The following is a 72089-nucleotide window of genomic DNA, read 5'->3' on the forward strand; positions in this document are numbered from 1 at the left end:
CAGATCGGACAATAAGAAGAAGAGAGATAACATTGTATGGAGGTTTCTTGATTATGACTGGATAAAGGTTAATTTTGATGGGGTGGCTAAAGGGAACCCTGGAAAGGCTGGTGGAGGGGGAGTTATTAGAAATGCTCAAGGAATTTGCATTGCTGCTTTTGCTTCCCCTTTTGGAACCCAAAATAACCATGTGGTTGAAGCTCTAGCCATGCTAAAGAGCCTCCAGCTAGTTCAAGAATTCAAATTTTAAAAAAATTGGCTCGAAGGGGACTCTTTAAACATCATACAAGCCCTTAAAGGTACTAGTTCTGTTTCCTGGAATATTGCCAATATTATTAAAAATGCTAAAGATATTCTAAATAACTATGTTAGCATTATTATAACTCATACCTTTAGAGAGGGCAATAAGGTAGCAGATATCCTTGCCAATGAAGGGGTCAAATTGGAGAAGGATGTCAAATACATAGGAGAAAATCACATCAAATGGGATATTAAGGAGCAATTATACTTTGATAGCCTCAATGGATCAAGCTAATATCATGATTGATTTCTGGGGAATGAGTACCAATGACAGATTTTGGGGGCGGATTAACTATCAGATGATGAGTGTTTTTTGGCATCATAACCAAGATCATATGTGTGCAAAAGATAATAGTAATAATAGCTAGGTTTGTGTGGACATGAGTAGCAATCTCAAAACTGTGAAAGAGTCTTTACACGGGGAAACCAGAAATAACAAGTCTTCAAAGCTTTATCCACGGATTGAGAATTGCAGCAGAGGATATCTTTACCTGGAAAGCAGAATGGGAGGTAACCTAAACAGGAATGAGCCTTCAGGTTGTGAGAATTGGAAGAGAGAAAGAAAGGTTTGGAGAAGGCTCCACAAACACGGTTTCACTGATTATATGGAGAAGCTCCATGGTAGTAGAAACTTTGTGTCTCATGGTTTTGCTAAAAGCTGGAGCAACAACAGGGCTACCCTGTTTGGGGAAATTTGGCAAATCAATGAAAATTTGATTGCGGAGGTCACAGGACTCAAGATGGAGGGGACAAAATTCTATAGGGATAGGGAGTATGCCGCTGAGGCTTTCAAAAATTTCTCGAAGACGGAGGACGAGAAGGGCAACCTGGCGAAGAAGGACAACATATCATACTACACCCCCCAACAGGTAAAACCTTTCTGGCAAAAAGTTCTTAGGGCTCTAATGGAATATTTGACTGTGGATAGCAGATTTATGAAAACTTATAACTATCATTTTGCTATCCTAAACCACTTCCGCCATGGGGCTAAAATATCCTTGCCTTTCTATTTAGCCTCCTCTCTAAACAAGAGCCTGGCCGACCATGCCAAAAAGCCCAGCTCCTATCCTTTAGCGCACCAGGAACTCATTCTGCTTATTTATGAACATATTAAGGATAAGGCTAGGGCTACCAAGGATGATCCTTTGATCATCAATGCTCAGATATCTGAGAAATGCATAGACTCTGATTCGACTAGGGAGCCCAGCACCCCCACCCATAAAAAAATGAAGGTTGAAACCAAGCAGGATGAAAAGGATGTGCATTGTGGTGAAGAAGAGGGAAAGGATAAGGACACTGATTCTGAAATGGAGCCTAACAAGGAGGAGAATTATGGGGAAGGAGAGGAAGGGGGAAATTCTAAGAATCGTCACTCCAACCCTAAGGGCTCGGAAAGTGAGAAAGAGGCTCTGAATCCTAAGGAGGGTGAAAACCCTAATGCTGAGGAGACTGAACATAGCAAGGACTCTGCGGATACCATCCTGGACACCGCTCGCAACTGCACCCTTGAATTCTTCAATTTTCAGAAGTGGGTGGTTGAAAACATCACCAGCATGTAGGGTAAACAAAGGGAGCTGGAAGATAAGATCAACAAGATGATTAAGATGTCTGACTCTGGGAAACAGAACAAGGAGATGGAAAACAGTGAAGCGGAGGGGGAAATGGAAATGGAGGACTGGCTGGAGAAAGATCTGATAAAAGGCGACCTGAAACATTTGGAGGATGTTATTAAACCCATGAAGGAACAGGTGGAGGAGGACAAGGACAACGTCAACACCCAGATGGCTCGAAATGAGAAAGCTTTGAAAAGCCTTATGAACCACAGCCTCCAGGTCCTTAAAGTCTCCTCCCAAAATATGAATGTGCTGGTGAATCATCTGGAAAAGAAAAACCAGGAGAAGAACCTAGTAATTATAGAAGATGCTCCTACTTCCAGCCTAACCCACCAGACCCCTAGGCACAGAACCAGGCAGACTACGACTGAGAAGGACACGAAAATGAAAGAGAGTCAGATTGCTCAGGAAAACGCCGACTTGAGGGAAGTGGCCAAGGCAATGATGCTCTTGGTGTAGAATGCAGAAGAAACCATGAAGAGTTTTTAAATTTCTTGTAATGCTGGGCTTGGGGTCAATTTCTTGCTAGCCTCTTGCTATCCTTTTCTCTGTTGTTGGTTTTTTTGCTGGTCTTTTGCAGCTGATGTGTTTTGTTTCTTTCTTGAATATCTTTCAAATGTAAATGGGTTTTGGGTCCCTTAAAACCTATTTTTACTTAATCAAAAACAAAATTTATCTAATGTTAAGAGATTGATTAGTCTTAGTTAGATTTGTTACTAGCTTTATAAACAATTACAATGAAAGCTTTGTTACTAGTTAGATTTGTTACTAGCTTTATAAATAGTTGCGATATAAAGTTAACAGACAAATGGTAAAAGTGAAAGCCATTTTGAAGTGATCCAAGAATTTAATTGTGATTGAGACAAGGAGTTTTGTACGGTTAATTCAATATTTTAGAAATCTTTTCAAGTCATATTCCACAATTGAAATGCTTTATATCTATAGACACAAACTACTTTTTTTAACATACTTAAGGTCATTTCCATAGCATAGAGATATAGAGAGTAAATAAAATAGAGTTTAAGCCATGAATTGTAGAAAATAGATTTTGTTGTTTATATTCATATTGTTGATTACATAGGAAAATATTCATTTAACTTTATAAAAGGGCAGTCACCAACAATCCAAATGACTTCCACTTGTACTAAATTCTTAACAATAAATGGATCTCATTCTGATAAATTTTGATCTTAGCTACTTCATAGACTTAGCTAATGTTTGATCTCAGAATTAGACAACTATTTTGTGTATTTGGTGACAGCCCTTTTAAAAAGTTAAATGAATACTTGCCTTGTAATCAGTAATATGATTATAAACAACAAAATCTATTTTCTACAATTCATGGGTTAAATTTTATTTTATTTATTCTCTATGTCAAAGATTAGTTAAGACTATGAAGTAGCTGAGATCAAAATCTATTAGACAGAGATCCAACAATCAAAATGGCTTCCACTTTTACTAAATTCTTAACAATAAATAGATCTCATTCTGATAAATTTTGATATTAGCTACTTCATAGAATTAGCTAATGTTTGATCTCAGACTTAGACAACTATTTGGTGTATTTGGTGAAGACCATTCTCCTAATGGGCATTATATTTCATTAGTGTCATCAACCCAAACTCTTCTTGCAGGTCACAAATTTTTATTGATGACAACTAAATACTACACACATTGGATAGAAGCTATAACTTGTAAAATTTGTATCACATACATGGTCATCAGATTTATCAAAGATAACATTGTAATCAAGTTTGCTATGTTATTCGCCCACATATGTGAAAATAACCCCACTTTTTATTCTTCTCAATTGATGTAATGGTGTTATCGATTTAAGGTTAATTTAAATTTTTATTCCAATCAGAAAGAAACTATGATCATAACCAACCTCTTCAAACCAGTAGTGTCAACCCAAACAATAGCCTCCATGTCGTGTGTCTCTTGGTACCCTAAAAACGCATCTATGGGATACCCAAGAAATAATAGCTATGCAAATCTGATTATGTTTGAGATGCACATAATATGAAGCTAAGTGATGGCCCACCTGTAAACTGATTAGCCTATCTTCACCATCTCACCCGCTAGCATCAAAATTAGGCCACCCAATTGAAGCTATAGCCACCTCGGGGTTCAACACAACACATTTTGATCTGAACTATCCCTCGCTCAATGAGTTCTGGTCAAGTTCTTCATTCACCACCATCTCTCATCTTGTGAATCTCCTCTTCCTGACCGAGCTCCTTTTTTCAAACAGTTCACTACTTTGGTCGCTCGTCCTATGAATCTCCTCTTCCTCATCAAGTTCCTGCGCGCGCGAATGAAGTCTTTTTCTTTTCTTTGTGGGAATGAAGTATTTTGATGCTTTGCATAGTAATTTTAAGTATTTTACTATGAAATTGAAATTGACCTATGGGATATTATACATTTTTATATGTAATTATAAGTAAACATTGCCAAGCTATGGGGAATTATATGAAATATTATACATTTAAAAAATTGAAATTGACCTATGGGATATTAAACATTTCTATATGTAACTAGAGAATTTGTTATCCGAATGAACACTGCCAAGCTATGTTAAATATATTTTTTGCACAATTTCACTAATATGTTTCAATCGTTGACAAAATCCAAAATTATTTATGATATTTTTCTAAGGTCTATTGCTCACAACCTATTCGTACATTGATGCAATATTTTTTACCATGTTCTACCATTATGTTGTTTTGAGGCTTTTAGTTTGAAAAATAAGTAAGGCTAAACACGAAGACAAATCTATTCAAATTTTAGAGGGGGAGATCAAGAAGGAAAGTTAAGGTTGGCATTATGCTCACTATGACTAGTTCATAGTTTGTTCCAGGGTGTTCCAAAGAAATGCACTAGAGTATTAGGCTATGCACTAGCTAGAAAAAGTGTGTGGGTGTTCATTGGAGCAAGTAGAGTGTGGGTTGGCTGACATGTAGTTCATGTCCCCAATCTTGGAGTAACGTGTGGGGTTTAGGACATAGTTGACTAGACATTGTGATTGAGAAACTAGCTTGTGGGTGACTTGTAGATATTATGAATATAATCTAGAACAACATAAGGTGTAAACTATTATGGGAATGCATATATATTGTTGATCAAATTCATTCCAATGAGTTGTATGTGAGTAGAACTGATAACTCTTTCTTTGTATTCTCTTCTCACTTTTAAATTTATTATTTCCACTAGTACAAAAACAATAATATATGACTAAAAAACTACCAAAAATTGCATATAAATGACCAAATTTGATCATGTGACCATTAGTATTGTATTACTAGTCATTAATCACATGACCAAATTTATGACTAAACTATTTTAGTCATTTATTGGTTGTTTTGATTGATCAATTTGGTCATTGATTTAGACATTAATTTGGTCATTGATTTAATCATTTATTTAATCACTGATTTAGTCGTTAATTTAATCATTGATTATTGTCGACCAGACATTTATTTAGTCATTGGGTTTTGTTGACCAGTCATTTATTTACTCATTGATTTGGTCATTGATTTAGTCGTTAATTTAGTAATTGATTGTAGTTAATTGGTCATTTATTTAGTCATTAATTGTTGTCAATTGGTAGTATATTTAGTCATTTTAATCATTATTTTACCATCAACTGGTCATATATATAGTCATATTAGGGCACGATGGAATTGAGCCACCATCCTCCTTCTTGTAAAGCAGGTGCTCTTCCATTGAGCTAGTACCCTTCAAAGAATAATTATACCATGTATACTATGTTAGCCTATAAACATACATTTCTATAAAATACAAAATTAAGTATTTGATGACAAAGAATCAATATTTAAGGACATAACATCAGCATCTAAAATATATAAGAGAGGATTTCAATGACCAATGACCAAGTCTACACTCAGCTAAAATATCTACAATGACCAACTCTACAATCAGCTAAAAAAATCTACGAGAGGATTTCCAAACAAGAAGATTGACTCGCATCTTTATTTTTTCCCCATATCTCCTCTGCTAACTTCTTTGCATATTCAAGGTCATCAAACACTGAAATATTATCGAATAAGGTTCTTGATTTGACCTGTTGTACAAGAAAATAGGAGAACACAAACTGTAACTAGCTATTAAATTCTTACAAATAATAAGTGTTTTTTGCTATTGTGCATAGAAATTGAACACAGCTTAGGAGGCGAATAGGATTTCATTTTTTATTGAGCTCTATTTTCATTCGAATAACAAAATTAAGATTTTCATTTTTAAACTTCAAATTTAATCCTGTATTTCAAATACGTAAGTGGAATTCCCACAAAGTTTGTTCACTAATTGTAGATTTGCCTTCCTAATCTGAGTTTTCCCTTTGATCAGTGTAATGGAAGGGGTCCACAATTCAAATAACAAATATTTGACCTACATATCCTATTCATGTATACTCTTAGATCATAGTAAAATACATTTTTCCAAGGATCTATGTTCTATTGGACACTAAATTATCCTTCAAAAGATAGAAAAATGGCATTCATCATACTGAACAAAAATTGTATATAAAATTTGAAATATTCATCTATCAGGTTCAAATCCAAATGAAGTATTTTAAGTGTGATCAACATCTACAAGAGCATCCAAAACCTTGTGTTTATCAGAGAAGGCAAAAGAGAAAATGTTATTTATTAAAAAATCATAAATGAGATCATTGCAAATGTCTGAAATGAAAGAACAATACAAAAGGAAAGTATCCATTGAAAAAACGTAAATGGAAATTTGTAATAGAGCATTTGCTCTTTTAGAAACATAAAAATAAAAGAATATTCAAGCACATTGCAAAAAGAGATTAAAGTAGCTTGGCACCTGAATTGATTTGAACTTCGATTTTACTAGCCTTTTAAAATTTGGTTTATAAGTCTTTGTTTTGAAACCTCAACAAAACTATTTATATGTGCAACATGTAGAGTTCAAGGTAGGCTTGCATCAGACATAAGGGATTGGACCTGCTCATCTTGAGAGAGTGTCTGAAATGCACAAGATCCATCAACATTCTTGTTTAACATGTAGAGTTCAAGGTAGGCTTGCATCAGACATAAGGGATTGGACCTGCTCATCTTGAGAGAGTGTTTGAAATGCACACGATCCATCAATATAAGAACTCATATAGAGAGAATAAGGAAAAAAATCATGAAAGAATAAAATGGTCACAAGCATTAATGTGGTGCCTTGAATATCTTCTTTGCTTCACTGTACAAAATCACACCCATGATTGTGATTACAAAACCTTTCATCCCCATGACAGTAACTAGGTTCTTGAAGATAAGAAATGAAATAACCGTTGCAATAGTTGCCTTGGCATTCCGCAACACTTGTAAAGTAAGAAGACTGGTATGATTTGTGACTAAAAAGTTTGTTAGATTCACAAGATAAGCCATCATCATGTTTCATTGAAGCGGGAATATGATGAAAGGATTTTCTCTTTCTTTCACAATAATCATAGTACCACATTACCTTCCACAAATAGGGTGATAGAAAGAAACAACAATGCAGCTATTGGATTTGTGTAAATGAGAAAATTCATAGAGTGCAGTTTCTTTGCCTTAGATGTAAGCAAAAGCCCTTGAACAAATGATTTCAATTCTCTTGTAGTAGTTGATCCCAAGCAAACTAAAAATCCAAAAAGGTGGAATAGTGACTCACTGTTGCTAGCAATAACAATGTTAAACACCACATGTACCAAAGCCATATAAACAAAAAAGGATTATCTCTTATAGATATTACAAATGCAAATATTATTGTGGAGAAAGGATGTGTGGCTCTTATAGCTTGATTAAAGGAAACTCACAAATATCATATGCCTATACTACAAAATTGCAGATGGGAGAGGAATTTTGACCCAGGCCAGTGATAAAGAATCAGTGCAACAGTATAGCCATCAAAAGGTCAAAAGTCACCAGTTTGATGAGAAGGAGCAACCCTTACAAAGATGCAAGCCTTTCTCAAGAATAGTGAAATACATCTTCACAATAGTCATTGAATATGAAGGAGACATTGAGTAAAAATGTTAATGACATTTACAGCTCCAAGGTACAGTAAAGAAGATAGCCACTGAGAGAAAGCCTTATCAGTAAATGGGATGGTCATAAATAATGAAAAAAAAAATGAGATTTTCTTCATTCTTTTGAAGTCATGAAATAGCATTGAGCTTAAGGAGTAGCCTTTCGCAATTCATAAAGCATAGTTTCACTGCCATATTCATAGCCCAGTCATGAGCCTAGCAGGCCTTAGGGTACAATACTCAAGAAGTTACAATGTCCAAGGAGCCTTATTCATTGTCATAAGGTAGTCCCAGGCCTTTTGGAACAATAAAATATGATTTAGGTGCAACAAAAGAACATCTTATGGAAAGAGCAGAGTGTCCATACAAAATATCTTTAAGCTATCATTAGGTGACATTTAATGTTAAAAAAATCATAGTCATCACAGTCCTTCAAAGACTTTCAAAGCAAAGTCATAAACCTTTAAATGTAGGAAGACAGTCAAAGGGACTATGATGATAGTCATTGCAGCCATGTAGATTAAGGATTAGACCCAAATAGAGCCATGTACACCATTGACTAGGCAGAGAACTAAGTAATCCATGTCATATGGTCTTTGGTATTCATGAGAATCAGAAAGACAACCAACACATGTCCAAAATCAAAGAGATCTTAGCTATAGTGCAGCCCCAAGAAAGCATGTTGAGAGAAGACTTTTATCAATCAAAAGATTATTCAATGATAGTAATGGAAGCCTAAAGATTAGCAGAGCAACATCTTCAACATCAAAAGGATAGTCAAGTAGTTTCCAAGGTTTTCGTGGCAGTCATATAAAAGAAAATTGTAAGGTTATAACACAAGGGATCCCTTATTAAGCATATTTCAACTTTGACAGTGAAATGCATTGAAAGGAATTTGAATGAAGCATATAACAGAAGACTGTAAGCTATGTTCCAATAACATTGCAAAGATGAAAATATACAGTCGCAATAAGCTAGCTCAATGATCATATCAAGGTCAACATAAAAACAATAAAGTAATGAGTCACAATGGCAGTTCATTACAAAAGCCATAGTCACAAACACAAAGCTACAACCCCAAATAGTCATTGTTCTATTACAACCAATCATTAGCATGAAAACAAAGTAAAAATGTAATGAAAAGCATAGCCAATAGAAACAATGTTGCAGGTATAGCAGTGAGATTCATCTTATCAGTGGTACTGTGACCAAGGAAGATTTCAAGATTGTTCCAAGAATTGTATTAAATGTCTTAAATAGATATTTGCTATTATGAAGTATTATTCCTTGTTCTTCAAGAGTCTTTTTTTTTAGAGTCAATCAAAGGATCTTTTCATTGCTATAAAAAAATGCATTAGAACAACTGATCATGGCTATCCTATAAGATTTAGTAGTTATTATAGAGCTATGACAAGTCCATTTGTAGGAACTTGAAGATAATAACAGTAATAAAGCCAAGCTCCATGAAATATGGCCACAGACTAATGCATATATCAAGATGAGAAAAAGTAAGCAATAGAGAGTAGCTTTTGGGCTCTCAAAAAGCCTTTCAACGTGAGTTAAGGATACTCATGTTATCCAATTTGCATGCTTATGTCAATTGCATATATAGAGTTTGTGTATATAATTTCATACTTCATTTTGGTCTCATATTCTAGATGTTTTATGAGTCAAGTTGAAAGAAGGCCAAACATTAGTAAAAAGAACTTCATTTTTATAAGAATGTTCTAAATATGTCAAAGGGGCATGGTTGTTAGTTTTAAAATTTAAAAATTCCTTTCATTATGTTGTGTCTCCTTGCAATAGTCTTTTAGAAGCCCAAATCATGGAGCAGATAACATGGTCAAACTTAGGAGGGAATTTTTAACTTTCATTTTTGGCTCAAAACTCCTAACTTTTACCCTAACCTATGATCAAAGGAGAGGCACTCGGGTTCTCATTGAGAAATCCCTAGTTACATCATTTTGTAGCCACACAAAAGTAGTGAGTAATTGAAAGAGCGGCAATGTTCATAATGGTAACAACAGATTTCATGGAGATGACAATGAGATATCTAATTGAAAGAGTAACAATGTTCATAAAGGAAACACCAGTTACAATGAGACTAAGAACCTATGGTGTAAGGTAGGATTCTAGAACTGATCATGCCCTTTTATGTAAAAGAGTAATTTTTTATATCACCATTTCTTTCCAGAAGAATTTGACATTCAAGTATTGGGTTTTGTTCATTACTATGTCATATTTTACAATGATAGTATGACAGTCATAAGAACAAAGCTTCAATAATCCAAACAACATCAACTCAGAGAACATTGCATGAAAGGTTTCTTTGTCTTCTTCTAGGGTCTTATCATGTCATTGTTGCATCAATGAATTCATAGAGAACAGTCCTTAGAGCAGTCTACATCAATGGACCAATCAAATGCTCTATGACAATACTTCAAGGGGAATAGACTTAAATCAAATCAAGAAGGTAATATTAGAGCCATGGACAGAAATCACAAGACAGTGACATAGATGCCAAGGAGTCAAACTTTTTCCCAGACAATACACAATGGGAAAGAGGGTTTCTCATAATAAAGTAGGACTGAATTTGCAGTGATCAAGACTTGTCTGAAGTTTGAATAATAGAAAATATAGTCATAATAATTCAATTGTATCTCTAAATCCATGATCTAGGTTTCTATGATTTTTTTACAGAAACTAAAAAATGAGAGGGTGAAAAAACCCAAAAAATCGTAGAAATCTAGATGATGGATTTTGAGATTTTTTCACCAGTCTGAAATGGAATCCAAGATAACCATAAAAGCTTCACAACAGTGATAAACTTCAGTTCTAGGAACAAAGCTTCCTGATATATATTTAGTCATTGATTTTTATAATGTTAAGTATATCATATTGTCTTTAAGAACTATCTCTTATGTCTCAAGCAAGATATGACACTCATACCTTGTTAAAAAAAATGGATCAGCAAATAACAGTGACTAGGTTACAAGAAAGTACAACAAATAAAGAAAACAAAGATGTGGACCTAGCAGCCCCAAGGAGGATAGATAAATAAAACCCCAAATTGGTTCTAAAGCCTATTGAGGTCATCTAATGTCATAAAGGTAAAAGAGATGTAGTCCAAGAACCTAAATGACAAGGGTTCAAAGTCTCCATCAAGGAAGTATACTTCAATTAGGAGTTGTCAAAGATAATCATATAGCATCAATACTATTTCAAGGAGAAGTATAAGTACGGTGGGGAAGCAATGAGATTGCAACATTTGTATGTTTATGAAGGCTTTTCAAAACTTCAAAGCCATCTCAAAATTTTAATCACCAATCATTGAAATGGTCAATAAAGATAGTCCAATAAAAGAAGGCAAGATACAAGCAAGGGTTGATCAACATCAAACATAGGTAATTTGTAGTGAATAGAGATGAAATCATAGTCTTGGAGCAGTCACAAAGCGTCAAAAGATATAAGAATAGAAAGTTTGTGACAAGAACAAAAAAAGTCACAACTTTATGAGAATAGTGATCAACACGAACACAGTCACATGAAACAATGAACATGTGCTTATAAAAGGGCAGAGGTCTACAAGGTGGAAAGCTAGTCCCAATCATTAATTTGTGTCTATGATATCAAAGGTGAAGCAAGTGGAAAATGATCCCAAGGTTAATAAGGGTATATTGATATAAAAGGCATTTCTTACAATAGAAATCTTAAAGACCCTATAAACAAGCATTTCATACACTATCCAAAACCAATACATAGAGGCCTTCATCACTGTCATAGGTCATTTTCATAATCCTTATGATGATGGTAAGAAAATATCAGACCATGTACACATGAAAGAGCACGAGCATTAATTTTTTATCATGATGGGCAGATATGATGCTAAGGCATTATAGGGTACTTTAAAGATCTACAGGATCCCTATATGATTGTTGTCCATAAAGATCATAATGATAGGACACAAATATATAGGGCAATTATCTCTATCATGGTTCAAGGATTATTATTTGCAAAGATCAGCCATGTAGGGTTTGAAACAAAGTTTGTATCTTAAAGAAGAGTCCCAATAGGGTATGGAGACCCATACAATTGAAAGCATCATTTCCCACCTGTGAAGGAACACATAGAGAGTAATGAGTCCTTGAGATTCCTCTCCAAAACCTTCAATACAATCCACAAATGTTGAATAGAGTTATGAGTATGTTGCGGAACAAAAATAAACAAAGCTTTGTGTAACAGCTATGACAGTCCAATATGCTTTGGTGCAACATTCACTAACAGTAAGTTAGTAATTAAACCATCAAAGCCAATTAGCTAATGATATTAATGAAGGTATAAACACAATCAAGAAACAAAGGACATCTAAACTAGGGTCAATAAGGGTAATCATGTCTCTAGGATATTGTTGTAATTAGCTACAGCCATAGGACTGTAAAAGTACATTAAAAGGAAAAGGTAATATAAAGAGTGTACTCAAATATCATGAACAAATGTTCATGAAAAAGACATAGCATCAAATCTCAACACCAACAGTGAGCATAATGGAGAATACAAGCAAGGAGCCTAGGAGATATTGGACAATCCATCTAAGAGGATCTCAACCCTATAGGAAAGATATCAGAAATACAGTCATAGTCTCAGTCAGACTAAAGAAATCAAAGCCAATTGTATCATGAATAAAGTAGTTATATTGATTGAAAAAGATCATTCTAGATAGTGAAAATAGTCCAAAGCTTGTTTGATATGGCTACATGACAACAGAGATGAAAGAGAGATGCACATAAAGGCAGGTTTGCTCAGCAAAATGTTGAAGACTTTGTACAGTCCATTTACAAGAGAAAATGGTATGAGTGCATTCATGAGGAAGTAAGTATAGAGAACCCTTGTCATGGACCAAGAATACCATTGTGTGGTGAAAAGAGTAGTGAAGTCATATCACTCTCCAAGGTAGAAAATACAATGAATTTTCAAGTAGTCTTTGGGAAGACAATGAAAGGTCATCAAAGCAGTCCAAGTATACCTCAAGGACAGTCACAAATCTGAAGGTAGATGCAGTCATGATCATGAATAGAGAAAACTTCATTTCTAAAGAAAATCTTGTCATTTAGTATTAATCTTCTCAATATTTGATTGTCATTCATCTATGATCACATACATCTTGCTCTTTGTTATTGTACATTTCATTGTCCTCCTTGTGTTCTTTTGAGACTGAGATCAAACCCTGTAACCATACCTTTAAATATGATCTCTATTTAGACTTAAACTTACACTATCCTTTCCTTTATGGCTTGATCCTAGACTGAGCTATAATGACAGTGAGAAATGGCTTCTCATCCCTTAATACTTTAAGCACTCAAAAGAGAAAAGATATAATGATAACAAGAGTTTTTTCCTTTATTGAAGCTCTCAATTTAAAGATTACAAGGAAAAATCTTCTGAGATATGGTCTATCTCTTTAAGAATGAGTAACAACAAAAATTTCAACTCTTTGTGAAGTAGAGATTCAAAATATTATCTTTTTGAATCTTTAATTAGAACTCTTTGTGCTTTAACCTTCAACTATCATTCTCGTGCTTTTGGAGCTATAGCACACCTTTCTATCTGCTGCTCTATCACTAGAACTGTTGTTAGCAATTTTGAGTGTAGCTCTATTTTTCAGGTATCCTAGTTATTTTTGGCTACCAGTGAGCAAAGAAATGCAGATGTAGGGTTTCCAAGCTTAAAAACCACAACACCATTCGCCTTAACTCAAGCTTTTCCCCTTGATCATGGGTTCAAACTTGAGTTCTACCTCTTTGACCAGGATATACCATGGAAATGTAATAATGAAATTTCCCTCCAAGCATCTCAACATAAAATATTTAATTGAAACTCTTCTTTTCAACGTGGATTTCAGAGAAGATCGGGATTTTAAATTATCTTTATATTTCCTCCATTAAAGGTATCGATAAAAGTAAAAGCTTTTGGATAAAATGGGATTTAATCAAAACAATATGGGACCCTTTAAAGCTAAAGAAATTTGACACAAAGTTATTAGACTTGCCCTACAAATCAACTTAGAGTCAAACCATTAACTTTCTCCCTTTTCGAAAAATTGAAACAAAATGTGCAACTTAAAAATGAGATCATTTTTAGACAACAATTAGTGGATGATTGGGTTGTACAAGTACTTCAAAGAGATGTGTAACCCTTATTGCATTTCACCTACAGTTTATCATTATGTGTGCATGGTTGACCTTCTTTCTCGTGTTGGCTATCTTGAGGATACCCAAAACAAAGTGAAAGTTTGAAAAAACAAAGTATCTCAGAGAGCACCGAAAAAACCTTCAAATTTGGGACAGAGCATAAGTTGCAGTAGTTAATGAAGCGAAGAACAATGGCAGCCATGAGCCATAAAAGTAGTAAAGGAAATGTTCCAACTATAGATAAATGTTCCACCCATAAAGGAAATGTTGCAGGCATACAAAAATGTTGCAGCCATAGAGAGATATTGTAGCCATAGAGATTTTTTAAGATTGAAATAGACTAACATATTTTTAGAGTGAATGTGTCAACTTTGTTTTATAGAGAATTTTTATTTTAGATACATATTCTCATACAGTCTTTGCAAAGATCAAAAGGACTTGACATTATAAATATGTTTATACACAATAAAAAAAAAATTATACATAAAATTTCTACTTATCATCCTGATTATCACCTCCTTCTCCATTTCACTGGTTCCAAATTGCACCTAATAATTTTTGACATACAATATCTAGTTGAAAAAGTTTTTATCAAGGAGGCATCCAATAAATATATGCCCATATAAATTTACAGATCTTTTTCATAATTAATTAAATTTTTAATCTTGAATATGGATTTTTGCTTCTATTTTATTTAAACTTGCAATAAGTACTATTGGCTTATTGTATATTTTTCACAACTAATTGAATTTTTTAACGTTAAATTTGGCTTTTTATTTATGTTTTGTTTAGACAGCCAATAACTAGTATTGGCTTATTGGATAGACATTATGGATAGTCCTATTATCTTTTGTGGTTATTTGACAGTAATTATACATGAAATTTTCACAATCCATAATGTTCTAGCTATTGATTTTTCTAGATTCTACTATGTAGATATTTTTATGCCTAATAGTCTGACCAAACTCTATGATCCATGGTCAAGGAAGGGAATGAAAACATGAGAAAAGACAATAGAGCTTGGTTTGAATTGTTCAACATAAAATTATCTACACAATCAAATCCAGAATAATCAATAGCAAGAATACTATAAGTTATGTTTGGTCCAGTGAGCTGGATAATGTTGAGTTTACTATTTTCTATTAATCTCTCGTTCTTCCTCATTACAGTTGGGTGTTGTTGAATTTCTTGTTTTCTATTGTTTTTTCTTTCTTCTTACAGTTAGGTGATTGGTGAATCTACTATTTTCTATTGTAGACAATGACTTTTTCCCTTTTCTATTCAACAATGGCTGGGAAATGTTGAATTATTTCTTGGTTTTTGTTGAATAATGTAGAATTTTGTGTTTTCCATTGTAAAAGAGGACTTGGTTGGATAGATACTTCACCTGCTACATAAAAGCTACTTGAGGACAATATTTCTTGATCATTTAAGTATACATTTTTGAGGATCAAGGGAAATCAACCTAGTTTTATACTGTGAAATTTCAAATTTGTGGCATGTAGGTTATTCACCATGTGAAATTTCATTGTTGGGTTGTGATGAATGGGTTGAACTTATTTGTAACATCCTAGAGTTATTTATACACTATGTTGTGTTAAAAAGCAAAATTCTGTTTGGGCATTGCGCTCTGCACCAGATGCAATTTTTGACATTACAAAATTCCATACAAGGAACTTATTTATGTTATAAATTCATTTTTTTGTGGAATTGATGCAAATAAATACACAACCAAAATCCAGAAACAACATATAGCAACATTATGGATTGTTGAAAACTGATATTACTAATCAAATTCATTCTTTGATTTCAAGATCAAAAACTGATATTACTAATCAGATTCATTCTTTATTTTCAAGATAACTGATATTACTAGTCAAATTCATTCTTTGTTTTCAAGATCAAGTAAGATAATTTACTTTGCACACAGACAAAACAAAACAAATCTACAAATATCTTTCTTGAAGGAAAAAAGGATTTTGTAATGTGAGAAAAGGATAAAAAGGAATAGAAAAACCATTATAGTACTAAATGAATCAATAACCCACCTTTCAAAGATCTAATGTGGTTAAATCATAAGAGAAAAACAAGGGAAACTGATAATGTAAGCTACAAAATTAGTCATTTGTAAACATTAGAGGAAAAGCAACTTACAGTTACTAGGATCCAATTAGGCTATGGAGAAAGAAAACTAGATTGAATATATGACATGAACTTCTTTCATTTGTTTTTTGTAATGTATTTCAAACAAGGCTAGATGACAGAACATTAAACACTAGAAAAGGAAAATTTATGATGTTGAATGGCTATACTAAAACATTAAATTAAATTGTTAATCATAATTTTAAAACTAGTAAAATGATATTTGATATAGAATGTCCACTTGGAAAGAAATAGTTTTTAACCATTAAATTATTTGATGTTTGAAAAAAAATTCAAAGCACAAAGTCAAATCTATCAATCATATTCTAAACATTTCATTTCTATAATTTTTTTGAGGTCGATATGATGAACTTTCTATCAAAGAATAAAGGGAGGGAGATTTTTGCCGATGTTATTATTTCTAGGCATGTATGCTAAATATGGAATCAGAGACAAGGCATAGGAAGTGCCAATGCCTGTAACACAAACAACCACGACAGTAAGATCACTTGAACAGAAAAATTGGAATGCATTCAACTCCCAAGGTTTTATGCATACTCTTTCCTAGGGAAAATTAGAATGCAACTGCCTTGGTATGCATGAATGCAAATGTGGAAGCGTAGACTACCCACATTTCAAAAGTGCATGCATGAATACAAAATGTGGAAGCATAGACTACCCACATTTCAAAAATGGCATCTATCTGCAAGCAACTGAAGACATGTTTGCAATCTAAAACATTAGAAACCATCATAAAAATTCTTCTATTCATTTTTTATTTGTTTCAAGCACAATTTGGAAATATATAAACATAAAACAGCTAGAAAAAATCTAAACAACCAATCAAAAAGTCGAGAGAAACACAATATTAATAGAGAAATATTAGTAGACCATAGGATAAAATTGCCTGACGTGATTCTCCAGAAAGAATCTCTAATAGTGGGATGAAAACATTACTCTGTAGGGACTAATAAATGGTCCAAAATGTACATAGTATTTTGGGCATAAATACAAACCTGGAGAGCAAAAAAGGCATAGCCTTACAAGATCATCCTAAGACATACTTTGGTTTTCAAAAATCTTCAACCACAAACGTTCATCTTCATAGTTTGTTAGCAATGACAACTCTGGGTGTAACATTTGGTTAGACCATAGGAAATATTGAAGTGATATATATATCTGGGGAATGAGCAACGAAATAAATAGTCATCCATCTAATAAAGAACTCCAAGACTTGGAAACCCTCAACCTAATAAAATTTCTAAGATACTAACTTCCACAGTCTAGGAAAAATAGGGTGCCAAAATTAAAACCATAGCATGAACTGATCCTCCATAAAAGGCATCAAGGAAATACATTGGCCTATTGATTGGATTGAAAAAGAGACCAATTTTGATCTAACCTAGTGATTAAGACAAAGGCTTCCAGCCAACTACAAATAACATCAAATCTCCATGTAATCAAATCGCAAATGTTTAATAGGAAATGTGCAGTTTAATCACAAAACATTGCTTATAAAGTATGTTGGCCAAGAACTAAATATAACCTGCAGATCATTCAACTACCAAACAATAAGAATCTATTTTATCTAGTAGTGAATACACCAAATATGCAGATTATGAAAAGACTTCACATGCGAGATAGAGTGGGTTGCATATAAATAAGGGTTAAAGTGCCTACAAACAAATAAAGAATCCGGCCAAATGGGAAAGAAGTGTATTGTTCATTCTCATCAAATCAAAGACGATAACAAAGATAGGAGACAATAATAGAGAAAATGCCCTATAGAGAGGACAAGGCAAAAATAAATTTAGGAATATGAATGTACCTGAAAGTTTGGTTGTGATAAGAAACCCTGAATGTCACCAAGTTGACTTAATAGGATTAATTTCTTGAATGAAACCATAATGAGAAGACAAGGGAAAAGCCATTGCAAGGGTGTCATCCACTGGAAAAACTTACACAAATTGTCATGTCGTGCGAACAAAGTCGAGAAGGGAAAAGCCACAACAAGGGTGTCATCCACTGGAAAAAATTACACAAATTGTCATGTCATGCGAACAAAGTCGATGGGAAAATATGGGCAAAGTTTGCAAGTAAGATTAAACCCTTGTGGATGAATATCCTTCTCGCCATTGATAATTGCATGCCCAGTATGATGTCGTGGCGGGAGGAGAGAAAGGAAATCATGAGTTGAGCAAGAGGAAAAGAAAAATTTAAGAAAAAATTATTTTAAGAAAAGTTTTTATTGTCTTAATTTGACACGATTGAATAATTAAAAAAAATAAGGTAAACATAAAACATGTGTTTAAGATGATATGGTTAGTCAGTTCAAATAACCAAAAGACAACTAAGAGGGGGAGGTGAATTAGTTGTCATAGATTACCAGAACATTTAACAATTAAAACCTTAATACCAGAACCCAAAACATTAATACAGGAATGCTTAAACCAAATAATGGAATAACAGTTAATCCAATTAAGCATAAACAATAATCAGAGAATAAATACCATCCACATGACACCAAGATTTATACGTCGAAAATCTAGTAAAGGGAAAACCCACGGTGGGAAGCCTACCCATAGTCAGATAACACTTTTGCAGTAAGTATGTGAATTACCATTGAGGGGCCTACACTTGTAGGAAGGCCAATGGCCTAGAGAGCACTGCTCATCACAAAAGGAGTCTCACTAACTACATAGAAATCCAGACTACAATCCAGAAGAATGAATGAACTGCAAAGATAGCATCTCCTATGCTTGAGTACATTTCCAGTTAAGCTCAATACCGAAGGATTAAATCCTCTTACATAAACCCAACTCGATCTCCAATGATCAACCAAATACTCTACCTAAATGATATTACATTATTTGCATATTACATATCCATATCCCATACCATGACCATGACCTACAATGAGATCTTACATCATATATATACAAACCCTCGACCATAAACAATCAGGTCGGCCACCAGATAATAAACCAATTACATAATTATAAAAAATGTCGTCCTTAGACCAAACAAATAATATCCAACACCTAAGACATCCCGAAAACACATCGAAAGGTCCAATCCACATGTTATATTACGTCGGTCCATAACCTAGATCAACCAAGACCCAATATAGGTCCATACGCTAAAGAAATGATCCCAATCTGCCAAGTATCGAACATGATCACCATCAACCTCCTGAAATTCCACCAGAAGCTGCACAAACACCACTTATGCATATCAGCAAAGATATTCATCAAAGCTCTGTTGGTGAAACCCTCACCGGAACCACAAACCAAGCTTCCAAGCAAACAGGATAGCATCCGATCACCAGACCAAAACCAACTGACTGAATATGAACATGAGAAATCCAATTCCATAACCAAATCATACCGAAGCATACCGATCATGCTGGATCATGTCGGATCCAGTCCAACTAGAAACCACTCAACCTACCAAGACCAGAAGGGTGCCGATAAAGCATCCAAAATAGCTAGTGTTGACATCAATGACAAAACATCAATGCAACACATAATCAATTCCTCCAAATGGCCAATAGATATTAATATTGTCTTAAATTAACTTCTTAAACACCTTTCATGTGTAGTAGTGCGATCACTCCTCCAAAAAATTTGTCATTTTCAAATTTGTTTTTAATTACCCACTTCACTTGTGGTCATGTTAATATCATATTGTATAGATGAGTACTCATTTATTTATTCATTTTTGTTTGTGGTTAACCAAATGCATACCCTGTATTCTACCATTTTTCCTTTCTCCTCTCTTCTTTGCTCACTACTCGTTCTTCTGCCTTCCACAAAAGAAGAAAAAGTCTAACACAATATTTATTTTATAAAGTTAGAGTTTTAATATAAATGGGTTCCTAGTGCTCAAAAGTGCTAATAAAAATTATTATCATTTTCTCTTTGGTCTTACTAAATGAATGTTGTAGTCTCAAGTTATGACTACTAGAAGCAATGTGTTTGGGACCTCTTCAAGGGGGAGTTTGCTTAAAAAAATTGGAAAATTAGGAGTCATTTTTTAGAGCAAGGTTTTATCAAAGGATTAAAAGACGAAGTATATCGTATAAATTTATAAATATATAATGGAGAATGCATATGGAAAATGTTACTTTCAATTATTTAATTAAAATAAAGTAATTTTCTAAGTTTATGATAAAATTACAGGTTAAGTTGTGCGAAATGAAACAAATTAAGCATTCTTATTTGGAAATACAAAGTCAAGGTTCAAGAGCAATTGACAACCAAGTAGAAGTGATGTGAGAGCATCAAAGTTTGAAAGCAATGTTGTTTCATTTTCAATTAAAAGCTAAATAGGGGAAAGTACCCGGTAGTTGAGCATGTTTCAATTCTTGTGATGGAAATTGTTGATTTAATGCCCCATACTTGCTGATTTAATGCCCCATACTTGTTGATTTAATGTCCAAATTTTGTATAACGTGTTATTAAATGAGGGATACCTCATGAGTAATAGTATAGAGGAGTAGTGGTCATTTATTTAGTCATTTTTATTTATGTGACTAATCATTTAGTTGTGTTTCTTACCTAATGACCAAATTAGTCATTTATTTAGTCATTTATAGTTGTGTTGCAAAAAATGACTAAAATTTGGTCATTTTTACTTATCATGACTAAAAATTTTAGTCTCCTAGTCATTTATTGGTCATATTTCTACTAGTGTTCTCTCTGAAAAACCTCTCTTGGTTCTCTCTCTCTCTCTTTGTCTATAACTATGTTTCTCTCTCAAGTCTCTTTCCTTCCCTCTCTCCCTCTTTCTTTTCTTCTTTCCCTCTCAAGTCGATCCCTGTACCTCTCTTTCTCTCTTTTCTTCGCAAGTCTTTCCCTCTCAAGTCTCTCCATCTCTCCTTGTCTCCCTCTCTCTTTTTCTCTCTTCGTCCCCTTCCCCTCCCTTTGCCTCTCTCTCTCTCGCAGTCCCTTTCTCCCTATCGCCCTCTATCTCTATCTCTCCCCCTCTTTCCCTCTCTCCCTCTCTTCCATCTCTCCATCTCTCTCTCTCTCTCTCTCTCTCTCTCTCTCTCTCTCTCTCTCTCTCTCTCTCTCTCTCTCTCTCTCTCTCTCTCTCTCTCTCAGGTGTCTCCATCCCATTTTGTCCATTCTCTCCCTCTCCTTCCTTTATCTTTCTCTCTCACATCTCTCTCTCTCCTTGTCTATAACTCTCTTTCTCTCTCAAGTCTCTCTCCTTCCCTCTCTCCCTCTCTCCCTCTTTATTTTCTTCTTTCCCTCTCAAGTCTCTCTCTATATCTCTCTTTCTCTCTTTCCCTATCTCTCCATCAGGTACTCCCCTTCGAATTTGTTAATGGAGTTGGGATCCCAAATGAGATCTACATGGATCTTTGCCACGAACTTAGGAAGATATTCAGTAATGTACACCATAGTCTAGTATACCATATATCCCTCCACCATATAACCCTCAGGATGTTCTCTTTGTCAAACCAAAGCCTTCAAAAATTTCAAGTGCCTCTCAACCATCCACATTGACCTTGTGTGTACAGGTCCACATAATTCAATCTCCTTAGCTTGGTGTATGAGGTAGTGTTCTTGTGCATTGAAAACGTCGAAGGTAGACACTTTTGCATTTAACACATTAGACGAGGAATTTTTCTCTAGGAATAATTTATATCTTCTTTATGGATTTCTTTAGATGACAACCATCTACAAGTGATTCAACACACAAATATATTAACGAGACTTAACAAAATAATATACAATATATTACATAACAAGTAAAATAAATGGCAAATATAATATCTATACAACAAATTGAACAAATATTACTACTTACCTCATGTATTTTCCAAGATCATATATAATTTGCTTGACAAAACATTGTCACAAGTATGGAAAACATTGTCTACATGATTTTTAATATTTTTTACTTGACTAACCCTAAGGGTTTTTTTTTTTAACTTTTTTACTTTTCTATTTTGCATCAAAATTCCGACGACCGCCCATCGTAACTCTGACAAACTTAATGACCATCGAAATTCCGACAAACGTTGGGCATGAATTTTTTTTAAAATAACAAATTGACACAGTTAACTTCATAATATCCGACAAAACAAAAAAAATCCCAGAGTTCGTCAGAAATTTTCATCGGAAAATGCACCCAAATGAGTTAGTGAAGAGAAATTCCAAAGCCGAGGGAGATTTTAGCAATTTCTTGCAGTGTGAAATTAGGATTTTCTGTTGCGATTAAAGCGGGAAGTTCACCTTAATTCTTTCATTTATTTTAATGTATTAAAGGTGTGAATTGCATGAGAATTATAGTGAAAAGGTTGTGAATTGTTCAAAGAGTTTTGAAATTTGGTAAAAGGGGTGAGAATTCGCACTCTTTGGTGTTGAATTTGATAAATTTGTCTTAAGCCCTTGTTTCTCCTTTCCTTTCATGGGTAATTGTTAAAAGCCCTATTCAAATAGGATGGCTCCCCTGTGAAACCACTCAAGATAGACAGAGTATCTAAAGAGGAATCTGTTTGATGATTTTATTGAATAATTTAAGCCCTCGACAAATGATAAATATCAGGGGTAGAGACTTGTACAAGGAAAAACCCTAGGAGAAGGATTAACTGATAAGGCGTATCACATCACGGATGCTAGGGTTCCAATCTCGTTTTCAAGTGCCCTGGCAATATGACTTGGGCAAGTTAGTAGTGCCCAATGTATTCATGGATGTCGGCCTCCTTAAAGTTATTGCAAACAGATATGACCCCATTTCTAGAGTTATAAGGGGAAATGAGGGAGAAATTTTGTTGACAATCAGGAGGGAGGAATTTCAAGAGATTTTTTATTTGTATGAACCTTTTGCTGCCTTGATTTAGATAGATTTGAATGAAATAAAGGCAGAGTAATACATAATGAAGGGTTTTATCAGAGCCCACATCCTTCCAGCTCATTTGGCAAAAGAAGGGGATACAACTTATCATATTGGTCCTAATTTAGAAGAGCCCTTTCCTATTGGTGCTTTCGCCAAATATTTGCAAGCCACTTTCTTCTCTTTGTGCCAAGTTTTAGGGTTTAACCCTATTACAGTCATGCCACTTGATTTTACGTACATGGCTATACAAATTCAACATCCATATTTTATAGTGGTTTTTTATTTTGCCCCATACCTTGAAGAAAATATTCATGAGGGGTTGCAAGATATAAAGAATGGTGTATTTAGCACTCATTTCTATTGGTATTGATTGTTAATGCACATGTTTTTATATAGAAATGCAGATTATTTTGAGGGTACCATGAATCTCAAGAGAATAGTTGATAATATTGAGGTTCGGTGCAGCTTTGGAGTATGGACATGTCTTGGGACGGGCGGGAATCAAGTTTTATCAGGTTTGATAATAGTTTTGCTTCTAGACTAAGGGAGAGATTAACAATGAATCCAACAAGGATTCCCACACAACTGCATGATTTGGTAAGACCAAAGGATGGGTTGCCACTATTAAAAATTGAACACAACTGGGGAGAAATTATCCCTTATCTTGTCAGTACAGTTATTGAGTTTATGGTTTTCGTGGCCAACCACATGTATTACCTTTCAATGTTCCTTTGAGGTTAGTTTTTGCTAAAGTATTCTGGCAAATAGGTTGTATACATGATAAGAAGTTGAAGTGTAGAGGCAAAGGGACCGTTTTCCTAGATTACACTGTCATTCCATACTTTGTAATTATAAAAGGGGGATATGTGCATTTTGATAATCTTTTTGCATCATATCATTTAGGGGTTAGCACAGTTAGACATAGTGACCCAGAGGGGTTCTACAATGTTTTCAAGGAAAGAATGAAAGGAAGCCCATTGCCCCAATGAGCACAATTTCCCTGAGGATATAATAAGAAATGAATTTAATTTCATGACGCAGGATTGGAGGAAGGAGAAATGGATAGCTTTTAGAAAGCTATGGGCTATAGTACAGAAAATGGATCCTAGCTATGATCCATAAAAAAAAATTCTCTCCATTTTGTGCCAAAGTAGATTTTGTCATGAACAACTTTGATAAGTTAATTCTTGCATTAAAAAAGAAGAGTGTCAGACTTGAGGAAGTTCACGACCAACAAGTTGAAAGAAGAAGAGTGCAGCAACCTACACCCATCATGCCTGAAGAAGCAACCCTGATTCATCAGATGAGAATGAAACAACCAGAATCACCCCCTCCTCCACCTCATAGAACAAATGAGCTAGTGGAAGATAGACCTATCTATGTGCCTCCTCCAAGGGATGGTCTTGTGATGAAAAAGGGTAAGAGAAGAAGTAAGTAGTGAAGTGGAGAGTAGCAGTGATAGTGGAAGGTTGGTGAAAAGAAAGGAATGAAGATAATGAAGACAGAGCCACCCCCAAAGGTCCAAGAAAAATGTTTTAAAGGGGTCAAGATAATTGATCTTGAAGACTCAGACAAAATTCCCTCACCACCTCATGTACCTTTTTCACCTCCAAGGCAGGTAGAAGAGCAACAGGAGGAAGACACCAGTGTAGTGACAAATGTAGAGATGCATATTGGTATTCCTCCTATGCCACCCTCTTTAGAATTGTATCTCACTCCTTTGGATATTTAGGGCAGATCCTTTAGAGATTCCAAGAAGGAGACATGTAATAAATTTCTTGAAGATGAAGTCTTCGTAAGAAGCCCAACTTTCCTGTGATTTGTATGGAAAACAAAGATAGAAGAATACAAGAGGAGAAGTGATGAGAGAAAGGCCCAAAGGCCAGACAGATCTGATCAAGAAAATCAGAAGTAGGTAAAATATGAAATGATGGAATAATTTAAAGGAATTACTACAGATGAAGATAGGATGATTATAAACTAAGCCAGAGTCTTAATTCTACTAGAGTGGGATATAGTTGATGCACTGGCCTTTGATACAATCAAAAAATTGAAATATCAACAATTTAATTCAGAGGAAGAAGCAAGGTTGGCATAGAAAGGGTCATAATTTGTAGATGATCATGCACCCTTGACAATATGGGCACTAGAACAGGGGCCTAGGAGGCATAATATCAGTGATATAAATCCAACCTTGAGGGGAAACCTTATTGTAAAAAGAGCCTCTGAAACATCAAATATTGAGGCCTCAAAGTTAGTTGTTGATGTGGCCAAATTGGCCCATGAAACTTCAAAGAGGGAGGCTAAAGAAAAAGAGGAGATAATAAAGAAGTTTGAAAATATTTTCAACGATTATAATGTAGTTCAATAGAGGTGTGTGGAGATGCAAACTAAGGTTCAACTTCTTGAGCAGAGACAAATAGGAGCATCTTCTTCAGCTCCTACAATTGCATCAATCCCATCAACATCTAGCTCTCCACCTATCTCACATGTAAAGGCAACAGTTTAAATTGACAGTGAGATTGATTTTCCAATTGCACCATTAGTGCCATATGTGGATGAAGATCCTGAACCCACTAGATCAACTGACCCAACAAGAGTTCAAATTTTGGAGAAAGTAAATGAGTTAGAAAATAAGCTAAAGGAGTAAGATGATCAGTTTTCCATTAAGAAAAAGGAGATAGTTAGCTCAATGTTGACTCATTTGAATGAGAAGGTAGATAGTAGACTAAATAGCATTCATTCTTTATATTCTTTATTGTTTAATGTTATTCAAAGTTTTGACAGAGATAAGGAAGTAGCAATCCCTTTATTCATAAAATGGTTACAAAGGGGAAATGAACTCAGAGTGGTGTAAATGGCTTCCAAATACCATGTTGAGAGGCCACCCACACTTCAGCCAACCTATTTATTGGTAAAATCAATGTAGGAAGTCCAGATGCTACCAGAAAATATAGAAATACAAATAAGGGAGTTGATGAGAAGCTTTAGTGAGTTGAATGAAACACTTATGCCAAGTATTGAAGATGAGAGTGGGGCAATCAAGTGTTTACAATTTTGGAAAGAAGAGGCAGAAAGAGTCATCAACACTCAAGTGGACTTGATTTGTGAGGATATAGATAGTGGTATGCTAGAGGACAACATGGAAAAAATAATATGTACGAGAGCATTCTTTGAATATTTTCAAAGAGAGGCAAATCAAGTGGCAGTTAAGTATACTCCATACAGAGCAAAAGATGATGAAATTATGAATTTCAAATGATCACCAGATGAGGAATCTGGTGAATGGAGTAATACTTAAAGGAATATTAAGGACTGAAAATAGTTAGTTAGTTAATTATCTGATGTAATAGTCTGGCAGGTGGTCTTGTCTCTTTGCAACAGTTACTTTTTGGATGTGAGAAACAGCAGCGTGGGCTCGTCATAGATCTTCATCGACAACAAAAAAATGGGAAAAGGTGAATAAAGTGCTATGATGAATCAGTTGTAGATATTTGGTCTTGCTTGTGACATTCCTTAAATGAAATAATTTGTAACTGAATTATGGGTAACTGGTCACTTTTGAATGATAGGTGTCTTTGTTGGCATATGTGCAGAGCTTGATGACATGATGATTTTGTATGTTGTCATTGATGTCAATATGCTGAAGTACGAACCAGCATATTGATGTAAGCAAACTGGCAAGTCAACCGGTATGATGTTGAGAATCGGTAGCTGAAGTATGAACCAGTATATTAATGTAAGCAAACTGGCAAGTGAACCGGTATGATTTTGAGAACCGGTATATGTGAAAAAGTGAAGCAGTATGTTGGAATGAGAACCGATATATGGGAAGTTTTGTATCGGGGTTTCAATTGGCATGACTACTGGTTGGTAGTCTCAGCTTCAGGGTTTTTGGTTGATGCATTCCAAGCCTATGTGATTCAATCAATAACATCTTGTGATGAGTTATCATTGTTTTGAAGATTAGATCGTGTTGCCACGTCAGCCTTGTGAGTGTGAAGGATTTCCTTGAGGATCTTGTATGAAGAAGATTGATCCTATCTACCTCGGGAATGTGTGAAGTCTCTGTAAACAGTGTAGAGCATGTGATGGGTTATCAACTTCCTGAAGCAGCAAAGAATGAACGTTGGAGAATGTCTTGAGATCTATTTAAGATGGTTGTATTCAATGCAGTGTGATTAACGATTAGGATTGAACCGACTGAATCGATAAACCTAAATGTTTAGGGTTTAGGGTTTATGCTACCGACCTATCTATTTCCTATAAGTTCGATGATGTTTTTCATTTTGAAGTTGTTGGAAAATGTTATATGTGTATCCAAGTGAAGAGATACCTGATTCTTGCCAGACCAGAGAAGTGTGTGGATACCTGTAGAGTGTGATTGCAGAAGCAAAGGAGCTAAAGAGGATCTACCTTGGCATTGTGTGTTGTTATCAGATCAGTGATTTACTTGTTGACTTCTAACCATTTCAACAGTTGGAAAATCCCTTAACCGGGTAGCTTTAACAGGCTTTTGTGTAAATCCTTTAACAGGGTGACTTAATTCAATGAGTTCTTCAAACCCTCTTGCTAGGTAACCTTTAACCGGGTATTTTAGCCATCTCTTAATCGGGTGATCCCTAGTAGGATCGATTCCTAACAAAACCTATTGTAAAGTCTTTAACCGGACTAGGCTCCTAATAGAGCGGACTTCAGAAGAGTTCAAAGAACAGCTTGTGGGTATTCATCCCCACCGTGGTTTTTCCCAGTTGGGTTTCCACGTGAAAAATTAGTGTGTCATGTGTGATGCTTTAATATTTTTTGTCAAGTGGTAAAGTATGTTGAACCAACAGTCTTTATATTTCTGATGTATTGCATGTTTATGCATATGAGTGAAGTGAAAAGGAGATGTTAGGTGAGGCAAATATCTAAGTGTCAATCGGTTTATGTCTTTCACATTCTCACTGTGTTTTACCGGTAGTGCCCTGATTTAGACCGGTGATACTATTTACCAGTTAGGTGCAGTCTTTTCAGTCAAACTGGTTCTGGGAAACTTTATTTGCCTATACTGATTCACCCCCCCCCCCCTCTCAGTACCGGTTTGGTACTAACTATTCATCATTATTCATCAGTCTCCTCTGGCATGTAGCTTGTTTGCTCCCTTATTTTCTATAAAAGAAAATTCAAGGCCAACAGATAGGGTTCTGAATTTGATCTTTGTACTTAGTGTTTCTAAAATTCAGAGTCATAGGTTCCTGTAGCAATTTTTAGGTGGAAATGAGCAATTATAAAGTTTTTACAAAGCAATAGAAAGGAGCCTTGTGTCTAGTTTTTTGCAGCTTCTTGAAGGTGTTATATGTAAATTGTTTTATGACAGAAATAGAAAATTTATTCAAATAGAAATACAATTATGATTTATTTCTCTCCATTGTCCAATTCTATCATCTTTTGAATGAAATGTAATCAAGGATTTCTTTCATTCAGTGCATTGTTGTGATGTATGTAGTTTTTGTTTCGGCTTCGATCTAAGGGATCAATTAAATGCTAAAACAAAATTGTAGAGTGATAGGGCTTGTTCAAAGATTTGATAAGTAGTCTAGGTTGGGATTGCAGATAAGAGATATTGTAAGGCAATATTATCTTTATATTTGAATGCTATTAGATAAATTTTATTATAATTTATTTATGTCTTTTGAATTCAAGCACCCAATGAAATAAGGCATTGGTCACAACTTGTTTGAAGTCTTTTTAGTTAGTATTATGCTCTGTTCATCTGTATTTGTTATACAATTATTGATTATCAGAATATATTTTAGTTTTATATATGTTGTTTCATGTTGTATCAATCTCATTCTCACATAGGTTGAGGATCACTGAAGAATTCATCGTTCTTGAGCATTCTCCCTCTTTGTTGAGTCTCTATATGAGATATTCTGCTTAGTTTTAGTGAAAATTGTAAGTATGGCATAGAGAGTCTAACTTCACCAAGGGATCACCCTCCTGGGTTTTGCAGAGCCCAAAGTGTAGAAGGATTAGCATAATCCTTGTCATATGTTGGTCCAAATTCTTAAAGATATTGATATTTGGAGTTGGCTTCGCCACAGATAATCGAAAGAATCAACCTGGTTTCTTCCCTCCTCCATTGTAAACCCCCGTTTTGGGGAACCAACATAATCTATAATCGATCTCATCACTCCCTAATTATATTGGGGGAAATTATATTCATGGTGGTACTCAACAAGTTCACCCACCTCAGAATCAACAATATCAATAGCAACACATCATTCAACAACAGAATGTTGTGACTTACTTGCAACTACCTCAATATCAACAACCACCGCTTGTTCAACAACATGTCCTTGTCTATTAGAATTTGACAAGCTATCAATACATACTATAGCAATCAAACTATATATGTTCACATCAAGTGGCATATAAAATTCTAGATTATCAATCTGCTACGCTCTCTCTCTCGATCCATTTTTGGTTAATACCAAATGGGAGGAAATGAAGGCAACTCTCAAAACTCTAGAAGATAGCAACTCCAAGTGAGTTTTAAATTTGATGAGCTTTTCCCCTATCCTTATCACAAGTCAATAGTAGAAATTTCATTCCCTAAACACTTTGAAATTCTAAATTTTGAGAAATACAAGGGGAAGGGAGATCCACGACATCACATCAAAGAGTTTTATATGGCTTGTCAAGAGGTGGTGTATTGCGACAATTACCTCTTATGATTGTTCCCCAAAATTCTTAGTGGAACCTCCTTAGAATTTTTTTCCAATTTACCACTCGACATGATCCCTATGTTCATAGACATATTAGAGAGGTTTGTGGCTCATTATCATTATAACATAGAAAATGACATCTCCATGCTTGACCTTTTTCAAACCAAGCAAAGAAGAGGTGAAAGTCTCCTAGACTACATTCAAAGGTGGAGAGCCCTTTCTAGTTGTCTCCTATGCATGATATCAAACACTCAATTGGTCCTTGTGTTCATTAGTAATCTCCATCCAAAGTTTGTCACATATAATTAAATTGTGCAAGTTGTTGGTTAATATATTTTGTTCTCTCTAAATTATTACAATATTGACTCCTAGCCCAGATATTTGAAAAAACTATTAATAAATAGTTGGAAAAGTTGCAACTACTTCTACAACTTTCCTCTAAATTTGAGAGGTACAAATCCCTCTTGTGGTGTAATTTTGGGTTTTCAAGGTATAATTTTAACTAGAAAGTAGGAAAGGTAAGCTTTACAAACTGTATAAAGAAAAGAAAGATGATATCAATCCCACATGATCTTCACAACAAAGTATGAAGAACAACTTACATGAAATTTAAAAATAAATCATCTACCAGCATCCATACAAAGATTGCTACTAGTATATGATTATCACATAGAAAAGAATCCAATAACTACAACATGCATAATATCCACCTTGAATTCAACATAACACAAGAAACTACTCTCCATCATAATACAAAGTTTATGACCAAGTAACATATATTCTAGCATTCAATGAATCTTTCAGATCTAGATATAAGATGACAGAATCATATATAAACTCAAATTCCTTTTGAAATAGCACAAAGTTTGCTCCAAACAAAATTCAATTAAACTTTTCCAAGTTTGTAATACTACTGTAAACTGAAACCAGATAGATTCAAAAATCAAAACCTCTTTCGGTTCATCCTCCCTTAAATAATTTAGCATCTAACTAATTTAAAATAATGGCTTCTTGAGCATAGCCGACTAAAGAGAGTTTTAAAAAGTAACTTTAAAAATAGAAATGATCCACCGGGACCAATAGATTTTGAAAAAGGACTTTTAAAAATTAAACAAACTAACTAAAGAAGAACTAAAGAGCCACCACGTCCTCATTTGCCTCTTCATCTTCCAATTTTGTCGCATCAACTACTGCCTCTTGGTGTTTTGTTGTTCCATCCATTTCACTGCCTTGGGACTCCTACGCCACTTGTGGGTTCATCCTTTTTATGTATGCTCTAAAGTTGGAGAGAACTGGTGATAGCTCTTCAATTGTAGGTTCAGCTATAGCTCCAACTCTGGTCTTCCACTTGGCAACCCTTTGGCTAGCCTCAACAATCCTCCTTGGGACATCCTTGACTTCTTCATTAATAGAATTCAACACCACGATTGAATCCTTTAGACATTCCAGAGAATTGGATCCAACATTAGCTGCAGAAAAGCTATCTTCCACTTTCTGACAGAATGTTCATTTCACTACCTCTTCTTCTAACAGTTATTTTCCATCATCTCTCAATAGGTTTATACCAATTGTGGAGAAGTGGTTCTTTAGGTCTCATTGGAGATTTATGTTCTAAATAATAGAGGTCATGAGATAGAATTGTAATTCTTGTATGACATGATGCTTCTAATCTAGCATTTATTTCCGAACAGTGATCTTATTTGTGTCAAGATCCTTGATGATGTGTTCTGATGTCAAGACATTAGAAGGAAACTTGGTCATTTCTTGCATTTCAAGGAAGGCAATAGATATCCTACCAGATTCTCTTTTTGACCTTTGCAGCTCAACTCAATGCACAATACTCATTTCCTTAAGAGTGTCATGATTTCTTAAAACATGCTCGATAAAGGACAACCCCTTTAAGATTACTATACTAGCCCAATCATCCATTGTTTTGGTAATAGACTATGATCTCTTAACAAACTCTAACTTATCAGAATTGATAAGTTCTATGATAGACACTCTCGAGGATGAGTTGCTGCAAAGATTTTAGGAGACCAAGTAGATCAAATGAATGAAGTTAGAGTGACTACATAATGTGTGAGCTCTTGGTTTTTCCTTTCAGCAGCTTTGGTTCTTTTGGATAGAACAACAATAGAGTTTGGCATGGTAAATGTCACCTTCAGTTGTTGAGGGACCCATGTCGATTATGCTTATATTAAATTCTCCTTATGTGGTTTCCTATTCGTTATTATCCACATTGGGATCAACAATCTCCAGTACATGGTGTTTATTTTGCGAGTCTATGATCATCCTGGTGATCTGTTTGGCTCTTTTGGGCTTAGGTGTTTCCCCCAATAGCCTTGTTACTATGTCCACATAGATTTATGTGATTGGTGAGTATTGTTTTTTCTTCTTTTCAATCATCTTCTTGAGCCATGGAGTAGATGAAGTATTTGATGAACTTTTAATTATCAAATTACTAGTGGCAACACAAAAACATTAGATATAGGTGTCTATTGTTCCACATCATCAGTTAGAGAGACTAGAGGATTTTTCTCTCCTAATTGATCAAGAAACTAAGCATCTTCTTCACTACAGCTTAATTGTATGGATTTTATCCTCTTCTTTGATGGTGTCACAACACTTGTTTCACAAAAACATTTAACTTATGGTTCTTCTCAGGAGGATCATTACTCCCACCAGACTGAGAATCTATTCTAAACACGTTAGTTTCCAATTGTAGCGTCCTAAAATTGTGACACTTGCAATTTCGACCGCATTTGGGTCTTCACGATGGCGACGCAACACTGAACCTGAATGGAGACCCCGAAACTTGCTCACGACACCAAAAACTGCATTTTTCCAGCACCCTGGCCTGATCCTCCTTGCACCCTGCTGTCCCGGGAGGTGGGACCAGAGCGCCCAGCGCCCTGGTCCCTGGCCCTATTTTGGGCCCGGTCTCCTATGGGACTTCGGGCCTTTTTGTTTGCAATTTGGAAAATAACATTTCCTGGTCGGCCTAAGGTCGGGAAAATCAGTCTTTTAACCCTAATTGGCAAGTATAAAAACTAAATTTCCTCTCCCATTTGGAGGAGGAAGGACATATGTGTACAAGAGGCGAAAACGATATTCAAACATTCAAGCATTCAAGCATTCAAGCATTCCTTCAAGCAATTGATCATTCTAAGTCTCCATTCAAGGCTAGGTGTTGCATTCAAGACAAGGATTCAACCATTGAAGAGGATATCACATATTACAACATACAACAAACAACAACATCTATACCTTTGCATATAAGGATACAAACATCCTTACAACAAGGTACTAGTACTTGTTTTACATTACAGTCATTTACATTTACAGCATTTCTCATTTCTTGGTTAATTCCAAAATCGGGGTTTGACCTAAGGGCAAACCCCTAATCCCTAACCCCCCAATCGTCTTCACTTTTCTGTGTGTAGGTTGCAGGTACGCGGCTGAAATTAAAGATCTGGAATCCTGGTGCAGAGACGAACAGATCCCCCTTCGTTTCGCGGATTTTTCGGAGGACCGTGTGCACGCCGGGCGCCATCGTCCCGTCAACTTTTGCTCAAATTTGCAGGATAGCGCCGTCTCGACATCTTACTGCTCATTCCAGGTCCGCAGCTTCATATCATATCCCTATCTCTATTTATAAGTGAATCTTTCCTGCTTTACATGCATTCCTAGTTCAATCTTTCTATCTACATTCTTTACAAAAGAGGGTATCCTTGCTATCACAACCCTTGAAACTCATATAGAATCCAATCTTGCATTGCGTGGGATTGGATCTTGTGGGTTTCAACCCCTCTTTTGAATGTAAAGTCCCTCCTAAGTGAAAACCATCAACCCTAGTGACTCTCCCCTCTCTCTCCTCGGAGTTGGGGAGGGGAGAACAACTAGGGTTCAATTTTTCCGCTTTACATTTTGGTGAACCCGACGTGAACATCCTCATTCTGATTATTCATAGTTAGATCTGAAAATTGGATTCCTTGATTACATTTCCATGTTTGATCTTTTGCAGAATTTTAGAGGTTAATTGAATAAAACCCTAAATTTTCTTTTTAAGTAATTAAACTTGTGAAATGTTTAATTGTTAATTCTTGTTTCAGATCTGCCCTTCTATTACAAATTATCAATTCATATTTGTGTTTTAATTTTGAAAATTAAGTGGTTAAATATCAAAACCCTAATTTTTAAAACCCTCTTGATTCAACCTTTGACTAATAATTTCACTGATCAAAACACTTCCAAATTGGCTGTAACTTTGGATTCCGCAATAAAATCACAATATCTTTCATCCCTGAAAATTTGGAAAAAAGTTGCGAGGACCGTGTGCACCCCGAGCGCCATCGTCCCCGACATTTTTTTCGAAATTTCGGGAGCTAGATCTTACTGTACTTTTCTGCTAAAATCCAGAATTTTGGCTCATTTTATCAATTTTAACACCTTCAAAATTACAGTCAAAGTTGGTCTAGCGATTGCTTGGATTGAGGCTTCTAATCATTCAAAAATTGTTGAAACTGAAATTCATGTCAAAATTGTGTTTCTTACAGTCCTAAATCTAAAAAGTGTGTTATCATTCATTCGAAATTTCAGTGATTCATTCAAATTTTTGCAATTTGTGACTTTTGAAATTAAGTGCTTAATTACAACAACTTTGATTTCCGCTTTCAAAATTGAATTTTGCGTGAAATTGAGTCAACTTTCAAATTTCAAAACTTGCATTGCTTTTGGTATTCCCTCTAAAATCATAAAATTCAAAATTTCAGTTTCCCTCTCTTTTTCAAAATTCAAATTTTGCATTTTTCGACAATCTTGATAGGGTTCAATTTTGAGATTGCAACTTTAATTTGGCCTATCTACAGATCGTAAAATCACTCAATTTTTTCAGGTTAGCTGTAAAATCATCATAACTTTCATCCCTGCAAATTTCGAAAAAAGTTGCGAGGACCGTGTGCACCCCAAGCGCCACGGTCCTGGACATTTTTTCCGAAATTTCGGGAGATTGTCCTGATTGTATTTAACAGCTTAAATCTAGAAGATTGGCTGGTTTTACTGAAATTTGCTACCTCTAAAATTCAAATCCTTCTCTCTCTCCTTAGTGCATGAGTTTTACAACAATAAGCCCTACTTACACTATTCCCGTTAGACGAAGCCTTAGAATTAAGTCTTTCCAAGGTTTAATTACTGAGGAGATGGAACCTAATTTGAATGGTCTTTTTAACGAGGACATGGGTAATTCCTCTAATCCTCTTAATGATGAAGAAGCTCTCCATGAGGTTTCTGTAGAACAACTTTCAAAATTGGATAACCAATTTGATGATTTTCGACAATGGATGTCTCAAGAATACCCTGATAGTCAAGCTCTTCCTTTAATTGAGGATCTAAAATGTATGCTTCAAAGTGATAAGAATGGAATTGATATTTTGCGTGGTATTGCACACATTGTGGATTCAAATGTGATGCCTATGAAGAGTTGTGCTGAAACCTTAGGTTATACACAACCTCCTACTCAAGACAATCATTCTATTCCTTTGACGACTCCTATTGCTAGTATACCTACTTTTACATCAAACATAATGACTACTTCAATACAAGACATTCCGCCTATGATCACCAGTCATGGGGGCAATCCCTCTTCTTCAATCAACCCTCTTCCTTCATTCAATCCAACTTCTTCATTCATTCCTTCAGTGAGTGTTCCTCTTATATCTCCACAAATGAACATGACGCAAGGGGGCAATTCATTTAACCATTCCATTCCTCCTTGTAGTGTTCCTCCTTTCCAATCATCTCCTATGACTAACTATCATAGTGTCCCACCACCTTACTCTCTACCTTCTTTCAATAACATAACACCTCCATCACAATCTAACACATCTAATATGAACTCTTCGACTGAAGTGACCATTAACAATCTTGCACAAACTGTCTCTTCTTTACAGCAACAAATCGCCTCTATGAATCAATCTAAGTTTAGTGTGCCCACATTTGATGTCGCGAGCCCACTTTCTCTTGACATTGTTCAAGCTATTCCCCCTAAACATGTTGAAATTTCGCATTTGGAGCTTTATAATGGTAAGGGTGATCCTCTAACACATGTTAAGACCTTTCAAACAATATGTACTGATTTTGCTTATGACCAAAGGTTGCTTGCAAAACTGTTTACTAGAACATTAAGAGATAAAGCCCTACAATGGTATTGCTCATTGCCTTCTTATTCTATTACTTCTTTCGAACAACTTGCAAATGCTTTCATTCAATAATTTCAAAACAATATAAGTCCTAAAGTTACTTTGATTGATTTAATGCATTGTAAACAAGGTGTTAAAGAAAAAGTGACTGATTTCATTGGTAGATATAAGCATTTGTATGCTCAAATCTCTTTTCCAGTGCCTGACAATGATATTCAAAGAATCTTTATTTCTAATTTACAAAAAGATATTAGAGAAAAACTCCTATTTTCTGAGTTTACTTCTTTCCAACAGTTGTGCGCAACTCTTCACAATTATCAACTGACTGTGAGCCAAATGGAACAAGCAAATCCTATGGCTCCGAGTGATAAGGGTGATAGTAGTCAACAACCATTTGGGAAGTTTAAACCGAACAGAGAGTCAATTAAATTCAATGAAAACATCATCAACAACAATGTGAATGCAGCATCAGGTGCGCCTCCTATTTCTAAGTTTTTCAGGAAAGAAATAAAGTTTACTCCTTTGAATGAATCATTGCATAGTATTATGAATAAGTTATTGGAACAAAATGTGCTTACTCTTCCTCCTATAAGGCAAATTGATCCTGCAAAGATTACTTCACCCTATTTTGATAACAAATCTTTTTGTCAATTTCATCGTCAACCTGGGCATGATACTGAAAAATGTTTTGCTTTAAAGGGGAAAATTCAAGATTTGATTGATAATAATACTATCTCTGTTTCTGGAGTGAACGATAAAGGCAACACATCTGTAGCTCCTCCTAACCAAAATCTTCAGATTTTTATTGATCCATTGCCTTCTCATACCTCTAACGCGATTGATACTACTGATTCCTCTGTCTCACCTGATGATCTCGTGTCTATGACTCCTAATGTGATTAACTTTGTAGAGCAGCAGAAAATCCCTAAAGAACCTTCCATCACATTTGATTCCAGTGAAACTATTAGGGCACCTGAAGGTCCTTTATATATAGTTGCAAAAGTCAAGAACACACCTTGCCGTGGAGTGCTTATTGATCCTTCGTGCATGGTTAATGTTATTACTGAAGAATTTCTTTTTACTTTGCAATTGAATCAAGTGATCTATGACAAAACAGATGTGGTTGTGAAATTATTTGATGCATTTTCTTCTCCTGCAATTGGTTCTATTACATTACCTATTGAGGTCCATAACAAATCCCTTGATGTGGACTTTGCTATTATTCCATCATCCGAACAATTTCGTGTGAAGCTAGGCTATCCTTGGCTATCTTCCATGAAAGCTATTGCTTCTCCTATCCACAAGTGTTTGAAATTTCCCCATAATGGTGAAGTTGTTACTGTCAATCATAGTCTCTTTAAACCAGCTGAAAGAATTTCTAGCGTTCCTATTGATTACTTTTGGCCTAAACAATTCCAATCTCTTCCTCCACGAAGTGATCATCTTTTCAAATCTTATCAAAAGTGGAAAAAAGATATGATCCTATCTCTAAGTGAACCTAGAACACCCAAACTTGACATTCCTATCATTCTTGAGAAGGAAGTTCTTCCTTTGAAAGATAAAACTAATGTCTTTCCTCAAGAAGATTCCCAACCCATTCCTATGGATGTGACTATGCCTATATCTAATAAACCTCCTAAGAGTAGACCTATACCTCCTCGTCATGATGGACTTGGTCTCCTTCCTAAACAAAATATTCCTCCTTTATATGGAGCGGTTCCTCCTCCTTCGTCTTCTGGAGAGAAGAGAGCTTCCTCTTCTCTTATTATTCAACCTAAGAGACCACAACCTAAACACCCAAATGATAAGGATGAGAACATTCCTCCTCCTCAATCTTCTCAACTTCCTACTAAGACTAGACGAAATCGTTCTGCACGTGAACGCTGATGAAAGCGTCGTCTTAGAGCTCAGGCAGCTGCTTCTCAAACTTTGCAATCCCCAAAAACACCTTCAGCCAGTATTATTCCATTTTCTCCTCAACCGGAAATTGAGCCAAAATCTCCTAAACATAAGATGCATGATGGTCTTGATCCTGTGCGAGTTAAAGATCCTATTTTTATAAATCTTGATGATGATATAGATGAAAATGTTATTCATGATGAAAATGCTACTTCTCCTGTTCATTCTGATAGTGAATATGAACTTGTTGATATTGATAACCATTTATCTAATAAATTTTCTAAAGCACTTATCCTAGCTCCTAGATGAGAACACCGTGGCTTGGGATATGAACATAGCCCTTGTTTGGATCTTGTGATAGCTCCATCTGCTGTGTTGGATGTTCCTCCTCTAGCGTGTTCCCTACCTTCCCGAAACATTGATCAGCAAGATCGGGGGGTAGATGACGTGCTAGACTAGTTTCATTAGCATAGCAGATTCTCTCCTCCTCTATTTCTTTTGTTACTTCTTCTATATGTTATTCTCATTCTTCTATTTGTTGTCCTTAGTGTTGTCTACTTGAGGACGATGCAAAGCATTGAGATCTCTTGATCTCTCTCATGTTGACTCAAAAGACACATGTGTTCCCTTCTTCTAGGTGACCTTCCTTGATTGGGGAATGAAGAATAATTATGCATACATACATATGATATACATGAATTATCATACAGCATACTGACCCCAAGGAAAGCTAAGTCACCTCGTGCTTTGTGTTTTGTGTCTATTATCCTTGGGCTTATCTCACACTTGGGGGCTAAATCCTTGTGATAACGTGCTCCTTTCTCATTCTTATATGTATCACTACCTTAAAGCAATCACCCCCGGTGAGGCGTGTGCGATCGCTTTAACGTAGGGGGGCATACATCCCGTTCATATCTTTTCAAGATACTTGAAAATTTCTTGACAAATTTAGCTTTGCCTTGAAAATTTTTGATATCTTTCTTGCATGACTCATAGTGAGGGAACCTTACTACTGACAGTCATGGTTCTCCCTCGTGATCTTCCCTTTTACTTTGTCAATCGAAGTCGTAAGATCCTTAGTCCACTGGGGGCTTGGTGTATCTTGCCTCCTTGACGTGGTGAAAGTTTTTCAATGTTGTTTCCTTGTACTTTACCGGAAGTATGAGCGTACGCTTATACTCCCGCTAAAGTGGGGGCTAAATGTAGCATCCTAAAATTGCAACACTTGCAATTTCGACCGCATTTGGGTCTTCACGATGGTGGCGCAACACTGAACCTGAATGGAGACCTCGAAACTTGCTCATGACACCAAAAACTGCATTTTTCTAGCACCCTGGCCTGATCCTCCTTGCACCCTGCTGTCCCGGGAGGTGGGACCAGAGCGCCCAGCGCCCTGGTCCTTCAGGACCAGGGCACCCTGGTCCCTGGCCCTATTTTGGGCCCGGTCTCCTATGGGACTTCGGGCCTTTTTGTTTGCAATTTGGAAAATAACATTTCCTGGTCGGCCTAAGGTCGGGAAAATCAGTCTTTTAACCCTAATTGGCAAGTATAAAAACTACATTTCCTCTCCCATTTTGAGGAGGAAGGACATATGTGTACAAGACATGGAAATGATATTCAAACATTCAAGCATTCAAGCATTCAAGCATTCCTTCAAGCAATTGATCATTCTAAGTCTCCATTCAAGGCTAGGTGTTGCATTCAAGACAAGGATTCAACCATTGAAGAGGAGATCACATATTACAACATACAACATACAACAAACAACAACATCTATACCTTCACATATAAGGATACAAACATCCTTACAACAAGGTACTAGTACTTGTTTTACATTACAGTCATTTACATTTACAACATTTCTCATTTCTTGGTTAATTCCAAAACCGGGGTTTGACCTAAGGGCAAACCCCTAATCCCTAACCCCCCAATTGTCCTCTCTTTTTTGTGTGTAGGTTGCAGGTACGCGGCTGTAATTGAAGATCTGGAATCCTTGTGCAGAGACGAACAGATCCACCTTTGTTTCGTGGATTTTCCGGAGGACCGTGTGCACGTCGGGCGCCATCGTCCCGTCAACTTTCGCTCAAATTTGCAGGACAGCGCCGTCTCGACATTTTACTGCTAATTCCAGGTCCGCAGCTTCATATCATATCCCTATCTCTATTTATAAGTGAATCTTTCTCACTTTTCATGCATTCATAGCTTAATCTTTCTATCCACATTTCTTTACAAAAGAGGGTATCCTTGCTATCACAACCCTTGAAACTCATATAGAATCCAATCTTGCATTGCGTGGGATTGGATCTTGTGGGTTTCAACCCCTCTTTTGAATGTAAAGTCCCTCCTAAGTGAAAACCATCAACCCTAGTGACTCTCCCTTCTCTCTCCTTAGAGTTGGGGAGGGGAGAGCGACTAGGGTTCGATTTTTCTGCTTTACACCAATATTTCTTTTTCCTTTATCTCCTGAGAGGTCTGAGGAGTAGCATCAATTCCCTTAGATTTTTCTTTATGTGATGAAGAAACATAATGAGTTCTGACCTTATGGTCCAACCAAGCATGTGATCTGCTCAGAACCTGAGAAGTTCTAACATTAACATATGTCTCTTCTTCATTCTCTGACCATTGGAAAGGAGGTAAAACAACATCTTGATATGATTCATCTATCATATCTGAACCATCATTTACAACATTTTCAGGGACTAAAAGAATAACATTGAAATCAACCATCTGACTTAAAGTCAATCCCATAAAATTTCCCCTAAAAACTTCCTTCTCATCAGCACAGTCCTCCCAAAAGTCTTCTGGCTTTGGCACATGAACATATTGGGCAGCCCCATAAAATTTTTGTTGGACATAACCTTTTCTATCAAAATTATCTCTCATGGGCAAAGAGTGAAGACCGAACTCGTGGGAAAATAATATCCTTTCTTTCTCATTTGAACATATTTAATGTTTACAAATGTCATTTGATGGCACAGCTCCAACAAGACAAGATAGTCGGAGGCATACCTGGGTAATTTCAAAGGTGCCTTTTCATAACCTCTAACTCTCAAATATGAGAAGCTTTTGAACTGAATATAGAAGCTGCCATGATTTTGAATCAAGGTCATAGCTTCCTCCAAAATTATCTTCTTAGAATTTCCCTCGATATCTCTTATGAGTGTCATAAAGAAAGCGTCATAGACATGGGAAAAATTCCTCATGCCTTCTCATTTTTTTATCTGAGGAAAACAATTATACAGGGGAGAACCATCTATTTTCTATGTCTTTGCTTGAGTGCTCCTTCAAATCCACCAAAATTTTTGAATACAAATGATTAGAGAAAACGGTAACACACATATGTGTGTCTGGAGTAATTCATTCATTTATTTTGGTGGCTATCGTACTGCTTTGATATTTGAGATGAAATATTCAATTAATGTCTCACCTAACGCACATTACAAATTGGTATTGTGCTCACATCACCGTACAAGTTTTTGATCATGGGGGTTTCTTCCATCGAAGCATCAGTCTATCACGTTCTTTAAGAACCTTGGAACAATAGACCGTGTGTGCAAAAAGTCCCTAAAAGAGTGATTGGATGATATAAGACTTGTGAGGGGCCCATTGACAAAACACTATTGGGAATTGGGGATCAGGTGGAACAAGGCTTGATGATAGTAAGAACTAATGAGTTACACTTCCATTGGATGGAGATAAGCCGATAAAGAAAGGATAGGGCCCCTTTAGACATAAGTAAGACTTGATGCCTAAAATAAGGTTAATCAGTTGATCGGGTATGTTTGAAACTAAAGAACGTGAAGCACAAAGATAAAGAGAGGCTTAATGACCCAAAGGGATCACTCTAACCCAGTAAAATTGACAGGTAACACAATCACATTCTAGGATATTATGTCTAAGGGACCATCAATGGAGAAATCTCTAATTGATGAGGGAGTTATCAATCTCTACAAAGGCATTTCTAACAAGTCGAATAATGACAAGCAAAGGTATTAGAATAAGAATAGGAATGTTGTGGGAGATGGGGTCATTGAATCTAAAATAGTTCAAATGATCATGGTTGTGAAGCTACCACCACCACAAGTGTGTGTCAATCCCCCACCATAATCATATGCCAATCCCTCATCAACAATGTATGTTAATCTGCCACCTTTGACTTATCACAACCCACAAGTGCAAACACAAAATGCGCAAGTGAATCAGATGAATTCCATCACTATTTCTCAAGATCCTCTTCAACAAATGGGTCATAATAACCCAAGATGTCATTTCACACCAATGGGATAATGACTAGATGTCATATTCAAGTGAATGGAATAGCACTATATGGTTGTATATTCACAAACATAACCATTTGATGAATCCAAACCTAAACTTGATTTATATAAAGAAAACAAATATTGTGTCTATCATCATATCAAGGGTCATGCTACGAACGAGTGCATGAAGCTCAAGTACTTGGTCAGGACCTCATCGAACAGGGGAAAATTGATGTTGACCCCATCACAGGAAAGTCACCCAATGTGAACCTAGGCATGTACAAATATGCTCTTCTCAAGCATCAAGGAGAAGCTAGCACATCTAACGTTGGTCAATATTGTATGACCAATAATAACAATTACAACAAAGTCTCATTTGATTATGTTAGTATGATAGGTTGCATTACCCATTCAGAGGATCATGTCAATATGATTAGCATCAAAGGAGTCAATACTCAATGTGCAACAACTACCAGAAGGGCTTGCATACCAGTTCTTGGGGCCCCAGCTCCTTGTTGGCAAGAGACATTGTTCTGGTGAAGATTGATGCATGAGAAATGCTTAGGAGTTGTCATTGATGGCAACTCAATTCAAAAATCATATCTGGTACATGTAGATTTGATTTACCAGAAGTTGTATTATCATTAGGCATAAGTATGCAAGGTGGAATACAATATTCGGTAGAGTATGAGTACAGTGTGTAGATCTTGTTTTTGGTTGTGTAACTTTGGTTGCAGTAATAGAGGCAGATGATTTGAGGTTCAAGGCATCTTATTATGTAATCCTAGTTTTTGGTGTTGATTCATGAGCGAGATTGAAGGTCCGGTAACCAATAATTCAGGAAGAACAAAGCTATTTTGATGTAATGTGTGATCCGAAATCTTTGGGATGATTTCGGTGATTGGTTTTGAGTTTAAGGAGATTGGGACAACATATGTGAATCTTTTTATCATCTTTTTTAGGTCCGCATATGGATTTGTAGATGAATTGAGTGGACTTGTTGCTTATACATTTCATGTTGCGTGTTATGTAGTTTTTGGAAGCCGACATGAGAATTGATCTATTTTGTTGATGCGGATATATAAGATTGACTTGTATGATTATCTTGATATTGTAGATGTATGGTACAGATGTGTGAATGTTGATATGTGATGAGGAAATGAGCATCAGTATGTAGACTTTGTGCTCCGATATATGACTATGCAGTAGAATAGGGTAGATAAGCAGAACAGAGGAAGACAACCAAATTATGCTTAACCAAAACTGTTATTTGGTATTAGTAGATGCTATTCTTCAATTTAGACACTATTGTAATCTTTTGTAATCCTTTGTAGGATAGTGAGTCCTTTAGGTTGTAGCCCTCTTTTGTAATTGAGCACTGAGCTCTAGGAAGTATGCATGAATACAAGTGCATTCTCTTTTTTTTAATATTAGAACACATGTGATAAAATTATAATAATATTGTGTGTTCAAATGCCACCATGGTTTTTCCCTTTCCAGGATTCCGCGTAAAAATTCTGGTGTTATAGTTTTGTGGTTGATTGGTTTATGTTTTTGCACTTTACTTTCATTCTTATGCATCTGATGGTTTAAGAATCAATTTAATAAATTTGTGAAATGCAAAACATTAATTCAACCCTCCCTCTCAATTTTCATTGATTCCAACAATTGGTATCAGAGCTTAGTTCCTTAGAAGAATCCTAACAGCTTGAGGAAGATCCAGAAGATTGAATCAATGGACTCTGGTTTGCAGAAGCAACTTACTGTGGCACTTGAAGATCTTGATGCAACTATGAAAGAGAAAAGTAGCATGAGGAGAAGTCTAGAAGCAGCTGAAAATTTCATTGAATCTTTGAAATAACAAGTGAACACATCTAGAGAAAAGAGAAAGGAACTAATGTATAAACTTGAGGAGAAAGAAGAACAAAGCTTTGACAATCAAGTCCTACAAGACAAGACAGATGAATGTAAGAAGCTTGGTAGAGATAATGCAGCCCTGAAGAATGAGATACAATTTATTGTGATGAAGTTGACAAAGGAGATTGAAATAAAAAGAAGAATGGAGAAAATCTGACCCAGTCATTGAAGGATAGATCTGAATAGTGTTGCAGATTGAACTATGAGAATGATCAGTTGAGACTTGAATTAGTGCAATCCAAGAATGATGGGCAAGAACTTGAAAGGAAGATCATAATTCTGAGAGATGAACTTTCCACTACTAATGAGTACAAAGAAAAATTCAAATTTAGCTCAGCCAGGATAGATGAGATGCTAGAAAGTTAGAGAAGTGGAAAAGACATGCGAGGACTTGGATATGAGAAAGGAGAATCCTCTGATTCTGGTCAAAGCAATCATTAGAATAATAAGAGACCTCTAGTAAGATAGCCTAATACTTATAAATTCAATGGTAAATGTTTTGTTTGCAATAAATTTGGTCATATGGCAAGTCAATGCAGAAATAGGATGATGAATAATGGTCCTACCTTTACTGGTCAATGTTTCAAATGCAACAACCTTGGTCATAAGTCAAACATGTGTAGAGCAGTGGTGAATAATTTCCAAAATAAGAGATGTTATGCTTGTGGAATGTTTGGACACATTTCTAACCAATGTAGGATGAGACCAAATCAGATGAACTTCAGGCCTGTGCAAGAAAATGTTGTTTTCTATGCATGTAACCAATCTGGTCACATTACAAAATATTACAGAAACAAGAATGCTCTGGTAGAAAAGAAAAGATCAGATGAAAAGGGAAAAGTGAAGGTTAAAGAGGTCAAAGAGAAACATAAGAAGATGTGGGTTAAGATGGAAGGTTCAAATACATAGAATGGCTCCACACCCAATTCTAGTGTTGGAACCTCATTCGGTAACTAAGGCATTTAACCTTAGGGGGAAGCTTTTCATGCAGATCCTTAAAACCCCTTTTCAAAGATCTGTAACTGGATGAGGAAGGTTGCAGATGATTTAGATTAGTTGTGCAATTGATATCTGGAAGAATACATGACTATCTGAGAATCCAATGATGAATTCTTGAAGAAGCAGGGTATCCAGAAAGCCTTTAGGGTTGTGCAATTACAACTTATAGTTAGGTTTTTAGAGGATAAAAAGAGCACTCTATCATTCATTCTTCACATTGTGAATGAAGAGAAAGAGAAAGAGAAAGAGAGCGAGGTGAATGAGATTAAGCAACAAAAACAGAGCTTGAAGCGATCCGAGAGTAATTCCTAGCATCCGATTAAAATTGAAAAGGTATTTATCTGTGTTCGAGATATTTTTCATACCCTATTTTTGAAATGGCATGAGAATCTAGTGTAGCAACTCCGTTGGTAGTAGAAATCACTAAAAGGGAAAGGCCAACATTCAAGAAACATTCGTTCAAAGTTGAAGATGATCCGAAAGGAGCATTTTCTTCTGTTTTGTATGACGTGTTGCACAATGAGGATATTAAGGCATACATTCATTGTAATATTGAAGAGATTGGGAATGCAGATATGATATCATTATACACCAAGCATATGATGGATGACATGGGAAATCTGAATCCCAAATTCAAATCATTGCAAGACAAGGGTTTTATCTAGTTTGTTCACTTTCCAATTTTTCATGAACCCTAATGGGTCAGGTATGTCTTGAGTTGAATCCATGATGAGTTTATATGGCTAGATAGACCTCACAAGATCACAAAGCAAGTCATTCAAGTGGTAACCTGTTTGAATGCAACCAGTGAGATCCTCGATCTAAGACATGTCAAGATCACAACAGTGACAAAGGTTATCAGATCCCAGCATGATAATCAGTCGATAAGAATAAGTGATATCATTGAACATGATGTGAGATTTTCTTCAATGGTGACAGGATATAAGGTGTACCAGTCCAATAGAGAGAATTCAGTATCTGGTACTACAATATATGCAGCTTATCAGATACTCAAGGATGATAAGAGATATGATGTGTGGAGTGATTCTTAGTGAATTAATGAGAGGTCTAAAGAAGATCAAACAAGATAAGAAGCATGTTTTCAAGATTGGTTCCTTGATTGTTTGTTTGGCACTTTACTTTTTGAATGAAATCCCCGATATAGAAAAAGTACAATGGGCTTATGATAAACCGGTGGTAGTACAAACTAAAGAAGGTTTGCAAGGATTAGGTGATGTAGTAACACAAAAATATGCTTTGTGGGGTTACTTCAAATCATTTCAGGAAATGATGCAAAGCAGAGAGAGAATTTCAAAAGATATTGTAGAAAAATATGAAGATACCATCTGTTTCATGGTAGACAAAGACCAATACCACATGGAGGCAGTTGAACCAAGAACCGTTTAAATCATGCCCATGGGGTATGAAGTATATGGAAACACACTTGATTCATATGCTCAATACCTATTGAATAAATCGGTAGATGAGAAAGAAGAGAGGTTGGGTACCTACAAGGAGAAATATTTAGACTTACACAAGAAATTCACTGAGCCTGCAAGAAAGAGGAAGGTCAGAAAAGAAGTCGAAGAGCTTGCAGAGAAAATTGGAATAACAAAGGAAGCCATTCAAAGAGCTGGGGAATAAAACATTCTGAAGGAGGAGGAAATGGTAAATCCTAAGAAGATAAAACTAGTCTCCACTCCTCCCAAGTAGACTAAGCCAAGGAAAACCAAGTTTGCACCTACCTCTGGTGCACAAAAGATTATACCTCCACCCAAGACACAAGCGAAGTCAACCAATGGAACAAATAAAAGGAAGAAGAAGAAGCAAAAAAGATAATGTGTTACAGCCATTGTTAAAGATGTAGAGACAAAATTTGATAAGGCAGTGAGAGAGGTGAAGAAGATTGCTACCTATGCCTGGATAGTGAAGAAAGCTCAATCCGGTGAAGCCCAACCGAGAAAGAAGCCAAGGAAAAAATTTGAGCCATTCGGAAGAGCCAAATCAAGCTGGAAGCCTCAGTCTAAGCTTGATGAAGATCTGAAGTCTGAAAAAGTAGAAGGTACTTATGATGTTGTGCCCCTAATGACATTAAATGAACTAATTGATGAAGAGCTAAAGGAAGGTAATTTAAAGTATGTACATGTATATTATGAGAACTGTGATGATAATGATCGAAGAGCTATAGAGGAAGTAGTTGTACAATATATGAATGTTTATAGCAAAGCCTTGATAGAGCTATCATCTATTATTCTATAGGGATTGTATGATATTTTGGATGCAAGGAGGCATACAGCTAGCTTAAAGGATGAGAGAATAAAAAAATATGTATTAGTCAATTTATCTTACGTAATTTCTAAAGCTGAAGTTGATAGATTACTTAAGCTTGCAAAGGATAGATTCAAAAGCAAAAAGAGAGTTAATAATATTATGCTTAGGAAAATAGATGAAGTTGTCAAAGAGACTAAAGCAATTTTGAAACAATTTTTGAAAGAGCACAAATATGATGTAAATCCGGCACTAGATGACACCCAGCTAAAAGAGCAGGCACAAGATCATTCCATTCTAGAAGTACAAATAGAGGTTCCTGATGTACAGAAAGAACAGCCAACTAAGAAAGCCATTCCAACAAAGTGGACCAATATGCATGCAACAGTTGATAGTGTTGATGATCATAATGTTGGAGTCTCTCATGATGCTGAACAAAATCCTCCGGTGATAAATTTTGACTCTGAGAAAGAAGCTAAGGAGATTGGAGAAGTTCATGAAGGAAAGGGAGAGGTTAATGATAAAAAGGGTGAAGGTTTTGTAAAAGTTGTAGATGCAAAGGTGGCAGAGGAGAAAGGAGAAGAGAAGGATGATTGGGCTCTGGTGATAGTGGCAAGAGACATTGACAAGGGAAAATAGGTTGTCACTGTCTCAAATGATTTCACTCAAGGGCCTACATATTTGAGTTCACTTTCTCCAATTCAAGCACTGAAGCTTGTAGCTCTCGCACAAGCTAAGGCGAGTGAAGACTTGCTCAAGTATCACTCCGAAGATAAATAGCTGATCTCCATGGCGCCAGATGTATTAGAGAAAATTTTGCCATCATTCAAACCAGATACAACTGATACTCCCTTTGGTAAGCTTAGAAACATGCTTAATGTAGTAGAATCTCAGTTTGTGTCTTTGGAGAAAGCGGCCGATGCTAGAGTTTTGACTCAGTTTAATGTTATGAGATTGAGAAAAAAATTGAAGATGATTGAGGGAGATAGGGTGAGTTTGATAACTACTATGTATAATATACAAGATGCATTACTTGAAGGCAGTCAAATATATAAGTCATGTCTAATTTTGCCTAAGTTTACTATTGACATTGAAAAGAAAATAAAAGAGTGTGAAAGGCAATTAGCTAGCATATCTCAATCATATGCACCTCTATCAGTCCCGACTAGCAATTTTGAAGCTCAAGTTATGAGTATATTGGATAAGATTAAGAGTTTAAATTAGGAAAAGGACTATTTTGGGCAAAGTGGGAGAAGTTAGAAGTCTTATCACTCCCCAAATAGATACACTAATCATCAGTAAGCAAGATGCAATGACTGTTCTAAACAAGATTATTCCGACAGACTGTACAGGAGCTGAGATGAACGTCTATCTTCTCAATGGTGCGATCAATATTTTGGATAACTTGTAGAAGGGTTGGGATGATGATTTACCGTCCCTAAAAACATTTTTTGCTAATATCTTTGAATTTTTGTAAGTAATTGTATATAAATTTTGGTGGATTCCTATCTTTACCATTGTTGTCAAAGGGATAGAGAGCGAAGTGAAAAATGGTGTATATTCTCAAAGGGAGCCTATTGAGTCTTGGAGATTTTTGAGTTTTGAAATTTTGAAGTTTTGCAGACAGTTTTGATAGTGTCATTTTTTATAGTGTTGCCATCAATGCCAAAGGGGGATATTGTTCGCAAGAGACATTGTTCTAATGAGTATTGATGCATGATAAATGCTTAGGAGTTTTCATTGATGGAAACTCAGTTCAAAAATCATATCCGGTACATGTTATTTGATTTATCGAAAGTTATGTTATCATTAGCAATGTCTGGAAGGTGGAATACAGTATCCGGTAGAGTATGAGTATAGTGTGTACATCTTGATTTTGGTTATGTAACTTTGGTTTTGGTAATAGAGGAAGATGATTCAAGGTTCGAGACAACTTATTCTTGTAATCCTAGTTTCTGGTGTTGATTCATGAGCGATATTGAAGGTCTGTTTTTCCCGCCTAACTGCAATATTTAAATATTTCCTACCTAGGGTTTTTTTAATCGACCTCAATTAGATCAGATCACATCAAATCTAACCTCTGAGATCAATATCCTACAACAAGGCAACACTATACTGCCATATCTTCTTCTATCTATACACATTTTCTATTTTTGGTAAGTATGGCTCTGCTTTCTGTCAAACACCATTAATGTTCCAGCAGTATACTTCTGAAGGTTGACAAGAAGATCGAATATCATGCATCGATCATGGAGACAAAAGAGCAATTCTCTGCCCCTCAATCTGCATGGATCCGCATTCCTCTGCACTCCTCCCACGATTTATGGGATTGACATTAAAATGCAAACTTAGTCAGCAAGTACCTCACCGACCCTCACTTCACCGACCACTGCTCGTTAGCCATTTGGATCCTACGTGTCATCCTTCATCAACTTCCACCTCAACACAATCCACTTTGTCGGTTCAAGCTTGGTCACCGACCAAAAAAATCCTACCGTTATCTACTTTATGCATACCAATCTTCTTACCCAACCAGTCACTGGTTTTCTCTGTGTTTTGCTTGTCTCTAGCCTACTTACCGGTGGACAAGTTGTTACTGCCTTCATACCGGTAGCATACCTTTCATGTTGATTATGCTAACCTACCGGTGAACCACCATTTGGTAACATCTCCTGTTTGCATCCTGCATACACCTTGCATACCGGTAACCATCCATATTGGTGACATTCTATACTTACTGGTTAACATCAATGACAATACAATGCTAATAGCGTATTACACGTTTTCTGGAAGTCAACATGGGAATTGATCTATTTTGTTGATGCAGATATATAACATCAACTTGTATGATAATTTTCATATTGTAGATGTATGGTAAATGTGAAAATGTTGATATGTGATGAGGAAATGATCATCAATATGCAAATTTGGTGCTTCGGTATATGAATGTGCAATAGAATAGGGCAGATAAGCATAACAAAGGAAGACAGTTAGATTGTGCTTAATTGGAACTATTATTTGGCATTAGTAGATACTATTCTTTAGTTCAAACACTATTGTAATCTTTTTTAATAATTTGTAGGACAATGATTTCTCTAGGTTTTAGCCCTCTTTTGTGATTGAGCAGTGAGCTCTAGGTAGTGTGCCTGAATGCAAGTGCATTCCCCTTTTTGTAATATTATCATACTTCTAATCAAAGTATAATAATATTGTAGGTTCAAATCCCATCATGGTTTTTCCCTTTTCAGGTTTCCATGTAAAAATTTTGGTGTTATGGTTTTGTGGTTGATCGGTTTATGCTTCTGCACTTTACTTTCATTCTTATGCATCTGGTGGTTTAAGAATCGGTTTAATAAATTTTTGAATTGCAGATCACTTATTCATCTCCCCTCGTAGTGTTCATTGATTCCAACATGCATACCCCACCTCAAGCTCCTATGTCTATATAGTAAAATATCCTAGAACACTTAGGGAAGACTCCCGAGCAAACCTCCATCCTAGATTTTCTTAAATATTCACCCACACAATAGGAGATCCTTACTCAAGATCTACAAGAGACCCATTTTCCCAGTAACATAGACCCTATGCAGTTCCAGGCTATGGTAGCGCACTTATCTTCCACATACCACCTTAGTTTCATCCAATCAAATGCTATGGTTCCCGATCCCAATCACATCCATCCACTCAATATTGAAGCTATTGTCAAACGTTACAAGGTAAAAAGAGACTTGATTTATAATAGTTATGTTGGCTTGACGATGATTGTAATTAATTCATCATATGTTGTTGTATGCGGTAAAAGCGGGTCGATAGAACTCAATATATGAAAATATTCCAAAAGACTTGTCCACACACACCCACAGGACTTCTTGGTGCAAGCTATGGAGTCATGAAGTATAACTCAGCTTCCCAAGGTGGATCCCATGGTTCTCTATCTTACAATGTCCCTCAAACCAATGTTTTTGTTCTCAGATCACTGAGAAAAATGGTTTAGGGATGGCAAATGCAAGAACGAGGGATGCTTTGATAGATTTTAAAATGAAATGCATCCTAAGCTATCCATGATCTTATAAATGCAATAAACTAGATTATAAGATGACAAGGTTAGTATAAATACTATCCTAACGTGATATATATTAGTCTATGATTGAGCTATATGATAAAGAAAGTATTCTAAACATGCATATTTAGACTAATTCCTATTGAAAAGAGAGGCTAAAATGATGAGCATAAAAATGATATATGAAAGCTTGAATGTATTTGAGCATAAGTGTGATACTACAAACTTGGATTGATGATTGTTAAAAATGGAGGAATGAGAGCTCTATTTATAGCAAAAATAGGGCAATGTATGGTTAGGATTGAAAGAGTTGATCAAGGGTTGAGTTCGAAAGTTGGGGATCCATGTTTGCAATTTGCACCAATGAAATGGTGACAAGTGTCAACATAGGGTTGGGTTGAGAAAAGGGGTTGGAGGCATTAAATGCCTGAGAAGACCTTATGGTTATCTAGAGATAAAGGTTAAGCTTAAGTTAGGCTTACCCATTGGATTAAGAGTTAATCCAAGGATAAACCCTTGTGCAAATGATTAAGAGATAATCATGGTCAAAGCATTAAAGGCTTGATGAGACCCTTGGGTTGGATGAAGGTTGAGTTAAAAGAAATTCTTTAACCATGTAAGAGGGTTTGAGTTAACCATTAATGGTTATGAAGACTTTGGGGATTCAAGTGGTTGAAGACTTGAAGCCTTTAATGGTTATTAAAGACTTTGAGGATTTGAGAAGTGACTTCCCCTTTCTTAGGGATGTGACAAAGTTTAGAAGATGAATTAGGCTAATTAGAAGCGATTAGAAGAGTTTAGAAGAGATTAGAAAGGGGTTTAGGAAGGCAAGTGGGAGATGTAGGATTTTGCAAGTGGATGGAGGGATAATAGGATTTAATTGAAATAAAGTTAATTTAATTCAATTTGGTTGCAATTTGGGGAAATTAAATAAATTAGATTTATTCAATTTAGGATAACTATTTAATTAAATTTGAATTTAATTAAAAGTGGATAGGGGGAATTTAATTGAATAAAATGATTTATTCATTAAATGGGTATAGTGAATTTAATTTAAATAAATTGAGTAATTTACTTAATTAAATAGAGGAATGTGGATAATTTAATTAAATTGGATTTAATTAAATAGAGAAATGAACATAAAATATTCATTTACGAATATGATCATTTTTATACATCTACATTTTGCCCCTCTTTGAAGTGATGTGTGTGCACATGTTATTTCAAAGAAAATGATGCGTTATCGTGATTTATGATCAAATGTCATTTTTGTGTCGCTCTTTTGATTTGCAAGTCGTGCCCCAGATTCGATATTTGATGGTGATGCCCCCTCGAGAGATGAATCAATATTTTAAAAATTTTGATTTAATTTTATGAGTTGTGTGTGGTGTGTATGATTTTGTCTATGTGAAATGTGTGTAAATTGATTCATCTCCCGATAATGTATAGTGTGTAGGGTATAGGGGAGACCGCGACCATATTACATGTCCGTTTGGCTAACCCTAATTTCATTTTCCCTCCTATAAAAGGGGAAAAGTGGTTTAATTAGATTCATTTGTTCATTGTTGACTTTGGAGAAAGAGAATTTGGTCTGAAGAGAAAATGCCTATTTCGTATTCCAGACACCATTTCGAGCGCGTTCGGAGGTACCGGAGACTTGCAGTGTATGGACCACCAGTAAGTAAACACTTTTGACCCTCTTTTGATTTTTGATTTGGTCGTTTTTTGTCATTTTTTGATTTTTAAAAGTCGGTTTTAGCATTTTAGCACGTCAAAGTCATAGATTAGCACATACGAAAATTTAGGTAGCGCATCAAGTCGATTTTTAGGGTCGCATCCGAAATAAAATAGGGTGGCGCATAGGAAATCTAGGTTAGCGCATCTAGTGAAAATAGCGCATGGCGAATGTCGGGTAGCGCGTAGGGTCAGCAGGGTAGCGCGTAAGGTAGACCTAGCACATAGGGGCCGCAGAGGTTTGCATGGGTAAGGGGGTTTAGTGCGTAGGGTTAACCTAGCGCATAGGGTCAAACAGGTACCGCCCGGGAGGTATAGATTAGCGCGTCGGTAAGTTTTAGCGCATAGGATAGGTTAGGTGGCGCATGGGGGGAAAGATTTAGCGCGTAGAGTCAGTCTAGCGCATAGGGTGAATAGATTAGCACATAGAAAAAATAGCCTAGCGCGTGGGTGGATTTTAGCGCAACGAGAACCTGTTTTAGTGCATCTAGAAAAATTTTGCAAGATGAGGTGATTTGTGAATTTGTTGTGTCGTGCTGTCATGATTTTTATGGATTTGTCTAATAGGAGTGTTGATATAACTTGTTTTAATTTGCAATATTTCAAGTTATGTATAGATATCAATGTGTTGTGTTGATCAAAATATGATTTGTTTTTGCACTCTCTGTTAAGTTCAATGTGTGAAGCCTGATTTGTGTTACAAGCTGATATGGGTTGGAAACTTGAGTTGTTTTACAAGCTGATATGAGTGGGAAACTTGAGTTGTGTTACAAATTTATGTGATTTGGAGACTTGAGTTGTGTTACAAGTTTTGATATGGTTTTTAAGAACTTGAGTTGTGTTACAAGTTGATATGAAATGATAGGATTTTGAACTTGATGTAGATGAGCAAATTGTTTCATGTTGTTGATGTGAGTTTGATTTTGATATCTTTGTTTTGATGTGGAAACTGATATTGGATTTGTTTTGCTTGTTCGACAAGAGCGATTGGGTGTGGTGCAGTCGCAGGAGAGATTTCTGAGACCGTGGACATTGATACCGCGGTTGACCCAAGCTGACCTCAATATCATTGAGAGATGTGGTTTGACGTCCCTTTTGGATGGGCTACTGACAGCATTGGCAAAGAGGTGGCACAGCGACACAAACACCTTTCATTTTGCTACTAGAGAGATGACAGTCACACCAGAGGACTGTTACAGGATCCTACGCATTCTCGTAGTAGGTGCACTACTACCATATGAGCACTCAGAGGAGGGTGGTACAGAGGCACTGCACCGCATCTTTCATGATGAGACAGTTTGCAGCTATGAGATCCCATGGCCGGAGTTTTTAGACCTGGATTACGCACCTCTTCCATCCGTACTGGCAGGGTTCATTGGTGGATTCCTTTGTCCTGATCGTAGGTCAAAGGGATTCTCTATGGGATGGGGGCTAGTATGGAGGAGATGGTGACACAGGGCTGGAGGTTTTCATGGGGATCAGCTATGCTGGCCCATCTGTACAGGGGCTTACATGAGGTGGTATACCTTGGTTATGGCAGTTTGTTAGCTGGCGTGACACTGTTACAGGTATGGTGTTGGGAGCACATTCCAGCTACGAGGCCATTAGTAGACAGAGATAGGCTCGTGGAATGCGCATATGCGTACAGATACAGGGGTCTAGTTGTCTAGCGCAAGCTAGGCAAACTAAAGCATTGGAGGAGAGTACTAGATGATATTGATACGGTCACATGGCGACCGTATACAGGTTGTGAGGTGTGGGCGGAGGATGGGTTGGAGATGCCCTTTGTATTTATGACTACATATTTGATCGGGAGGACCCCATTTGTTATAGAGAGGTTTGTGGTGACCTGAGTTTTGAGAAAGTTTGAGCGTCAGCAGGGTATTCCACAGGGAGCTTGCCTATATGCACGGCGGAGGCAGAATGTAGCCGATTAGGGCCCGACCATTGATAGCGCAGTGGTAGTGGAGGAGTTTGTCGGGTTAGCGGGGCAGATATGGGATTATGCCCCAGAGATTCTGGATGCGGGCATGACTGTTGAGTTGGCTAGATTATTTGTTGTGCGAGCGATGGCCAGGATATCTGATCCTGAGGAGATGCGGCCAGCTTTTGATGATGATGAGGAGGAGGGAGAGAGAGATGATGATGATGATGATGATGATGATGATGGAGAGAATGGAGGAGGAGGATGAGGGAGAGGAGTCAGAGGGAGACGGGGAGATAGAGGGAGGAGAGGAGATAGGGGTGTGGAGAGAGCGGTGAGACAGGGGGTGATAGACAGGGGGAGAGGTGGATTGGCTATTGGAGCCGGTGGAGAGGGGAGAGTGGGGGAGGTGCTAGCTGCAGTGGGGGGGACAGATGAGGTGAGGCGACCAACGCAGAGGAAGAGGACAGATGTGCTCCCACCTCCAACACCGAGGACAGGCAGAGTTGGAGGGGTTGCCCCTGCACATGTACCGCTACGGGTTCGGGTCCCTACACATGTGGAGGATGCTCAGATTCAGACCCTACAGGTGATTGTACAGCAGCTGCAGGTACAGGTTTTGACACATCAGCGGTAGATTGTGTAGTTGACCACTGAGCGAGATACAGAGATAGAGCAGAGGGGGCGAGCGGAGGAGCATGCAGCCAGTGTGCAGAGAGCAGCGGCGGGTGGCCCGATGAGAGACACCCTGAGAGAGCTAGCATTGAGAGCTCAGGAGGCAGAGTACTATCGGCGGCATTATGAGGCTGCGGTACCCAAGGACCGTCAAGTACAGAGTTTCACACAGTCGAGATCTAGTCGATCTCGAGATACTGGGTCGCGGTCTGAGAGCCGAGGTGTGACAGGGCCACCAAGACAAGACCCTCTTGGAGATCCAGGGGTGGGGACATCTGGAGTGAGACCATCTCCGTCAAGGGATAGCCATACTTGAGAGACGTGGTCTCTGTTGTATTTTTTATTATTGTATTCTTTGTACTCGACACAGTGATGATATATTTTGTACATTTTGATCATTTTATATATATATATATATATATATATATATATATATATATATATATATATATATATATATATATATATATATATACGGCACCATTTTCTTTGATCATGTGGTGTGTGATATGGATGGATGTGCTTATGTGCTCTTTTTGTTTATGTGATGATGATGCAATGCTTAAATATATGATATAATGTATGATGTAGGATGAGATGTATGATTTGATATGCAACTATGTTTAAAATGATATGCAACTATTTGTAAAATGATATGCAACTATGTTTTTGGTAGCATCCTTATTTTGTGTTTGTCATCCGATATAGCCATATTTGTTTGCTTTCTTTGTAGGTATCATCATTGAGCATTGATTTGTTTAGGATATGTTGAAAATTTATACAAGCATAATGGTATAATTGAACCATAATGACCTGAGAAAAATTTACATGATGTTTGATTTTGCAAGATAGCACAAGCATCAAGGTATAATTGAACCAGGATGACCTGAGTGCGTATTACGTAAACAGACAAGATTAAATCACTTGTATGCATGAAGTGGAATCAGGCCTTCAGTGATATTCGATGTATCACGTCTCGAGGCAAGTATTCACACAGTACAAGTGATCGCCTCCTAGACAGAAGACTAAGAAAAATATTGGAAGTTCCTCATGATCTCTAGCTTTGAAGCATTTAGTGAGAAAAGGAAGAGAATCCAATAATTTAAAAAGTTCAAAATGCAAAACTAGTCAAGATTTTTATGCGATAATGCAACATTTAGTACTTTATCAAATCATCCATCCTTGGTATTTCTGTGAATTGTTTTGTTTTGTTTTGCGATGAAGCGTAGGTTTTGGTTGTTGGATGTCATGCTTTTGAGTTTTGCAAATAGCTTTGATGTCTGGAATGTTTGCAATATTTAGACGATTTGAATGCCCCTAGCTCAGTGTGCCTCTTGATGTGAATATGTACAGTGATTTCCAAGCCATGGTGGATTGTGGTAAGAGGATATATATGGATAAACTAGGATAGTGACTATGCTAAGTATGTCCTGAATGGATATGTGCTAATTGTCAGGCGATGGCCGATAGTGTTTGTACGGATAAAATGGTATGGCGATAGATAAAGGAGCCATTCTTTCACAAGAGCGCCTATTTACTAGGTTTTCACCATTTATTTTTATTGTACTTTGTGTTTTCGCTTTTTCTAGATTTTTATTTTATTTTTTTTTTGGCTTGTTTTGGCTTTTTCCATGCACTAGGCTACTTAAGTGTAGTACTTTTTCAGATGGATGTTGTTAGTTGGTTCGTCGAGCACATCTCCTTCTGAAGTTGTTAGCTGATAGGCACCTAATCCATAGACTAATATGATAACATAGGGACCCAACCAGTTAGGTTCAAATTTCCCTTTCTTTTCTCGATCTTGCTGATTTCTTGGATTTTCTTTGAGGACTAGGTCACCAATTTTGAAGTTGCAGGGGATGACCTTGTGATTGTAGCTCCTACACATGTGTTGTTGATATGCTTTGAGATGAGTGTAAGCATGTTGGCATCTTTCATCTAATAGTTTGAGTTCTTGCAGTCGGTTAACTCGATACTCTTTATCTGGGATTAATCCTTTCAAAGAGACTCTAAGAGATGGGATTTCTACTTCCAGGGGTAAAATGGCTTCTGATCCATATACCAATGAGTATGGTGTTGCTCCTGTAGATGTGCGGATGCTGGTTCTATATGCACAAAGTGCTGGATTGAGTTGTATGTGCCAATCTTTGCCTGCATCATTCACTGTTTTCTTGAGGATTTTTAGTATTGTCTTGTTAGATGCTTCCACTTGACCATTTCCCTGTGGGTAGTATGGTGTAGAGAACCTATGTTGGATTTTGAATTTTTCACATAGTTCTTGGACATCTTGGTTTTTGAAAGGCCATCCATTATCTGTGATGATTGAACTTGGAATACCATATCTGCAGATCAGATAATTGAGGATAAAAGAGGCAATTTGTTTCCCAATCACTGTGGTCATGGGAACCGCTTCTATCCATTTGGTAAAGTATTATGTTGCTATTATAATGAACTTGTGTCCATTTGAAGATGAAGGATGAATTTTTCCCACTAAGTCTAGTCCCCACTGACAAAAGGGCCAGGATGTTGTAAATGACTGCAGTTCCTGTGCTGGTGCATGTATCAGATTGCCATGTGTAGTCACATAAATCTGTCCACTTAATTAAATGAATACTTAGTATTTATTTGATTATTTAACCATCAATTAATAATTAATTAAATTAATATTTAATTAATTCATCTTAACCCTCTTCTCCTATTAATTAAATAAATTATTCAATTTATTTGATTTAATTCACTTAACCAAATTCAGACCATTAATTAAATAAATAAATCATATTTATTTAATTAAATATTCTCTCACATTTAAATAAATTAATATTTATTTAAATCCCCCAAAAATCCCACCTCTCACATTTAAATAAATTAACATTTATTTAAATCACCTTTATCCTCCACCCACTTGCATTTTCCTACAAATGCAAGTTGCACAATTATTTTAAATAAATAATTTATTTAAATCACCTTTATCCTCCACCCACTTGTATTTTCCTACAAAAGCAAGTTGCACAACTATTTTAAATAAATTATTTATTTAAAATCCTATTTATCCTCACCCACTTGAAACCTTTAATGGTTTCCCTTAAAGTAGTCAAACTTGATGGCTTTAAAGTCTTCAAACTTGATGGCTTCCTTCTATAGTCTTCTTAAGACTTTAATGGTTTTCCTTAAAGTCTTCAAGCCTTTAATGGTTTCCCTCAAAGTCTTCAAGCATTTTAAATGCTTTATCTTCATTTTTCTCATTTAAATAAATTAATATTTATTTGAATATTTATCCAAATGCAAATTACACCATTTAATTGAAATAAATGATTTTATTTTAATTGAAAATACCAAAATTTCTCCCACTTGCATTTTCCTACAAAATCCACTTGTATGCCTAAACCCCTTCTAGATTCTTCTAAACCCTTCCTAATTAGCCTAATCCATCCCCTAAATATTGTCACATTCCTAAGCAAATTGGAGTCACTTCTCAAAGACTCCAAAGTCTTTGAAAAGCAATTAATGCTTTGTGTGTTCAACAAATTAACCCTCAAAGTCTTTGATAACCATTGAAGGCTTTCAACCTTCAACCACTAAATGGCTCAAAGTCTTTGATAACCATTGAAGGCTTTCAACCTTCAACCACTTAATCCCCAAAGTCTCCAATAACCATTAATGGTTACCTCAAACCCTCCCACATGGTTAAAACATTTGTTTTGACTCAACCTCTACCCAACCCAAAGGTCTCATCAGGCCATTAATGCTTTGACCATGATTATCTCTTAATCATTTGCACAAAGGTTTATCCTTGGATTAACTCTTAATCCAATGGGTAATCTTAATTTAGACTTGACCCTTAGCTTCTAGATAACCATGAGGTCTTCTCAGGCCTTTAATGCCTCCAACCTCTTCTCTCAACCCAATCCTATGTTGACACTTGTCACCATTTTATTGGTGCCAATTGTGCACATGGATCCCCAACTTTCAAACTTGGCCCTTGATTAAACCATTCAATCTTAACCCTTCATTTCCCCATTTCTTCTATAAATAGAACCCTTCTCCTCAAGCAAAGGAGAAGCATTTTAGAGTATTGTTGTTATACTGGCATTAGCATAGAGCTTTTTCATAGCATCACTATCTACTCTTGCATAGTATTTGCTTATCATATTCAACCATCTTGAATCTCCATATGGCATCCATGGCTAGTGCTAAAAGCTGAGAGCTACACTCATTTGGGACTTGGAGAGGAGAGGAACAAGGGAGGAGCAACTATGAGCATCTTGATTAGCTATTTCATTCTATGTTTATATGCTTTCTATTTCATGCTTAATATCTCTCTTGATATGCCTGTTTAGGATAATCTTTTGTTGCTAACACTAACGTTTGTTTCTTGTGCTCTTGTGTGTGTTGCCATCAAACAGATTTTCTAATCCTTTTTGCAGAGCATCATTTGGTGAACCCGACGTGAATCCAAACACCAAAAAGATCAACTTTTTTTTTTAACCAATAACATGTTTGAATGTTGAAAATGTCACACAGGTTGCGCTTTTGACACTGTTTTGGTGCGTTTGACATTATTTTGGCGCTATTCACTCTGTTTCAGTGCTTTTCCCTTCTCTGTCTTTCCCTTTCTTTTAGTGCGTTTGTGTTAAATAGTGCCTCTGTTCAAACGCAGACTAGCGCTATTGTAACAAAACGTTGTACAAATCACCTTGTAACCAAAAAAAAAAAAAATTAGGCTTGTAGAAGCCCACCAAATAGGCGGATTTTACTAACTATTTTTCTCTTTTGTGTAGATTTAAATTAGATTAAAAAGTAGATTTATATTTTTTACTAACTTGTTTTTTGAAGTTGGTTTTAAAAATGAATTCACTTTTTATTTTGGTTTAAAATTAACTTCACATTTCAAATTTGGGCTTTTAAAAAAAGAATCACACATTTGTTTGGGGCTCTTAAAAAGAATTTCATTGTTTCAAGGTAAAAAGAACCACAAACTTATACAAAAACAACTTTTTTTTTTTTTTGCAAGTTAGGAAACAAACTTCGTTTTGGTGCTTAAAATCAACAAGGCAAATTTTATTTCTTGCATCAAGATAAAACTCACAATCCACACTTCCATTTTTGGTGCAAATAAAATTCACAATCAACTTGTCTCATTTTTAAAGCAATTTTACTTCATGCAAACGTGTTTTTCATTAAGTTGACCAGGATTTTCAAATTCTAGTTTACTCAAACAATTGCCTTTGAAGTTAAAAAGAACACCATGATTGTTGGAGCAACATCTCCAAATAGATAGAAAATCATTGCGATGACAAATTAAAAGGAACAAGTGAATTTTGTGTTTGGCACACTTGTGCAAAAGAGTTGGTCGAGTGGTCCTACCTCTAACACACACTATCCTCTCCCTTGGCTCTCGTGGTCCTAGGTGCAAGAGAAAAGTGTTAGTAACGCTCAAATTTTATCTTTTTAAGAGAGGCCTGCCAAGGGATCGATACTCTTGGGAACGACCTCGAGCGGTAAATCCTTCGAGCCGCTATAGAAATCAGGTGAGAGCGAAAGCTGTAGCCTTGGGTATAGCTGTTCCTACAGTGTAACTAGCCGAAAGGACAAATGGGCCCCACCACCAGTTACAAGGCTCTTAAGTGAGTCACTGCAGAATGAACTTATGTCCAAAAATATCGAACATGACTAAACACCTTTAAGTAGTAGCCCACCCGTTCTATTGATTGAGGATATTTGAGATATAATTTAGTGCAAGAGCATAGATGGTTTTGCTCCCAAGATACTCACCATACATATTTCCTTGAGTAGAAACATAGCTTTTTGAAAAGTCACTTGTGGCTTGATAAAAGTGGTGACTCCCCCATCATAGGGATCATCTATTTGTTATGCTCGTGCAAGACTTAGTATATCACATCCTTACCTGCCACGGCGGGATTCATAAGGTATGTAGTACCAAAGTCGAAGAAATATCAAGATGTGGGCTAAATTTATCACAACTGGCCATTTGACCTTAGGGATAAAAAGTGTTTGAAGTGTGTTCGTTTTACAGACCTAGTGCAAATTGAGCCGACTTCAGGCTTTGGAAATACACTTTAAAATAAATCTAAAGGAAGGGTCATATACAAGTCCAAAGATTGGGTTGATCTAGACCCATACTCATTTGTGCCTTTGGGGGCAACATTCTTGTGTTTGTGTGCTTGCTTTGTTTTCTTGTCAAAGAAAAATCAGCAAATCACTTTCAAAAACAAAGTACTCATCCAACATTTCTCAAAAACAACCAAACACATCAAAAACAAAGTACAAACAACAGAGAGTCAAATTTTATGACCATTCTTCACATCTTGCGAAAGAAGAAGTGTCATCAGAATATCAACTTAAGAAGGAGACCATTAAGCTCAAAGGCTTTGATCAAAAGGAGGAAATTCTTCTATCTCAATAGACAAATCTTTGTCTCACATAGAGTCTTTCTACATCACATGCGTCTCTATCTTCAAGGTAAAACAAACGAATTTGATTCTGAATCATTGAACCGCAGAGCTTTTATGCAATATAGAGCTCTGAGTTATCACAAAAATCAAGGAGGAAAGATTAATCCCAACTTCTTCCCAAACATCTGTATCACCTACAACACAGCTCGAGAAGTGCCACCAACACCTGAAAGGGAAGAAACAGAGTTTGTCCCATTTGTGACACAGAGTTTTTATTAAAGTTGAAAACATTTTCATCCATCATCTCATTCATACATCATTATTCCATCATCAATTCATCCCAAAACTCTCAAAACATTAAGAGGTTCTTGTCCCAAGTTCTCTTTTAGATATTGCTTGAATCAAACACATCACATCACTTTTTAGATTGTTTCTACATCTAGGATAAGCTCATCCTAAGAGACACATCTACACAGGTTAAAACTAGTTCATGAGTGAATCCTCTCATTGCTAGGTAGTCAAAATCTGTAACACATCTTAGATTTCTCTACACCTTATCACATCCAAAATCTATCAAAACAAGCAAGCAATTCAAAGAAGGAATTTCGGTTACATCTATCTCAAAGTGCTAGAGATCTACATACAAATACAAATCACCAACCATCAATCTTTCATTTCATCACCAACTCATCATCATCTTCAATCAACTTCAAAACAAACTTGCAAACAAAATGGCTCAAACCCGATCGCGATCAAGGCAACGAGAAATAGAAATTGAGGAAGAAGAGGACAATCTCAATGAATTTCAAGAAGCACTTGGAGGAAATGTAAATGATGAAAACCCAAGTACTCCTACTCCGTCAACAATTGAAAGGGTTCAGCATAACCCTCATTTTAACAGATTATTTGATGAAATTCTCAGGAGCAATGCGGATGCTCACTTCTTAAGACTTGCTCAAGAAGGAGCCAAACTCCCCTCAGACTTTGATCTTGCCCAATTAAGACAAGCATCAGAAAGACAAAGTCGCCATGAGGAGGAAAGACGTAGAGATCCCATCAGATATAACATCCCTCGAGGTAACCCACCACCTCCTCCTCCAAATGAAATGGAGATGTTGCGGCAACAAGTCGCGAATCTCGCCCAACAACTTCATAGTGGTGTTAAGACCAATCAATTTTCACTTAACGACATCTGTCCCTATCCGTTTGATAGGAATCTTTATATGCCACCCTTTCCACGCGGGTTTGAAACACCCAAATTTGAAAAATATAGAGGAAAGGGGGATCCCCGTGATCATGTCCGAGAATTTCATTCTGCTTGTCTTGAAGTAGCTTATGAGGACACATACCTAATGCGCCTTTTTCCCCAAAGCTTGGGAGGAACAACCACATCATGGTTTTCCCGACTTCCAGGTGGCATTAGAACATTTGAGGAACTCATCCAGAAGTTCCTATCTCATTACTCTTATAATATTGAACGCGACATCACCATGGCTGATCTATGCAACACCAAACAAAAACCAGGTGAATTATTCGCAGTATTCCTGCAACGATGGCGCCAAATGTCTAGCAGACGTTCTCTTCAGTTACCTGAACGAGAACTAGTGGAAATTTTCATTTCCAACTTAAACGAAGAAATGGAATTTCACCTGGATGTCAAAGACACAGACTCTTTTAACGATATGATCACCAAGGGTATAAAATGTGAAAGGGCACTCATCAAGAAAGGACTCATCAAAATCTTTAATGAACCAAAAGATGGTCCTCGCCCGCGCTTCAATAGCGATAAACCAAACTTCTGGAACAAGAATAAAAATATCGTCAACGATGGGGTTGTGGATGCTCGAACTATCCAAAATGCACAACCTGTGGTTCGATTTGCAGGACAAAATCCTCCACCTCAAAATAACACAAATGTTCTTCCTAATCAAGGTCGCATCACATCTCATGATGAACCAAGACCCCATCCACAAAAACAAAAACGCACATACACTCCCTTAGGGGAACCCATTGAAACGGTGATGCGACAACTTATTTCTCAGAATTTGATCACTCTACCTAAGTTATCAAATTATGAGCCCCAAGTCAAACCAGCATGGTGGAAGGATACTGAACATTGTGAGTTCCATCAAGGAAGAGGACACAAAACAAGTAATTGTCACCGATTGAAAGATCTCATTCAGGATCTTATTGACCGAGGAGAAATTGAAATTGAAGGGCATGACCCAAAAACAACCAATAATGATCATCAGATGTTCAAGAATCCACTTCCATCTCAAGATCAAAGGGGTCCTTCCACTTCCAGACGAGGTCCTGATACCACTGATTATACGCAAGCTGCGTATAACTACACTGTCAATCACCTGTATGATGCCAGTGAACAAATTGCAACTATCACCTTCAAAAATCCCACCTCAAATTGCAATGTTGTTACGCGTCGTGGCAAAGTTACCATCAAGGCAGCTCCACAAGGCACCACCTCCATCCCAAAGCAGTACAATCTTGTGGAACAATTAGACAAAACCCGTGCGCTTATATCCATCTTGGAGCTTTTGCGTCTGTCACCCTCTCATAAAACAATCTTGGATCAAGCACTCCAAGAGGCGTCAGTCCCTGCAAACCTGAACACGGACCAATTTCAAGCCATGGTTGGAAGTCTAAAGTCATCACCTTGTCTCACTTTTTCCGAAAGTGATAACTCTTCCTTCCAGCAACCTCATAACGCCTCACTCCACATTGAAGGCTTTGTCAACCAACACAGGATCAAGCGAGTCTTGATTGATAATGGAGCAGGCCTAAACATTTGCACACTACAGTTGGTCACAGCATTGGGCTATGCAGTAGAATCAGTGGATCCTCGCAAGAAGATCACCATCAAGGCCTATGATGATGCAGAGCGTTCATCCAAAGGAGCTGTGGTACTACCAATCCAAGTAGGTCCTATGGTAAAGCATATCATTTGTCAGGTTCTGGACCTTCCTCTGCCATATAATCTATTATTAGGGAGACCTTGGATACATGCCATGCAAGCTGTTCCATCTACCTACCATCAATGTATCAAGTTCCCACATAACGGTGTAGAGATCACAATCCTGGGTGATGCAAATCCCTTTGCATTTTGCCATAATATCAGCCATCAACCAGAAATTACTGTTCCTAATAATAGGGAAGCCATTTCCTCCACATCATATGTAAGTCCTGCCTCTCTTGCCAGTTCAAACATCCCTATACCCAAGCAAGAAAAGCTTAAGATGAAAGTCGCAAAGGAAGGTCCTGGAGAATACAACTTGAGTCAGCTCTTTTGTGTGGGACAAATGCCTACTTCTCCTAGAACACATGGTAAACCACAGCAGTTACTCCAACAACCACTAATCACGCCAGCATGTGCCTTAACGCCTTTCATCCTTGGAAAGAGTCAAGAGGAAGAAACACAAGATGAGGACCTAGCGGACTGGATCTATAAGGATCCCATCACCACTGATAAACCGCAAGTTACACTTCCTACGGAACAGTATGGTAAAGGCCTCCTCATTATGCAAAGAATGGGGTATGATGGTCAGAGTGCTTTGGGATACTGCAAACAAGGATGACATGAACCACTGCTGCCAGAGTTCAAGCCCAAAGGTAATACAGGCCTAGGCTTTGAAAAAGAGATCCTTCCTAAACTCAGATTTAAAGGAAAACCTAGCAAACCATTTTGCCCACCTACTGTAAAGAGGACACCTTTCATAATCAAAGCACCATCAAGCAATATTGCCATTGCCCCATCGAGGCTCACAACCCCACCGCAACCATCACCCGTGCCAAACATACCACCAATCGAACCAGTAATCCCGTCAATAACACCAATAGCAGCAGCAACTGTATCAGAACCCGCAGCAACATCTATGGCGCCAGTAGTTCTAGCAGAAGCCACTGAGTCACCATTACCAATACTTCCAGTAACAAATCCTTTAAACCCCATCACGGTTCCTGCAGCATTGATCACCACAAAAGTACATAAACCAATCACGCCTGCAGTATTTAACTCCAAAGACATCCCAGTATGGTATAGCAATCGGATGCTGGAAAGTGATTCAGAGACCGACTCACATGAGTGGGAATTCGATTCAGTGCAACTTAACACTTCAGATGAGGAAGACACATCACCACCTCCGCCACGCAAAGACATTCCTGTTTACGGAGAAGCACAGATAAAGACCACTTGGGTACCTGAGCTGGAAACATCTTCCACAGACCCTACGTCTCATCCTACGCCTGATTCTGACAGGGAAAGTACCATCAACTACCTTCACCACACTGTCTTAACCCTCACTGATACATCTCCCGCACTTAACCTAATCGATGACGTAATGCCCATTGTCCACCCTGAACTCATTGAATGGAACCAACCAAATCCCCCATGTCTTGACCTCTTCCAAAACGATGAGGCTATCATTGACTTTTTGGAATTAAGGGATAATCTACCAAGCGGGGATCACAAAGCTAGATTCGCCATTGAACTTAATAGCACAGCATACTTCGGAGCGGATGCCAAACCCTTCAACTGCAAAAATATAACATTAAAACATGGATCTTCCAGTGAAAACCACACTGTGGCACTGTTTGATCCAACAAAAGTAAAAAGAAAGAGCGTATCCAACGGTGAAAACCTCTCTGAGGCACCGGAGGATGAAGGGTTTGACATTCTCCCTGCTAGTACACAACAGGAACGATCGACGATTCTCATTGAGGAGACTAAAGAATACAATGTGGGGACTCCTGAAAACCCTCATATCATACATCTGGCATCTCTTCTCACTCCAGAGGAACAACCTCAATTTATAGAGTTCTTCCAACAGCGTCAGATCAACTTTGCATGGTCATATGCAGACATGCCTGGGCTTGATCCTGATTTAGTCATGCATCATCTCACAGTAGCAAAAGGAGCCAAACCTGTCAAGCAGAAGCTTCGTAAGATGCATCCTCAGATTGTCGTGCTAGTCAAAACAGAACTCAAGAAACTCCTGGATGTTGGTTTCATTAGACCAATTGATTATGCAGAATGGATCTCCAACATTGTACCAGTTGGCAAACCAAAAGGGGGCATCCGCATTTGTACAGACTTCAGAGATCTGAATAAGGCATGTCCTAAGGATGACTTCCCTCTACCAAATATTGACATCATAGTAGATTTGACAGCAGGACATGCCATGCTTTCACTCATGGATGGCTTTTCAGGATACAATCAAATAAAGATCGCACCAGAGGACCAACATAAGACAGCCTTCACATGTCCATGGGGCACATACTGCTGGAATGTAATGTCTTTCGGTCTAAAGAATGCAGGAGCGACCTATCAAAGAGCAATGACCACCATCTTCCATGACATGATGCATACTATGATGGAAGATTATGTGGATGATTTACTAGCAAAATCACTTACTAGAGAAGGACATCTTCACATCTTAGATAAAATCTTTGATAGACTGGAACAATACCATGTTCGACTCAACCCAAAGAAATGTGTCTTCGGAGTGACCTCCGGGAAGCTTCTAGGATACATTGTCTCAAGCAAAGGCATTGAGGTCGATCCAACAAAGGTTAAAGCAATCATGGACATGCCACCTCCAAAGAATATCAGTCAGCTAAGAACACTACAAGGACGGCTTCAATCTATCCGCAGATTCATTGCACAATTGGCTGATAAGTGTCACCCATTCACACACCTGCTACACAAGAACATCCGCTTTCAGTGGGATGACAGATGCCAGCAAGCATTTCAGGCGCTTAAAGACTATCTCATGAATCCACCATTGCTGATGCCACCAGATCCAAGTAGACCATTATTGCTCTATATCTCAGCAACAAGTACAGCATTGGGTGTACTACTAGCACAACATAATGCAGAAGGTAAAGAGTGTGTTGTATACTACATCTCTCGCACACTGGTGGGCTATGAACTCAATTACACACCTATTGAGCGAGCTTGCCTAGCAGTAATCTTGGCAGCCACTAAACTGAGGCACTATCTGTTAACACACAAGGTACAACTCATTGCAAAGATTGATCCACTCAAGTATTTACTCAGCAAAGCAGCATTGACAGGTCGCTTGGCCAAATGGGTGATGATTCTAAGTGAATTTGACATTGAGTATGTGGACCGTAAAGCTATCAAAGGGCAGGTCATTGCAGATCAGTTGGCCGATGCACCTCTCATAGGTGATCATCCTCTCATTTCCAATTTTCCAGACGAAGAGATATTCATGATCACAGAAGTACAACCATGGAAATTATATTTTGATGGTTCATACACTAGGCACGGCTCGGGGGCAGGCATTCTGTTTATCACACCTCAAGGTGATAGCATCCCGAAGTCTTACAGGCTCACATTTCCATGCACAAACAACATAGCAGAGTATGAGGCCTTGATCACAGGACTCAGGTTAGCCGTACAATGGAAATTACAAGAACTACAAGTATATGGCGACTCACAACTGGTCATTCGACAAGCAACTAATGAATATCAGACCAAAGATGATAAACTCATGCCATACAAGCAAATGGTGGACAGTCTAAAGACATCATTTACTACTATCACTTTTGAGCAGATACCAAGAGATCAGAATCGAGCTGCTGACGCCATGGCTACCATCGCATCTCTACTAGATCTTCCACAGAATTCAACACGCTACGAGTTCTTGGTAGAACAACTTTGGATCCCCGCTTATGATATCCCCGAATCTGAAATGATATGTTGCCTTGTTGGTTCTGAATCCCCATGGTACGGTGAGTTCTACACCTATCTCCGCGATCACACCCTTCCTCCCAACCAATCAAATAACCAACGTAAAACCTTCATTCGCCAAACTGCTCGATATACCATTATTGCCGAAACCCTATACCGACGCAGTCTTGATGGTACTCTCCTTCGATGTCTAGAACAAGGTGAGATAACAAAGGCTTTGGAAGAGGTACATGAAGGAATTTGCGGGACTCACTCAAGTGGTCCATCACTAGCCAAGAAGATCATGCGAGCTGGATACTATTGGCCATCTATGGAAAAGGATTCCTACTACTTTGTTAGGAAGTGCAAAAAATGTCAAGTTCATGGCGACCTAATACATGCACCAGCTCAAGAACTGCAACCAATCACAACACCATGGCCTTTTTGTCAATGGGGTCTTGATCTTGTGGGTAAAATCCATCCATCTTCATCCAATGGCCATAAATTCATTATTACCGCCACCGAATATTTCACCAAGTGGATCGAAGCTGTTCCACTTAACCAAGTCACCGGCAAGCAGATCGCCTCATTCATCCTCAATTACATCATCTGTCGGTATGGTGTGCCCATGTCCATTGTCACAGATAACGGTCTTCCTTTCAAAAATCAGGATGTCCGTGAGCTTTGTGATAAATTTCATATCCAACACCGCTTTTCCACTCCCTATTACCCACAAGGCAATGGTCAGGCCGAAGCATCCAATAAAAACATATTGAGGATCCTAAAGAAGACAGTCAATGATGCCGGTCGTGATTGGCATGTTCAATTGAATCCAGCGCTATGGGCATATCGAACTAGCATTCGAACCCCTACAGGTGCAACTCCTTATTCATTGGTCTATGGTGCAGAAGCTATCTTGCCTATTGAGGTCGAGATACCATCATTAAGGGTTTCCTTGCACAATCTCATTGATGATGACGCATACAGAGTCTCACGCCTTCAGGACTTGGAGCTACTTGATGAGAAGCAACAAGCTGCATACAACCATCTCAAAGCCTATCAGCAGCGCATGAGTAGAAGCTACAATCACCGAGTTAGACCTCGTACATTTGAGGTAGGTGATCTTGTTCTTCGAGAGAATCCTCGCAACCAACCAAACAAAGAACATCAAGGCAAGTTTGAATCAAATTGGCTAGGCCCATATGTTGTCACTGCTGTATTTGGGTCCGGGGCATATCAGTTGGCTACATCAGACGGAGAACCGCTCGCAGATCCAATCAACAGCATGCACCTCAAACGGTTTTACACATAAGCTGTACAGAGCATCAGGCTCCCCTGCCTATCAGAAAATACCAAAAAACATTCAGAAAAATGTCCTGAAGAAAATATAAAAACATTCAAAAAAGTAAAGAAAAATCATGCATCCAAACGGTGAACAACCACTCCGGTGGCACCTTGGGTAAGAACGATGGTGAAAACCTGGCAAACAGGCGCCACTCGTAAAGGCTATGGCTCCGTTATCTTTCAGACTTGTGGTGATCACATCTACTTCATACATACATCCATCCATCCATCAACCATGGCTTGTTATTCCTCTGCAATTATGATAGTACTCCATACATCTTGCATCCCGCTTTTTCATAGTCATGTCTAAAACTGGGGGCAATGCCTTTAACCTATTGATGGAAGTGGATTCTACATTGTCTTATGATTCATTAAGTTCTTCATTCAAACAATCATCAAAAATCCAAAAACATTCAAAAATGACTCACAAAATCCAAAACACATTCAAAAACTATTACACAAAATCCAAAAACATCGAAAACCCAATCGAAAATCACACAAAAACATGGCAACACCTTGTACATATTCATTCAAGCAGATGCAAAACCAACATTAACACAGTACTCACACAATGACCATTTATCAATCGACCACACAATCCACATCCAACAAATCAGAAACTGTCTTTAAAAACAAGGATGCATCCTTCCTTACCAAAACAAAGACAAAAGTGACGTTTTCTTTGACAAGAAAATTATGTTAAGCTATCAAATGCTTGGTTGATTCGTGAGTAATTCATTTGTTTATCTGTATCGGGATCTTTCAGCATTGTTTTGTATCGTTTGCGCATTATTTCCGATGAAGTACTGGGGCATGTACTAATGGTGTCTACGTGGGAAGTTCACCAAGCTACATGATCTTATGCAAAATGCAGTCATAGATCATTACGGCTTGCTGACTACAGCGTATACCTCGACCATATGAGCATGAACCATTACCAAGGATCCATATTCTTTATTCTTTATGTATATATTGTTTGTTTATAGGTACAATGCTCATTCTTTGGTTCCTCCTCATCCAATTTGGATAAAGGTTTTATCTCTTATTACGGTATGCACTTGTCTTAGGATATGATCAGCCTAAGATCAAGGAGGACGTTCCAAGTCATGCATGAAAAGAGATAATCCTTATCTGTTCCGCAAGCAATACTCAGGTCAACTTGATCCATTATATCAAGTTGCTTGTATTAACTTGCTATATCAAATCCATGTAAGAAATACTCTGGTCATCTTGAATCATTATGTCAAGATGCTTGTATTTTCTTACAACATTTTAAAGCTCAATGATGAAAAATAATGCACCATGGATCATCATTCCATCTCATTTGTATATATTGCATTTCGTTGCATTCCACCCATCCATACATTCATAAATAGCTGCATATCATTCATACATAGTAATGACAATGGATACTCTATTTTCCTCTTCTTCCATAGGAATGTAATAGGTCCTCCATTTCTTCTATCTAACATTGAACCCCCCCAACCCTCCCCATCTCGATAATCACCATCACATACCCTACATCGTGTCCCAATCAACCTAATCAAGCCACGTTCATCACCATCCATCTCTAAATAGGAGGGATTGTGTTTCCTATCCTAAGTCATCCAATAAAGTCAAGAAAGTTACTCTATCTGCATAGGTACATCAACTCCCACACACCTAGACTATCAACAGATACTCTGATCAAGTATCTTCGGGTCTCAACAGGTAATCGATCATGGTAATCCTAGACTACATCAGGCATTTATCATAATGACCTAGTCTCAACGGGGCTGCTATGATTCACCACAATCATCCATCACACGCACACACTATCAATTGATCAACCAATCAAACACAATCCACC

The 72089-nt window shown here is 37.0% G+C and overlaps 1 pseudogene; it reads right to left on the bottom strand.

Annotated features, from left to right (window-relative positions):
* Positions 1-7111: 7111 nt before the first annotated feature.
* Positions 7112-40824, bottom strand: LOC131033629 (probable sugar phosphate/phosphate translocator At1g12500; annotated as a pseudogene).
* Positions 40825-72089: the final 31265 nt, after the last annotated feature.

The sequence above is a fragment of the Cryptomeria japonica genome, chromosome 3 (genome assembly GCF_030272615.1).
Source record: "Cryptomeria japonica chromosome 3, Sugi_1.0, whole genome shotgun sequence".
In the NCBI taxonomy this organism is placed as follows: Eukaryota; Viridiplantae; Streptophyta; class Pinopsida; order Cupressales; family Cupressaceae; genus Cryptomeria; species Cryptomeria japonica.